At 35.4% G+C, this 72,089-nt stretch overlaps 1 protein-coding gene across 5 annotated transcripts; it reads right to left on the bottom strand.

The window, feature by feature from the left end:
• Positions 1 to 17,650: 17,650 nt before the first annotated feature.
• DCL2 (dicer-like 2) lies at positions 17,651 to 52,959 on the bottom strand. Of its 5 annotated transcripts, XM_090311196.1 has the most exons (24): positions 52,818 to 52,942; positions 52,455 to 52,540; positions 52,125 to 52,302; positions 51,202 to 51,315; positions 50,801 to 50,935; positions 49,693 to 49,771; positions 49,019 to 49,103; positions 48,799 to 48,863; positions 47,703 to 47,843; positions 46,684 to 46,812; positions 46,484 to 46,613; positions 46,268 to 46,370; positions 45,403 to 45,598; positions 36,530 to 36,690; positions 36,116 to 36,331; positions 35,771 to 35,985; positions 35,366 to 35,637; positions 34,848 to 35,263; positions 26,660 to 26,763; positions 21,818 to 22,011; positions 21,058 to 21,267; positions 20,148 to 20,558; positions 19,731 to 20,009; positions 17,651 to 18,245 (listed from the first exon to the last, which is right to left on the bottom strand). In XM_090311196.1, exons 7-24 carry the CDS (start codon positions 49,044 to 49,046, stop codon positions 17,889 to 17,891), a joined length of 3,627 nt encoding a protein of 1,208 aa, XP_090167322.1. In that variant the 5' UTR covers positions 49,047 to 49,103; positions 49,693 to 49,771; positions 50,801 to 50,935; positions 51,202 to 51,315; positions 52,125 to 52,302; positions 52,455 to 52,540; positions 52,818 to 52,942; the 3' UTR covers positions 17,651 to 17,888. The 5 variants fall into 5 exon arrangements, with proteins under 5 accessions (XP_090167322.1, XP_038879365.1, XP_038879364.1 ...); XM_039023437.2 differs by lacking the exon at positions 49,693 to 49,771 and having other exon boundaries at positions 52,818 to 52,959; XM_039023436.2 differs by lacking the exons at positions 49,693 to 49,771; positions 52,818 to 52,942 and adding an exon at positions 52,625 to 52,784.
• Between the last annotated feature and the right edge of the window lie 19,130 nt (positions 52,960 to 72,089).

Genomic DNA, 72,089 nt, shown 5'->3' with positions numbered 1-72,089 from the left:
ACGAGCATTAGAGGTTAGCATGCAATGGGGGTTGCGACAAGACAAGCCTCGAGCATTCAAGCAAACAGTGGCTTGGACAATGGCTGGGTGTGTGATGATCAAGTTTGGCATGCGATGAGTAGAGCTTGCATTGGTCAGGCTTTGCAAAGCTGAAAGGGTTGGAGTTGTGATCATGATTGAAGCCAAGAGGAGGCCAAGGCACAACATACAGCGTTGGAGTAGACTTGCGTGAGAACTATGGTGTGTATTGAACCTAGCTGAAGACATGAATTGATAATAGGTGAAGTAATCAATCTAAAACCACCAACTAGGGGGCACCAGCTGTCCTAATCTCGTGAACTAAACCCACTTGAGGTGGAGGTATCATGATAAGAATTTATGATAAATGGTGGGGGTAGTGTAAAAGGGAGGATGAACTTCAAAAGGCCAATTTGAACAATTACTCTGGGAAAATTGAGAGTTCTTGGTGTTGTTGGAAATCTCTGTGAATCTAGTTTCAGAGACAGTGCTGCAGGAAGAAGATCTCACCGGAATAAGGCCGGAGAAGGAAGAAAGTGACAAGAGGTTCAGTTCGCGGGTGAATCCGGGCCATCGATGAAGAATTGAGGTTCCAGGACGAACCACAGGAAATTTTAAGCTAAACTTTTAAGGTAAGCTTCATAAGACAATTCTAAACAAGTTTGTTGAAGGAAGTTTCTTAAGATAAGCTTTAGAATTTGAGTTACTAATAAAGTAAGTCGAATCTGGAATTCTGTGAACAAGCAGGTAGCTGCATGGGTTAAGTAAGCTGACAGCTCACAGTAGGCGCACGGGCAGACGAAGGGTTGAGCACTCCTATGCGTTTAACCTAATGTTGGGCTGAGAAGGCTTGCGTTGAAGACTAGGATGCATAGGTGCCTATGTGAATGACCATGTGCGGCTGAAGGAACACTTAAAGCAATTGTTGGTCGCATAGTGGGAATGCATTGGTGAGGTGTGTTGGTCGCATAGTAAGAACCTAAATCTCAAGGAAATTTCTAAGTGCTTAACCTATAGCCAGGTATGCGTTTGATTGAAGGTCTTCTAGGAAAGGCTAAACGCAAGCTTAATTGAGAGTTAGTCTCAAAAGGGAGACCATTGTTAGTAGCTAAATATATGTTGTTGTGTCCACGGGATTGACACCATTGCTAGACGCATATCAACCTTTAAGGAGTAGCCCTAAAGTTGTGAGTGACTAAGCATTTATAATGTTTTTAAGAAAGATTATTCTCATACTAGCTATTTTACAAAGTAGTTTTTCCAAGCAAACTATGAGTTTATGTTTTCAAACGCATGTCATGTACAAAAGAATGTTGTAAAACTATTGTGTGTTCATATGCATAAAGCATGTGTTAGAGCCTTTAAAGACATGTTACTATGCGTTTAGGTATACATGCTTTAAAGAGTAAATCTTAGTATGACTGATGTTACTTCAGGCTCGATACTGAAGGACTTGGAGAAGGTATCTGAACTATAGTACCTAAGGTATGATGGTACTTAGTTATAACCACGTGCACGTAAGTAATTAGACGTTGAGAGATTAAACAAAAGGGTTCTTTCTTGACTAAGGCATGACGTTGGGATTTAACCATAACAGAGTTACTCTCAACTCAGGACCAGTTTAATGTTTTATGATGATAACAACTTTACATATTTAGTGCTTGGAAAGTTTATATTTCAGTACAAGCTTACTGTAAAGATTTATGTTTCAGTATGATCTCTTTATTGAGACTTAAGCATGAGAACCTGTTTTTCTTTCTTAAGTAACTCACTGGGATAACAGCTCACCCTGTTTCTAAATGTTTTCTTTCCATAGGTAGCGGTCAAATCCTCCGAAGATAACTCTGCTTCTGCTTTGCCATATAAAGTCAGGAATTCTAGTAACTCGTCAGCTAGGTGGTTACTGTAAATATTTGTACACATGTTGTTGTTGCATATAGGGACTAAGCATGAGACTTGTGTTGTAAATTCTATCTCCTCAATCCCTCTAAAACTTATGAGACTTATGAGACTTGTGTTGTAAATTCTATCTCCTCAATCCCTTAAATTTAACAACTATGAATCATATTCATAGATGATATATTATATTAAATTTAACAACTATGAATCATATTCATAGATAATATATTTGAATCTCATTCAAATATTTATTTCCTCCCATTAAACTATAATGTATCAAATACATTATGACAATTATATCATATATAATTAAATCCCTCTTATTAATTTGAACAATTCAAATTAACCCAAAAATTGATTCTCAACTAAATCCTTTTCACCTACCAATGGGACCTTATGGACCTGTAGCTTGAAGCCCCAACAGTACATGAATAATTAATTAAACTCTTTAATTACATTGTCTACCATCCTTTAACTGTCGGACACTCCACTAAAGATCGGCTGTTGTACTCCTTGCACTACATATATATTTCTGTCTCCATTGGATAAAACCAATAACCAGTACGATGACCCTCACAAATTGCTCGTAAGTACAGCTAGGCCAAATTACCGTTTTGTCCCTATAGTTACATCTAACTCCTTAAGTACCATTGATTCTTCTAATGAACAATAGATCATAGTCCTACTATAACTAAACCCCTCTCGGAGCAGGAGAGGGTGTGGTGCTACATTGTTCAAGACACAGAATCAGCCCTTAAGGGAGTAATTATCTACTCACCCCTGCTTCGGGGAAGGAGTGAATTCCATCTTGTGTAGTTGTATTCCTAGCTCCCCAATTAAACAAATCCCCAAAATGGTAGGCTTGTTAAGTCGGCGATCTGGCCACTCTTACCCATACAAATCAAAGGACCGCCCTCACCCATACAAATCAAAGGACAACCCTCATAGGCAGGAGTTCATAACTCAATCAAGATTCAAGTCATGTTACCTATGGTCATCCAGGTGAAATGTAAGTCTCTATTATGAATGGTGTTATATAATGAGACTAAACATTTTGTGGTCTAATACATGAATGATTAGGATCATATCATTTGTAGCACTTTACAACAATTGTAACACCTGCAAAGCGGGCCATACTTGTAGTGTCACTAAGATAAGGTTGCCCAACCTTATCCATATACTACAAACCATTTAGGTTCACTTAAACATGATCCACCTGTATGTCTCCATATACATATTCAAATTACAAAGATAACCTTGGATGTTAGTTTATTGGTTTGTGGTTAATGCAATTAAAATATCATATATTTTATAGACAAAGTGAATAAAATATCATATATTAGTAATCACATAGGAGTTTGTTCATAAAATGTTTATAAACTATAGGACCCTACAAGATTTAGGGCATTAACCCCAACACACATTTACTTCTATGATCATGGCAACTAATGGTTCTTCTATCAGGTTCGCCTGACCAGCGGGATGACGCCTATTCCTACAGTTCCTAGCCATGTGTACAGGTTTATTATAATTAAAACAAAGAAACTATACCTCTCCTGAAGGGGGTTTATGCTTTTTATGTTGGTTCTGGTTGCTGGAACCACGATTCTAACCTTTTCTCTTTGTCCCCTTTGATTTTTGGTCAGATTTTATCACGACAGAGGTGGATCTCCCAGGTACAACGTTCACCTCCTCTCTCTGGTCCTACTTTCGGGCTTCCTCCTCAATCCTTAGCTGGGTGATAAGACTCTTCAAGGAAAACTCCTTGGCCTTATGTCTCAAGGTGTTCTTGAAATCCTTCCACAAATGGGGTAGTTTGTCAATAATAATAGCAACTTGGAATTATTCGTCTAAAGGCAGACCTTCAATTATTATCTCATGGGCTATCTTCTGCAGTTCATGGGACTGGGCCTCCATAGCTTTTTCATCCGTCATCTGGAACTTGAGGTAACGACTGATAGCATATTTCTTCGACCCGGCCTCTTTAATACTGTACTTCTTTTGCAAGGCATTCTAGACTTCCTTTGTTGTCTTTATTGTGTTGTAGTAGTCATACAGATCATCAGTCAAACCAATTAATATAAAAATCTTACATAAAAAATCTTTCTCTTCCCAGTCAGTAGCTTCTTTTATTCAATTGGGATCTTCTATCGAGACGATTGGCTTATCTATGGTACAAGCGTTGGCAACTTTCTTGATGGTAAGGAAAAAACAGCTTCCACCGTTTGAAGTTTGCTCCTTCGAAACGGAATGGATGGTTGAGGTCGGATATCATAATGTCGTTGTTGCTCGTGAGTGTCGTTACAAAATTGGCAGATGAGAACGTCTTAGAACTGATTTTCTCAAAGAACGAAAAAAAACGAAATGGAAGAGGATTGGGAGAGATTTCAAGCTGAGAGTTGCGCCTTTTATAGACCTCGAAAAAGGCCTCGAACCCAATTATCACAGAACGTGAGCACAGAAGTCGATGCAGGCGACTGAGACCAACTCCACTTTAATTAAGAAAGTTTTTAATAAAAATAATAAATTACAAAATAAAATTTTTTATTAAAACACACACTTGCCTCACATCGCCCAAATGATGGTGCACACGTGTGGGATTTCCACCGTATCCACATTGGTCTATCTTCTCACTCTCTCTAAAACACGGGTACCCCTTGGGGCCCAAACCCAAGGTCCAACATTAGAGTATAAAAAGGAGAGTGCATTCCCCAACTTAACCAATGTGAGATTCTCAAAAGCCAACTTCTTTTTTAAACTCAAATTTCACCAACAAAAAGTCAAAAACAAAAGTGGATCAAAAGGAAATAATAATAATTTCAAAAATATTAAAATAATTGATAAAAAAAAAGGTTATAATGGTTCGAAAATATAACCAAAAGCCTTAAATGAAAATAATTCAAATATGAAGACATTTATGAAATTTATGGTCTCAACAGGACTTTCCATGTAAAAATTTCACTCCAATTTTATTGTAATAAGCTCTCCACGTCTGCTTTACTCTATAATGGGTTTAAAAACACTATTTTGGGCATGGTGTACATGGGTTGTTGCCCGATATATTGTCAATAATGGGAGAAAGAGAAATCAGAGAAAATGGCAAAATCTAGGGAGTCCTTCGGATTTATGTAAAAAAAAAAACCTAAAATAATAAGAATTTTGGCAAAACATATGTTGCTAACATGACGTCTACTTTTATAATACCGATTTTGCCCCTAGTATGGTCAGATAACAACATTTTCAAATACAGTTTAGTTGCTATAGCTTGTATCAATTATGAATAGAAATACAATGTAAATGGGAAGTGTGTATCAATTCTGAATAGAAATACAATGTAAATGGGAAGTGTGTATCAATTCTGAATAGAAATACAATGTAATTGCTAGTGCATGTATCAATTATGAGATTCCAACCAAGCAGATTCAAGAGAAAAAGGTGGCACACTTTTTGGCCAATTCAAATATTATATGGATGGTTGAAGATGGGGATGTTTTGTGGTTGATGTCATTTTTTCGAAATCCCCCCAGGATGATTTATGTGTAATTCTCGATATCGTATTGTCTGGTACTTCTGGAGTGTATTTCAAAGGTGAGATACCAGGAACAAACCAAACTCTTCCTGATTTTTCTTTATTTTTTTGTTCTCCATTGGTTCTTTGTGTAACATCCCAAATTTTTCAAGTAGTTTGTATTAAATTATCTTGAAATATTTGAGCGTTATTCTGATAAACTAGGTCTAAAAATTTAATTTGGGAGAAAAGATAATTAATTTAAAATATATTTGTAAAGAATTAGAATTTTAAGTCAATTTAAGGGAAAATTGAATTAATTTGCTCGGAGGGAAAGTATGTTTTTAAATCGATTAAATTTTTGGGAGGATGTAATTTATCTCAACTATTAGATTGTATGTTCCCTTTGATTTTGATTTTGGAGCCAAAATTAAGTTAATTGGAGAAGTGATATAGGGATGTTAAGGGTATTTTGGGCATTTCCTGTAAAAAGTGTATTTTGGATATTTTTTGTAAAATGACCGAATGTATTCTCCTTTTAAGTTTAGTTTTTAATTTTAGAATAGGTGTGACAAAACTCTTCTCCTTTGGGATTATTTAAAGGAGGTTAGGTTAGTTAGTTAATTAGGTGTGTACAAGCACTTTCCCTTTGCGTCTATTTAAAGGGAACTTATCACTCATTTTAATCAACGAATAAAAACTTCAGCTCCAAGATTCTTCCAAGCTTTCTCCAAGACTCTTTAGTCTTCACCATTTGATATCAGAGCGACCTCGTAAAGGGACCTCATGGCGAGTAAAGGGCTTGATAAACTCCTCACTCTTCTCCCTCTCTCTTCTATTGATGCAAAAGCATCTTTTTCCACTTCTCCTCAAACCACCAATCGAAGATTAGGCAATCTAGAAACTACCATCAAAGGCATCATGGATCATATGAGTGCTATGCAAAATTCTATGGTAGGTTTGCAACAAGCAATTGAAAAATAACTTTGGACGTGGGAAGAATGGTTGAAAATCAACCAAGAACTCATCAAGAAGCACTAGTCGGACTCCAAACTAGTGGAAACAATTAAGATCAGCCGCAAGAAATTCAACAAAGGCCTGAAAACCAACATCAATTACTTCAAAGAAACCAAGATTTGCCTAGAAGATTCCAAGAAATTCCTCCAAGAAAACAAGAACTAGCAAGAGTACATCAAAGATTTGAAGATAGAGGAGAGAAGCTGGCAAATCTTGTTCATAATCATCAACATCTGCTGATTTACCCACCTTTTAGACCCATGCCACCAAATTCGTTGGGGTTGGATTCTGATTCATCCGAGGATGAAGACTCGGCTAGTCCTCAACCACATTACCGAGCAACAATGATGCATCCACCTCATGGGAATAACCCACTTTTTCAACAAAAAATCCTTTTGCACAAGCACAAGGTATGGAAATCAAGATTATTATCAAGATTGGCATGAACAACCAAATTGGAGGCAAGAAAATGACTTTAAAATGAAGATGGACATACCCACATATAATGGCAAGATGAATATTGAAATCTTTTTGGATTGAATGAAAAGCATGGAAAATTTCTTTGATTATATGGGAACCCTGGAACACAAGAAGGTAAAACTTGTTTCTTTGAAACTTAAAAATGGCACGTCGGCATGGTGGGATCAAATTCAAGGAAATCGACGTTTGTATGGTAAAAGACCTATCACTAGTTGGCCAAAAATGTTGAAATTAATGAAAAAATTATTCTTGTCGGCTAATCATGAGAGACTCCTTTACAACCAATTTCACCATTGCAAGCAAGGAACTCGTACAATTGAAGACTATATGGAAGAATTTCATTGCCTAAGTGCTAGGAAGAATTTGGCCGAAAGTGATAGCCTAGCCAACAAGTAGCTCTGTTTGTCGATGGCTTGAGATAAGACATTAAGGAAAAATTACATTTGCAGCCCTTATCTTCTTTGGCAGAAGCAATATCTGTGGAATCTACAATCGAGGAAGATGAAGCATTAAAACAGAAATGATGGGCTGGTCAAAGGAGCAATTGGGATAGAAATTCAACAACCACCAGAAAATCCATGGTAGAAATTTCAAAAAGGCAGTCCAGTGAAGTGCCTACCAGAAACAAGGGGAAATAAGTTGAATCTAAGGGAAGTCCTACTTTTTCTTCTAATAATAATAATAATCCTTACAATACACCTAATCTTGGCAAATGCTTTAGGTGTGGTCAAACGGGACACCTTTCTAATGATTATCCCTAAAGGAAAAACCTCACAATTCAAGAAGAACATGAGGATGAAGAAGATGAGGACTACTCTGAGGAAGACATCAATGTGGCTCAACCGGATAAGGAAGACATTCTTTCTTGTGTAATCCAAAAGGTCCACTTAACTCCGATAATCGAAACAAATCCTCAAAGGCAAACATTGTTTAGAACCCGTTGTACCATCAACGGGAAGGTGTGCAACGTTATCATTGATAGTGGTAGCTCGAAAAATATGGTGTCTAAGAAACTTGTGCACCACCTTAAGCTAAAAGTTGACCCCCATCCAAGCCCCTATAAGGTAGGATGGATTAAAAATGGGGGAGAGGTTGTTGTTAATGAACTTTGTACGGTTCCATTGTCAATTGGAATACATTACAAAGATCAAATCATATGCAATGTCCTAGATATAGACACTTGTCACATTCTACTTGGAAGACCTTAGCAATATGATAATATACCAAACATAATGGTAATCCCAACACATATGAGTTTGAATGGATGGGTAAAAAGGTGATCCTTGTACCTATTGATTTGAAAATTCCTATGAGCAAACATACCATCAAGGAGAAGAACAAGGAAAACTTATTTTCTATCATGCCTTATAAACAAGCTTCGGCAAATGCAAACACATTCAAACTAGCTTTATTTCTCCATGCTAAACCCGAAGCCTTATTACCAACTTGTATGGACAGTAAAGTACATAACCTTTTAAACAAGTTTTCCTCCATTACTAAGGTCCCAAATGACCTACCTCCACTTTGTGACATCCAACATAATATAAATTTCATCCCTAGATCTTCTTTACCCCACTTGCCCCACTACCGAATGAGCCCTAGTGAGTGTCAAGCCCTCCGAGCCATTATCCAAGATCTTTTACATAAGAAACATATTCAACCTAGCCTCAGCCCTTGTGTTGTCCCAGCTCTTTTAACTTCCAAAAAAAAATGGTAGTTGGCGCTTATGCATAGACAGTCGTGCAGTCAATAAGATAACAATCAAATATAGATTTCCAATCACAAGAATTTCGGACCTACTTGACCAATTAGCTGGTGCAAAGGTATTTTCCAAGGTGGATCTATATAGTGGATACTACCAAATAAGAATTAGACTGGGGGATGAGTGGAAAACCGCATTCAAAACTAACCAAGGACTATTTGAGTGGCTTGTAATACTCTTTAGGCTGTCAAATGCACCTAGCACTTTTATGAGACTTATGAACCAAATATTTTTACCTTGCATCAGCAAATTTGTGGTCATTTACTTTGATGACATCCTAATTTACAGCAAGACTGTCAATGACCACCTTACACACCTCCGAGAAGTATTCTTTATCCTTGAATCTAATGCTTTATACATCAATCCTAAGAAATGTGTCTTCTTATGCAGCAACATCAAATTTCTTGGCTTCATTATTGGACAAGAAGGTGTCCAAGCGGATCCTCAAAAAATTGTAGCCATCAAAGAATGGCCAATACCTACATCGATCAAAGAGGTGCAATCTTTCCTTGGTTTAACATCATTTTACCGCAAATTTATTAAGAATTTTAGCTCATAGCTACCCCTTTAACTCATTGCCTAAAAAAAGGTAAATTTGCATGGTTTAAAGAGACTTTGGATAGTTTTAATACTCTAAAAGACAAATTAGCCAACCCACCGGTTTTAGCTCTCCCGAATTTTATTAAAGTATTTGAAGTAGCTGTAGATGCATGTTCTATTGGCATAGGAGTTGTCCTTTCACAAAAATCCCATTCTTTAGAGTTTTTTAGTGAAAAGTTAAGCAAGGCTAGACAAAAGTGGTCCACCTATGAACAAGAACTTTATGCATTGGTTAGAGCCCTCCATCAATGGGAACATTATCTTATAGGCAAGGAATTTGTTTTAATAACTTATCATTATTCCTTAAAATTCCTTCATTCTCAGGAAAAACATAAACCGAATGCATGCTAGATGAATTTCTTTTATACAAAAATTTGATTTTTTCATCAAGCATACATTTGGAATCACTAAAAAAGTGGCTAATACCTTGAGTAGAAAGCCATCCCTCCTTACCATGCTTTAAAGTAAAATTATTGCCTTTGACCATCTACCAAATTGTTATGAGAATGACCCTGATTTCCATGATATTTGTCATAAATGTTTCTTTGACTCTCCTCCTAAGGACTACCACATTTTGGATGGTTTTTTTATTTTGTGGTAATAGGTTATGCATCCCACAAGGATCTCTACACAAGCCTATCATCATGGAAGCCCATTTGGGCAGCCTAACAGCTCATTTAGACCGTGACAAAACCTATGAAACCTTTGCCACACAATTTTTCTAGCCTCGCCTTTGAAAAGATGTCAACAATTTAGTAAAAAGGTGCATTACTTATCAAATCTCCAAAGGTCACACTCAAATGCCGGTTTGTATACTCCTCTTCCGATCCCTACTAACATTTGGAAGGACTTATCGATGGATTTTATATTAGGGTTACCAAGGACATAAAGGGAGTTTGAGTTTATATTTGTTGTTGTGGATAGGTTTAGCAAAATCGCTCATTTCGTACCTTGTAAGAAAAACATATGATGCTTTGAACATTGCTAATCTTTTCTTTCGAGATATTGTCAGGCTTCATGGAATTCCAAAGACGATTGTGCCTAATAGAGATGTCAAATTTATGAGTTTTTTTTTTTTTTTTTGGGAAAGTTTGTGGAAATGTTTTGGCACTAACCTCAAATTTAGTTCTTCAAGCCACTCACAAACGGACAGTCAAACAGAAGTTACAAACCGAACATTGGATAATATGTTTCAATGTCTAAGTGTAAGTCAAAACAAAACAATGGGACACTAACCTTGCACAAGCGAAGTTTGCTTACAACAACATCCAAACTAGATCAACAAGGAAGTGTCCATTTGAGATTGTATACACTAGACCCCCTCGTTTGACTTTTAATCTTACAACTTTTCCTTCTAACGTAGATATTAGCGAAGAAGCTGAACAACTTGTTGAACGTATTCAGGAGCTACACTCGAAAGTCATTGACCACCTAGAGAAAGCAACCTCCACATATAAAGCTCAAGTGGATAGTCATAAAAGACATGTTTCATTCAAGCCAGGAAACTTTGTAATGATATATCTTCGAAAGGACCGCTTGCAAAATGAGTATACAACAAACTTAATGACATAAAACTCGGACCATTTGTTATCCTTGAGAAATACAGTGATAGTGCTTACAAGATCGACCTCCCATCTTCATTCAACATAAGCAATACTTTCAACGTTGTAGACATCTTCCCTTATCAAGCCCCGGATGAGTTCAAGCTTTCAACTTAAAACTCGAAGACGAATTCCTAGGAAGGCGAGTTGATATAGGGATATTAAGGGTATTTTGGGCATTTCTTGTAAAAAGGGTATTTTGGATATTTTGTAAAATGACATATTGTATTCTCTTTTAAAATTCAGTTTTAGTATTATAATAGGTGCGATAAAACTCTTCTCCTTTGGATCTATTTAAAGGAGATTAGGTCAGTTAGTTAATTAGGCATGTACAAGCTTTTTCCCTTTGGGTCTATTTAAAGGGAACTTATCACTCATTTTAATTAATGAATAAAAACTTCAGCTCCAAGATTCTTCCAAGATTTCTCCAAGACTCTTTAGTCTTCACCATGAAGTTAATTGGTGTGAGATTAATTTGATAAGAGTTTTGGAACTTTTGAATTATTTTGGATAAAGATATGAAAATAAAAAAATAAAAAAGGAAAAGAATTGGGATTTTGGTATAAAAGGAATTTAAGAAGGAGAAGAGAAAATTGTGGTTTTAAATTTTATCCTCCTTAATTTTAGGGTTTGGGTCTAAATTAGAAAAGATAATTAATTTAATTTGAGTTGATAAAAGAAATTTGGATTTAATTTATATTAATTAGGTTATGGAATTTCTAATTTAGTTAGATTGTGAAATTTATTCAATTAAAATATGGATTCTCAACTTAATTAGATTATGAATTTTCTAATTAATTAAAATATGGATTTTCTAATTAGAGAAAATGCCTTATTTAAAAAGAAAATGTAATCTAACTACTACTTCAAGTTATGGAATCCCAAATAATTTAGGGTTATGATTATTTTTCCTCTATATATACAATCATCCACTTCATTCCAAACTATTTACTTCATTCCAAAGGAAGGTAAATTAGAGAGAAAAATCCATGTTACTTTCTTTTTTTTTTAGCCGTTCGACGTTGTGCGTCCGTCGGTCACCACTGCTCGCTGAATTTTTATTTAGTGAATTGTTGATGATATTTCTTAGGGGTGGACATTAAAACCGCTTAAACCGAACCAAACCGAACCGATTTATAAGCAAAACCGAAAAATTCGGTTCGATGCGGTTCGTTGGACTGTTAAAACAGATTTTAAATGGTTCGGTTCGGTTCCAAGCTTGAAAACCGATTTCTAAACCGAACCGAACCTTTTAAATATATATATATATATATATATATATATATATAATATTAATATTTATTTAATAAAACTAAAACTTAAAAGACCCACCGCATGCGTCATTCGCTCGCGTCAATCTTCTCTTTCTCTAATCTCTACCTTATGGCTGCTTGGCTTCTCTTCTACTTTCGATTTCTTCCTTCTACTCTTCTAGGATTTGTTTGTTGCCGCCGTCGTCGGCCCGCCGCACGACTTCTTCTTTATCATCGTCTTTCTTCATTCTTCGTTCTTCATTCGTGCTCGTTCAAAACCGCCAGTGAACCAGAGGAAAGGAAAATGTGGTTCGTGCTCGTTCGAGACAGCCGCTTCTGTTCATGCTCATTCGAGACCATCACCCATTCGTGCTCGTTAGTCGTTCGAGATCGCCAGTCCTCATCCGGTTCAAATTTTAAGTAAATAAAATAAAATTTGTTAAGTAACTAATGAAATTGTGTAACTCTTTATCTGTTGAGGGTATAAAAAAGTGAGGACATTAGATATGATCGGGCATTCAGGCCAACATAGGGCAGGCCTACTGAAATTGTATAAATATTTATCTTATTTTAGCACAACTTTAATAGCTAATTAAAAATCAAGTGGAAAGATGAGAGATTTGATGTTGGTGATGTTGTCTTCTTGTTGTTGGTTGTTGTTGTTGTGTTTGAATTTTTAGTTTAAGTAAATAATTTTCTTTGATGGTAATAAGTTTTATCTCTATTTTCCCCTTTATAGGTATCATCGCTCTATCACAATGAGCTTGAGCAAGAGCAACGATATCCAATGATGATGTTGTTGTGATGCCATCACTACCACCATCACCACGAAAAGACGAAAGTGAGGAGACAGTTTCAAAGCATGCAAATGGACGAAAGAGGAAAAATTCATCTATGGTATAGGATCACTTTATTAAATGTTCTCAATATAGTGATGATGATCCGCATGCTAAATGTAACTATTGTGGTATGGTGTATGCATGTCATCCTAAAAGGAATGGAAATTCAACTATGAGAATGCATATTGAACACTACTGTAAAAAAAAATCCTTATCAGATTAAGAAGTCTAAGTTAGATGTAACACAAACTAAGTTGGTTTTTAAGAACAATGAGGGTATTGGAGATAATTCACAATCACATTCATCCCTTAGTTATAAGATTTTTACTATTGAGAGTACTCGGAGACTACTTGTTGAGGTGATTATTATAGATGAGTTGTAATTTAAATTCCTGGAGAACCAAGGGTTTAAGAGGTTTGTGAATGGGACTTTGACGTTAGTAGAACCTAATTTTGTTTTTCCTTCTCGAAAAACAATTGCTAAGGATATTTTGGAAATTTATGATAGCACGAAAGAGATGTTGAAGGACATTTTTGTGAAAGAAGGATATAGAGTGTCACTCACAACCGATACGTGGTCATCAATCCAAAATATAAACTATTTGGTTTTGACTGCACAATTTATTGATAAAGATTGGAAATTACATAAGAGAACTCTTAATTTCAACCAACTTGAGAATCATAGAGGGAAGACGATAGGAAAAGAGGTTGAGAAATGTCTAAAACAGTGGGGTATTGAAAAGGTTATGACATTGACAGTTGATAATGCTTCGTCAAATGATACTACCATTGCTTATTTGAAGAAGCGTTTTAAGCATGGGTTGGTGTTAGATGTGTTGGGTTTTATGTCCTAAAAACTCGCAGTTTGTAAAATGATAAACATTTTCTTTTATCAATATACTTGTTATTGATCTCATAAATTGTATGAAAGTCTAAATCCAATAAACTAAGACCCATGACTATTGTATGAGTACTTGAACTTTATGTGGAGATATAAGAGTAGATCAGGTTCGAGTAAATAGTCAAAATGATCTATGGTACATGAATGAGGTTGGGTATCTTATTCTGGTAACACCATTGGATGCGGCCTACTCTGTAGTTGTTACAAAGAGTTGTAAAGTGCTACATACGATGTGATCCTAATTTGTACATGTTATGACATGAGGAGTGAGGGCGTCCTATGCAATGAGCTTGCATAAGATCAGGACCAAGAAATAAGTCACTCTTACTTTATAACATTGTTTACTGTTTAAGACTGACTATTTCACCTAGATGACACGGTCTACATGAATGAGGAAGAAAAACCAATCACCAGGGATTGGAAAATTGCGAGAATATTTACCAAATTCTTGTTAGTGTTCTATGAAGTAACTATTAGGCTTTCAGGGTCTATGAATGTTACTTTCAATATAGTCTTCCATGAGATTAGTATTGTTCAGAATTGCATAAAAAAATATTCAAAGTGCAACTGGTCCTAATGATGTGCTTTTGCAAGAAATGGAAATGAAAATGCAAGAAAAATTTGATAAGTATTGGGGAAAAAAAGATAGAACAAATTTATTCTTGTATGTTGCCTTCATTTTGGACCCTCGTTATAAGATGAAATTTCTTTTGCATTGCCTAAATCAATTATTTGATGTTGATGTGGCAAAAGCCGTAGGAAGTAAGGTAGAGGGTGTTTTAAGAGCATTGTTCAATGAATACAATTTGTCACTATCAATTGCTAATAAGGGTCAATCTTCATGTACCATTAAAAGTTCTCCATTTAGAACTACAAGTGCAAGTGCTTTAGAGATTTTCAATTTTGATTTTGAAGATTTGGATGAAGATGATTCGTAAAGGGTAGATTCAGAAGTTGATATTTACTTACTGGAGCCTCCTGTTAAATGTGAAGATAACTTTGATATCTTAGATTGGTGGAAGCATAATTCTTCTTGATATAAGATTCTTAGCAAAATTGCACGAGATCTTTTATCAGTTTCGATATCCACAGTTGCTTCTGAGTCCGCATTCAGCACTAGTGGGAGAATAATTGATCCTTTTCGTACCTCATTATCTCCAACCATTGTTCAGGCACTTGTATATGCACAAAATTGGTTACGTTCTGAACAAATTAGCATTGGTTTACGATAATACTTGAAGGAAATTGAAGATGAAGAGGAAGGTTCGTATATTCTAAACATATTTATATATATATATATATATTTTAACATATTTATTCATATATTTATTATAGTAACTACTAACAAGTTTATGATTTGTTTCTTAATCTTCGTAACGGGATTGAACGGAGCGGCAAATGCAAAAAACAAGAAGAAGGAGAATCATGATTGACAAGCGAACAAATTTGTTTGTATTGATTGGACTTTTGGAATTCAGCACTAGTGTTTAGCTTGTTATTTGTTTTTATGTGACTTAAACTTTGAAGGTAGTTGTTTGAAATTTGTGTATTGTGTACTTTGGAGAACTTTTTAGACTATGGAACGTTTTGGATTAGTTATACTTTTTTTAAATTGGATTTTAAATCCTCAATTATGGTTTATGTGTAGATTTGAATCTTTGAGCGAAGTTTTGAATAAATTTTGAGTAAATAAAGCATGTGAGATATTAATTCAAGTTTCTGTTGAAGGTTGATTTCTTGGATTAATTTTGATTTCAATTTGAGGTAAGTAATCTTTACTACTGGAACCACCTTTGTGTCGGGCAATAAGATTAAGGATAATGTTGATGGTTCTAAGACTGTATGAATCATGGTGCCCGATTAGAGAGGAAATATGAATATATGATCATCATATTTGATGTATGTGATAAGAATGAGTGTGATATTATTTTATAAGATATTTTATAAGAATGTCTGAGCATGTTCTAGATCTTATTTGATATGAAGAAAGATGAATGAGCTTTATGATATTATTTATGTGTGGGACTCTATTGTATGATACATGATATTTATGTTAGTGATATTTATCCCTAACCATAGACATGTACCTACCAAGGGTTTGTGTTTCCTTCAAAATTCACCAGAGATTTATATTTCCATCGAGATTCACTAGAGGTTAGTGTCGAGATTCATGCTAAAAAATCAAATCAAAACCTATCTAATATGATTGATACACAATCCCAGGAGTGCATTTAAAATACCAAACAATCGTCTCCGAGACAAAGTTAGAGATTTAGATTTTTCTAAGCCAGAAGCCACACATACCGGAAGTGTGAAGAAAAAACGGAAGTCTATTCGGCCGACCAACCACAAACCCTCACTTCTCAAGCCACCTACACCAAGAAATCTTTGCAAACCCTCACAATAATCCTTTCCATTCTGGTAAGTGACTGTAAAACTCATAATTTTACGAGCGGAAGCACGATTCCGACCAATCTATATTGTGGAAGAAGACCATGAGAGAAAAAGGAAGAGGGACAGATTAAGTTGTGAGAGAAGAACAAAATGGAAGAAGAAAAACCCACCATCAGATAGCGACTGTGGACGACGATCAACAAAGAACTGGCGTGGCTGGAGCAGCGGGATGGCCAGACCGATGGAAAACGAGGGTGTTTGAAGGGGAACGGTGGCGAGGTGACCTTGCGAAGCGTCTGCACGAGAGTGAGAGATGGGAGGGGGAGGGATTGATGACGGCTGAACAATTCTTCCCTCTTTTTTAATTTAATTTAATTTTTTATTTCTTTTTAGCTTTTATATATGTAACTCAAATCCTAATATAAATTTAATAATATATATATATATATAATTATAAACGGTTAATATTTATATATTCTCCTAAATAATTTAATTTTGACTTCCACCCCAAAATTCGAAGTTAAATGGATACATTGCCAAAATAATTTAAAATAAATAATTCACAATTTCTTGGAACTGGAAATCTCACATACAATGTGTGAAGTATTTGAAATGTATGTTGGACCTCATCAAAACATGAAACACAAGTATCTGGTGAATAAGAAACACAAGCCTCTAATGAATCTCAAAAGAAACACTAACTTCTGCGGTGCATCAATTACAGTGTATTTAGTTTAGTTATAGGATATTTTGGTATTTTTTGAATTATTTAGAAACTCCCCAAATTGAATTCTCGAACATTTGATGTTTTAGTTCAAGTGAGGGTATTTTTTACACTTGCACTTTTATTTTTTATTATTTATCCAATTTTGCCATTTTAACAATTAAAAAAATTGTTATTTGTCCAAAATAAACCTTTAATTTTGTCATTAATCTGGTCAGCCCAATTTAAAATTTCCCTACTGATCGATAAATAGAACCTTTATTTCAACCATTCTAAGAACATTATTATTTCATTTTATTTAAGTTTATTAACGTAACAAAAGGAGAGAATTAACTTATAAATGAATTAGAAATGACTAGATGCTATTTGAAAAAAGAAAAGACAGCCAGAAAAGAATACTGCATTCTAGTCCCTAAATACACAGTCAAGCAGCAAAGAAATATGATTAAATTATAGATCTGGCCGAAGTTCAAATTTAGTCTTTATAATTTTAATTAGACTTTAGTTCCTATGACTTAACTATAAAATCCACTCAAATAGTCCTTTATAGTAGGCACTATCTATGAAGGGTTTATGTATATATAGGGTTTTATTAAAACTAAGGATTAAATTCTCACCTTCACCTAACTATAGGGCCAGGTAACTTCGATAGAGTTTGTATCCCATTCAAATAGTCTTCAAATAATTTTATATTTTCACTCCAAATGTTGTATAAATTACACCTGTGAACTAACTTTACACTTGCTGCATTGTTTTTTCTTTTTCTTTTTTTCTCTTTTTTTTTTCTTTTTCTTTTTTTTTTCTCTCTCTCTGAACAAGGAAAATACAACGCCTGTAAAAGGACTATAGGAGGAAATATCAGAGACCAAAATACTACAGTATTGGGATTGATTTATTTCTGCACCATAGGATAGGACTCCTTTAGAGATTTGAGAACTTCTTTGGAAGCAACCTTCTTTCCAGTCTCCTTGTCCAAAGATATTGCCGTATGTTTGACTATTTTCCCATTAGCTTCTACCTCAACTGTAACATTCGATCTTCCATTTACGCGAGAAGTAACAGTTTTCTTTAAGTTATATTTTTCCTTTTGGCATAACTCATTTAATTCTCGTCTTGGATGCATCTTAACAGTTTCAGGTGACACTAACGGTTCTAACAATGGTCTTATACACTCAAACACCTTTTCTTTGTCACATCCAGAGTCGACGTATATTGCTCCAGCTAAAGACTCAATAACATCTCCAAGAACCTGTATGAAAATTCAAATCCATCTCAAATAAAATTCTCATAATCTGAAGATAACAGATTGGAGAAGAGGCATGAATGAAATACTGAAAACAGGAGAAAGAGAGAGATTGAATCAGCATAAACAGACACCACTCTAATAAATTCTGCTTTAAAACCCATTTTCACTTTATGGAGTTCTTTCAACAAATTCTTCGGCAGTCACAGAGCCATCCTTATATCCCTTGTTAGGTTCAAGGTTGAGATTTCAGAAGTAGTGGTATCAATCCACCTGCTTTACATATATCTTTGGCTTTCTTGTTGAATCTTTGTGTTTTTTTATGGTTAAACTTAAACTCTTTAACAAGGGTTAAATCCTTTTTACTTTTTTTAACGTTGTTGGGAGGCTGGGCGGTTCTTTTAGAAGGGATGTAACCGGTTATGTAAGTTCACTTGCTGTTTTAGGAGGTCAAGTTGTTCTGCAGATTAAGATTCCTTCTATAAAATGGAAGCTGCTGTAGTGCTGTTTTTTGGGATCTTGACACACTTTTTGCTGGTCTTCTACCTCTAAGGGGCTGTTTGGGGCGCTGAGATGATATAGGTGTGGGGAGCTCTAATGTCTAAGAAGTTCTAACCGAGTATGAACGATCGAGTATGATCGAGTATGTTCAAACACTGAGATGATATACGATATACGGAAGGAAAATGACAGTGAGATACGACACACGTTTTGAAAATGGGCTCATAAACAATTAAAATCGGTGAGATACGATAATGGGCCTTCAAACACTGAGATGATATAGGATGTGAGGATATACCATCTCATGTTAGGCCCCCAAACAGCCCCTAAATTCTTTTATAATTATAACCTAACTCATATCTACACCAGTTGGGCTTCTCTTTTGTAACATGGTGGGTATGGTGGGGATATCTCATCTCCCCCCCTTTTGTATTCTCCTTTTGATAATCAAAGTTATGTTCCTATAAAGAAATCATTCTAATAAAATTTGGTTTAAAACTTTAAATAGTATTTTGGTCCTTGTACTTTTGGTTTTGGTTCACTTTGGTGTCTATACTTTCAATGTGTTCATTTTGGTCCATGTACTTAACTTCGGTTCATTTTGGTCCATGTACTTTCAAAATGTTCATTTTGGTCCCTGTACTTTCGAGATGTTCTTTTTGGTCCTTGTACTTTTACAAAGTGACCATTTGGTTCCCTCTATTTTTATTTTTATTTCATTTTTAAGAGACCAGAATGGTTACTTTTGATTTTTGAAAATATAGAAACCAAAATGAACCAAAATTCAAATGTATGAGGACCAAAATGAACATTTTGAAATTATAACCAAAATGAACCAAATCCAAGTGTACAGTAACCAAAGTAGCATTTAAACCATAAAATTTCAGTACTGATTTACATCTAGTTTCTCTATCTCAATTTGCTGAGAACTCGTAAAAACGTGAAGGAAAAGTCATAAAATATGAACCTTATATGATAATGAGAACTAACCTTGGGAAAAGAAGTCTCAGATTCCCATCCATAGGTTGCTTCTGAAGACAACATCTCAAAATTATGAAGGGTCGAACTAATATGCTTGTGGAGGTCATGAGAACAATGTAGTATACTTTTGTGTAACTGAGCCTTTACAGCAGTTCGTGCATAGCAATCATTGCTCACTGACGCAGACCTCATGTCAGTCAACAATCCTGGTGTCATTCCAGGATATTTGTTGTATAAATGCACAGTAATCACATAATCCAATACTGAGTCTCCAAGAAATTCCAGTCGCTGCATGCAAATGATTTCATTCTTTACAATTAATATATACTTTATAAATATGAAAAACTCAGGAAAGTAAGACCGTTTTCTAAGACACATATTTGATCTCATTAATGTATGTACATTGTGTGCATGTACTAAGGTTACCTGATAACATCTCGGAATCTCAGGAAGCATGTATGAACCATGAGTCATTGCTTCTAACAACAATGAGGGATCATTGAATGTGTATTTCAGCAAGGACTCTAAATGTCTGACATTAATGAGTCTATGCGCATCAACTCTAAAAGGTCTCTCATAAGGTATGATATCAAAACAAACTTCTATACCAATACAATTTAGAAACTGTATCGCTGCCTTTTCCCCACCAGTGCTAAGATATGCACCAATTAGAGCCTCAACAACGTCTGCTATCCTCTTACCCTTTATCTTTCTATTTCTCCGAACATAAACTTTTCTCCCACTAGAAAGCACTTCCTCTCTTAATTGGTAAACTCCATGAGTATCACCAGGAATAGCCCACTTTTGAGGATCAAAAGCCTCATCCCGAATAAAGCCCTAAACATGGACAGATGAATAAGAGAACCAAAATTAATACACTTGACTTCCAAAAGTTAGGTAATTTGGAGAAGAAAACCTCCAAGGACTGTAACAAAATAATGTAACATCTGAATATCACTGCTTAGAGTGGAAATTAACACAACTATAAGTGATGTTTGAAATTAACAGAAATTAAGACAGTGAACTGGGTGGTCAAGATAGGAACAGAACTAAGAAAATCATAGTTTCATGGTAATAATTATGCAGAGAACGTTTGAATACAGAAGGAAAAGGTGAACTGAACAAACAAAGGTTTTATTCAACATACATTCAATTATATAAACTATATGAAACTGGAATTAAATGAAAAAAACATGTGGCATGACATCTCAAGCTTTTACAGTAATTAATTTTTGAGACCATCTGAATGCTTGAAATTGTTAATATAAGGCACATAATACATTTCCTACTTCACGAAATAAGTCAAACTGTTAATTATGGTTCATGACGAAATTACCGAAATTTTGTGTTCACATCCAAGCGTACAGAGAGCAGCATTAGAAACTATCCTATCTTTCTTCAAACTAAGAAGACCCTCATGATCATTTTGAAAAGTTCTAAAAAGATGTTGACCGGTCGCATATTTAAGAAACGAATCGCCAAGAGTCTCAAGGGATTCTAGATGAAATTGCTCTTGGCAATTTTTTGTTGTTATTGCTTCCAAGACCTGAGACAAAGAAACATTATCAACATAAATATACGTATATATATTAGTGAGAGAATCCAAAGCTCTACAACATATATTACACGGAAAACAAAAATTTAAAATTCCTCAAAAATATTTAAAATAAATAAATAAAAGCACCCCATAACAAAAGGAACCAGCAAAAAAACAGAAAGCAATGCCTCAACTATAAAAACATGTTTAGAAGTGATTAATAATGATTTTAGTGAAAATGATTTGTTAGAACAGATTCATCTAAAGTAATTTTCATATAATCATTTTAATATTTGGTTCTAAACTTTTTAAGTGATTTTCATACGGCCAAAAGTGGTTTTAAATGAGTAAAATTTAATAAGCGGTTTTGGTCCTTCCAAATTACTCCCTTGATAGTGAGTGACTTTGTGTTGAGTGCGATAATTGGAAAGAGGAAAATGTGAATGACACCCCATCCCATGTACCTTACCAACTAAAACAACTGCTTGAGAAATTAATTTTGCCATAAATAAAAAAATCATTAGTAGTACTTCATTAAAAAAAAAATTTTAAAAAATACCTTTGTGGTCGGAATATCATTTTGCATGCAATGATCCATATTCAACTTTTTCAAGTTGCTGGCAATTAGCATCGATTCAAGTCGATGCATAATAGAAGGAAGAAATGAATATGAATAAAATGTGTTGACAGATATGGGAGACATTATTATAGAACAAAGTTCAGGAGGAAGTTCAACTAATGAATTTCTTGATTCTGCAAAAGGAAGACAGATAACCATTAGTGTTCAAGTAGAAGTCATGTAAGAATAAAGATTCGATATAAGAGACAGCACACATCCCAATTTCTATTATATTGCACGATTCCATAAAGCAAGGAAGAAGAAATTCCAGAAAGTCTGCTAAAAGCATATGGATCCATTGACGCTCTTTATTATCTATCAAGGAATTGTCGGCTTGTTCATCAAAAGTATATATCCAGAAACAGGCAAAAAATACATTTATCATATGCAGCTTGAAAATGAACTCAAGAAATCAGAAACATGAAGACTACCTCTAACAAAATATGGTCCACCTCAGATCACAATTGAATATTCTTAATTATCACTTTTTTCCTAACACCCCACAAAAATCAACAATTAAAAAACAAATAAATGAATAAAGATGGCAAAGCCAAAGGTGAATGCAAAAATATGAGATTATCTGTACTCCACCTGCATTCTAATTGAAGGCTTATGCAGACGTCACACATGAAAAATTATAAAATCATACATTACAAGTAAATTTGATGTAGTAGGAATAGGATAAGTTAGGGTATTATGGTCAAATCCTTAATTGATTATGATTGAGACTAGTTTCCATGGTTGATTAGAATTAGGATTAATTTCCTTGGTAAAGTTTTTTTTTATTAATAGGATTAAGATTAGTTTGCTTTCCAATTTTCTATAAATATAGAGAGATTGTCTTCTTGTATTGACAAATTTTCATTGATAATAAAAACTTGATAGGATTCTTGGAGAAAGTTCTCCTTTTATCTCTTTAGGCAATATCAATTTGATATCAGAGCAGCCGTTGGGGCCAGTTGAATGCCGCTGGTGGAAGACCAGGAAACTTTTAGCGACGCCAATCGCAAGAGGGAGCTTCATGAGCTGTGCTCATTGTTGAACAGTCATATCTATATAGGGAAAGAAGATACCAATTTTTTTTTCAAGATTTTGCATGAATGGAATATTATTGACACCGAAGAAAAAAATATAGCAGTTGGTATAAGCAAGAAAATCACATTTATCCCAAAAACAGTGTTGGAATTCTAACTCAAATGATTCAGAAAAAGAATTCCAATAAAATAATTTGGCCCATGCTCAATTTTCTAAAAGAACCTATCATTATCCACATTGAAAATTTGATTATAGTGATTCTAGCGATTCCAATGAAGATTTTAATACAATTTGGAACAGTATAACAAGACGACATTATCAACAAAGAGCCCAATGATCTAATCAAACCGGTTTATCAAGAAATTGACGAAAGAATTGGGAGTTAAATGACTCAGAAAACGATTCAGGGTGTGAAAGAAATTATTATGACCAACATCATTGAACACCCATAAGTCATCCCAACACCGATATGGAGGCCGAAACAATTTCAAGAAAACATAAACATCCAAAAAAGAACATCTTTCAGGAAGACATTCGGAAGGGAACGAATAAAAATTGAGGTCTTTTGGGGAAAATTCAAGAAAGGCTAAAAATCACTCAAAGTTGTGAATTTACACAAGAAAAATCCAACGAATCATGGTTGAGGCTCATGAGTGAAATTCAAGCAAGCCAAATTGAAAGGGAAGACCAATCACACGTAGAAGAAGAAGAAAAGACATGCAATGAAAGAGAAGAAGAAGAGACAAACAAAACAAATTCAAGCAAAAGTAAAGATGAATGTGACATGATCGAAGACAAAGGTGAATAAAGTTCCAGGAGTCAAAGAGGGGGAAGAATCAATCGACAAAACCTTGTGTTATTGCGTATGACAAGAAGGATAAAAACATGTTTACAGAGAAAAGTTGTGCAATTATTTTCAATCCATTACTTCCTCGACCCAAACCAAAAAATTTAAGTTAGGAAGAAAAGAACGAAGAAACGTGTGTTGTTGCGAGCAAAGACAAAGAAATTGAGAAGGAAGAAATTGGAGCCCCTCATTTCACTAGCGTGATGAGTCTTTTTGCCCAAACCCCATATAACCTAATCTGTAACCAGTTCCCTTAATTTTGGCACCACACTCCACACAACCTGACCCAACATTGGTTATCTTCATTTTTTTTCCTTAATCCATCAAAGCCCAAATGCAAACCTACCAAGCCCAAACTTTTTACAAAATTAAAACTCTTTTTACAAAATTAAACATTGTTCCATTGGACAATTTTTCCCTTTAAGTCACACTATCATCTGCATTCGATTAGTTTGGAAGATGAATTTGTTATACGTTTTTCAACGTATTTTGATGTCAAGGATGTTTATTTTTATTTCATTTTATTTTTTGTAATTTTCATTTTCTTTCTAATACTCAAGGACAGGTTCTTTTTGTGGGATAGAATGATGTAGTAGGATTAGGATAAGTTAAGATATTATGGTCAAATCTTTAATTGATTAGGAGTGAGATTAGTTTCCATGATTTATTTGAATTAAGATTAGTTTCCTTGGTTTATTAGGATTAGGGTTACTTTCTTTGATTAATTAGGATTAAGATTAGTTTGTTTTCCAATTCTCTATAAATAGAGAGATTATCTTCTTGTATTGGAAACTTTTCATTGATAATAAAGATTTGATTGGATTCTTGGAAAAAGTTCTCCTTTTATCTCTTTAGGCTACATCAAAATTAGACTGAAGTTCTGAGAACATATCTCACTAGCACCCCAAGCAGATGAAATATTATTGGGAGTTGAATCTCAAGAAATCCATAATTGTAAATGGAAATGTAACCATCATATTATTAAAAAATAAAATACAATAAATAATAATAATAATTAGGCACAGGTGAAAATGTGAAGTCACGGCTGGAAGAAATGATGAAAGATGTATGAAATGCAAAGTCGATGCATGAAGAATTCCAACACTGGAAAAGAATGTCCAACCAATTTTTGGAACCTTGTATGGTGTGCAATTAAGAAAGAGTGGAAACCAATGCTTCGATGAGGAGAAAAGATGGAAGGTTGAATTGTGAAATGAATTCCTGGGAGAATTATGTGAGAGTGGGAAGGCTAAAGTGAAAGAGAGCTGAATTGCCAGGGTTTGAGGGCAAACCCAACAGCATGAGATAATTTGCAAAGAAATGAGTGGCTGAGAGGGAGAAATTGAAAGCTGCAATGCGTTGCTTGGTCAATGTGAACACTCTTGATAGGCTTGTTAGGAGAACTTCGCTTGTGGGGCCTTTTTGATGTATTCTTTATCGGAAAACGGAGGAAGACCTGGATCATCTCCTTTGGATTGCCAGTATGCGAGGACTATGTGGAGTTTCTGATTGCAGAGAAACATTCGTGCAACGATTGAAGAGTTCCTCCTCCATCCGCCTTTCAGAGAGAGGCTGTTTTTGTGGCTTGCTTGGGTGTGTGCAGTTGTTGGGATATTTGGGGGAGAGGAATGATAGAGCGTTTAGAAGTAGGAACAGAGACCCTTGTGAGATTTGGTCTTTGGTGAGATTTCATGCCTTTAGGCTTCTGTTTCGAAACTTTTTTGTAACTATTCTCTAGGAAATATTTTTACTTAGCTGGAACCCTTTCCTTTAAATGGGGTGTTTTGGTGGGGCTTGTTTTTTGTACACCCCTGTATTCTTCAAATTTTTTTTCTCAATGAAAGCAGTTGTTCATATCAAAAATAAAATAAAATAAAATAAAACACAACAACGAAGGAATGGCGTTGACTTTGTTCCAACAGATCTATGGTCGAGCGAGGGTGCTAAGCATAGAAAATCTAGTAACTCCATTTGTCTCAATTTAAATCAACTTAAATTTTGGGATATAAATTTAAGTTGATTTAGTCTTCTTCTTTAGCTTTTTGTCATAAGAAGTTTCTCGGCTGAAATCTCATTTGAAGCCTTTCAGTGATTCTTTTAGTGGGTGCTGTAGTTTTGGGCGTTGGTTCTCCTTTCTTTACTTTAAATGGATTTCTGATTTCTCGTTTAAGGCCAATAGTTTCCAGTTTGGTTGCGCTCTTTAGAAATTTTTCCTTAGTTGTTTTGTATTTGTTTACATTGAGGAGCTTTGCTTTGGGAGAATTCTTCTGGATTTTTATTTGAGATTGATTAGAGTTGCCTTCTACGTTTGGTTGTAATTGGCCGTAATGGTTGTAATTACTATATTTGTCTTATTTTCCTTTATTGTATTTTGAGCATTAGTCTCTTTTCATTTAATCAATGAAAAGTTTGGTTTCATTTAAAAAATAAATAAATAATAAAAACTAGTGTCTAGAAGATAATCCATAGGTCTCAAGCTAATCAAACGCTTGTAGCTCCTTTATTTATGGTGTTGAAGCGAGTATTCATCAATGGGTTTTTGCTGCCTAAGATCAGAGCTGAGATGAAAATGCTTAAAACTGATTGCACTTGGAGAAATCATGGATACCTCTCAGAGGAGGATTAAAATATTTTGCTGAGGTGAAAAAATTAAAGAGTGGATGGGGTTTCATACTTCAGTAGCATGGCATCAATACGAAGAAAAGAGACTTGAAAAACTCTTCTAAACAAAAAGGATGAAACTCCCAACAAAACAACGTTATTTGAACAACCTTCTTTGTCAATTCGATTGTCATCATTCAAAATTATTTAATGTTTGATAATCATTTGCTGGTTCCTATTAAACAGATGTAAATATTATACAGCATAGGGGGTTTTCAAGTGGAAGAAACTAAAATTACCTCCCTCCTTGTGTTTCCTACATCTCTTAAGGTAGTTATGCACTGGAAAGATTTTTTTCCCACGAAGTAATGGTTGTTTCTCAAAACGTAAGTCAATGCCGTGACTGCAAAGTAAACAATTCAAAATTAATCAGTGGAATGAAACTTCAAGAATAGTTCCCCAATTCTTTTTAAGTTAAATTGAGAGCCTAATTAACTTTGATAGTTGTGTCTTCTTAGCCTCTAAACTTTAAAAGGTTCTAGTTATATCCTTAAATTTTAAATTATATTTATATGTAGTCATTTACTTATTAAAGAGATGTTAGCAAACTTAGCACAACATAACAAACAAAGGACAGAAAAGTGAATTGAAAAATATAGGTCAAATTACAAGTTTAGTCCTTGAACTTTGAGGATTGTATTTATTTGATTCCTGTACTTTCAGAATTGCCTAACAGATCCCTAAACTTTTAATTTTATGTCTAACATGTTCATAAACTTTCAATTTTGTGTCTCGTAGATCTATAAATTACAATATATATATATATATATATATATACACACATGAAAATTCTATGATTAAATTTGTAATTTTGAATGTTCAAGGACCAAAAGGACACAAACTTATTGAGACTAAACTAGTAATTTAACAAAAAAAATATAACTAGTAATTTAAAAAATATATCAAAATTCAGGGACTAAATTAGCAATTTTGATAGTTCAAAGACCAAATCGACACAAACTTCAAAGTTAAACTAAACCTATAATTTAACCAAAAATATAAAGTGGCATGGTCTAAAAAAAAGTTGACTTGTTGCTTCTAAGAAGAAAATATATTACACGTGTAATTCCATTTATCAATTTATCTATTTCTTCAATTGGTTGTCACATCATGCCGAATCAACCAATATTTTTTGAATAAATACATATCGTCATTTAGAATTGGTTGTCACATCATGCCAAATCAACCAATATTTTTTGAATAAATACATATCGTCATTTAGTAAAGAATAAGAACTACAAAAGCTTATAATTCAAAGTACAAGAAAATAATTAAAACTTTAAAGCTTAGGGCTTAAATAGACCATCATCAAAGTTCAAGCACTAAACTAATAATCGGGCAAATTGCAAAAACCACCCTTGAAGTATGGTAGTGATAGTAGTTACACCCCTAAACTTTCTATTGTAAAAATTAAACCCACAAACATTTAAAGTGTAAAAATTACACCCCTAACCTTTCAAGTGTACAAATTAAACCCTCAAACTATGTTAAATGTAAGAATTAAGCCCACAAGCTTTCATAGATGTAAAAATTAAATACATTTTGCTCAATATCTCTCTCATATTTCTTCTTTTTTACTCTATTTTCTCTCTCTACTTTCTACCTCTTATTTCTTTGGTGGTTTCCCTATGAAGCACAAATACAGATACAAAACATGGATACAACACAACACGAACACGACAACACACTATATCTTTAAAATCTAGGACACGATGGGCACGCTTATTAAAATATATATTTTTAAAAATATGTATCATTTTTGTACCAAAAGAAAATTCAAAGTTAATCGATGCATTTATATGCTTAAAAAACTTAACTTGATGCATTTCAAGCTCAAAAGTTATCATTATTGTCATATATGTGTCTTTTTAGTCTACTCAACAAATGTTCTATGCATGTACAACACATTTGTTGCACTAACGAGTGTTTGATATATGTCCAACAAGTGTGTCCAAGTATCCAACACATGTCAGACATGTCTGTGCTTCTTAGGTGGTTCCTTTCCTTTCAAGGCTTCAATCACCCACTTTCTCTCTACTTTTTCTCTCTTCTTCTTCCCTTCAATAGCCCACTTGCTTCAAGTGTAACTACAACAAATTTGAAGATTGAGTTTTTGGAGGCCGGTATTCGTCAGAAATTTGGGTGTTGGAGTTGGTTCGCTATGAGGATTTGCACCAGTTGGGGTTTCTACACTGGAAAATGGTTTTTGGGTTTCATTACTCCACATTCGGCCATTCAGATGATTCAAACATTTTATTATTATAAAATCATTAACTTTTGTGAAAAATGTTGAAAGTAAGGTTTAAGCCCTAGGGGCATTTATGTCTTTTTACTGTACTCTAGGGTTTCCTACTTTTCTATTTAAACGTACAGCCTCTATGAATCCAGAGTATCAATTCTAATAAGAAAACTTCATACCATGGTTTTTTCTCCCTGTACTAGGGTTTTCCACGTAACTCTGTGTGTGCCCTTTTTCTCTCTCTACTCTTCCTTTTTCATTACGGTATCAGAGCATGGAGACGAAACCCTGGCCACCATTGAGGAAAACCCAACAAGAGAATTGCAATTACCAATAGTCGACAACAATGGCACAGATATAGCCATTATTGTGCAAAATGCCATAGACAATATTTTCAGACGGCTCTTCCACACCTCCACCGAAGTGACCAGCCAACCGGATAGCAACTGACCGGAGCAAAGACTCACGGCGCATCGCCGATCAGAGTGATCCACGCCACGCAACAGCCGTAGACCTCACGGATCAACGCACAGCAGCCCACGCAGCCGATCAGCGTACTCCAAGCCGCACAGCCACAGATCGGCGTGATCCCACTCGTGCAACCCATTCGATCAGCGATCTCCAGCTGGCGCAATCCCAGTCGACCGTCGACCTCCAGCCGACACACCCGTTCCAGCGAGTTGGACTCAGCCAAGGTTCCCAATTCTAGGCGACGCAGCCTTCGATACTACTAAAACTGATCCGAGCCACGACTGCCACCACCAGCCGAACCAATCTGGAGTCGATCCAATCCGCAGCTGCCACCTCACGCCGACCAGTGGCAGCCCTCCGTTCGAGTCGGATTTGAACAGTAGGCTGGGTCAGTCATCTCCTAGGATTGGTGGATTCAAAATTGGGGAGTCATCATCTCACCATCAAGGTCAAGGCGGTACAATCCAATTTACTCAACTCCAACTTCAAATTAAACAACAGAACGAGTATGTTCAGCAACAAATAACTGCTCTTAGAGAAGCACTGGGAACGACCTCAAATGTCCAGTCAGACCTCCCTTCAAATCCACCTATTTACTCTGGAATTTTGGTAACCTCTTTCTCTTCCTTATCTACAACAAATTTATTTTCTGGGGCAACGGAAAATTCTGCAGATTTTTTTGTAGGGGAGAAATTAAATGGTCATAAATACTTTTCGTGGTCTCAATCCATTAAAATGGCCCTCGAGGGTCGTCATAAATTCGGATACCTAACGGGCAAAATACCGAAACCGAGACCAGGTGATCCTCAAGAACATATATGGAAGGGAGAGGATTCTTTACTTCAGTCTATTCTAGTAGGTAGTATGGAGCCTCAAATTGGGAAGTTGTCCAGAAGCTGCACTTCAAACGACATAATGCTTCTCGGCTCTATACTTTACACAAACAAGTCCATGAATGTAAGCAAGGAACGATGGATGTTACAACTTACTTCAACAAGTTGTCTCTTCTCTGGCAAGAGATGGACCTATGATGCGAGATGGTCTAGAATTGTTCTTGTGGAGGAGTCTTACATTACGAATCTGAGGAAACCGACTGAGTCTATGATTTCCTTGTGGGGCTGAATTCTAAGTTTGACGCGATACGGAGTCAAATACTGAGACACCATCCAATACCATCCCTGATTGAAGTTTGTTCTAAAATCCGCCTCGAGGAAGACAGGTCCAATACTATGAATAATACGTTGATTTCGCCAACGGACTCTACTACGTTTAAAACGTCAGGTCCTGTCAATGACAAACAGAACGGCAAGCCAACTCCAGTATGTGAACACTGCAAAAAGCCCTGGAACACCAAAGACCAGTGCTGGAAGCTGCATGGTCGTCCACCTAATGGCAAACGACGTCAATCAGGTTCTAGATGAGCACAGGCAAATGAATCAGCAACCAGAGGTCCTCAACCTCAGAGTCAGGAAACTAGCCAGAGTAGCTCTAGTGCAGTGGGTGTGAGCGCGATCACCCAATCAGGTACTCTTCAATCTTTTGGCCTTGTTAGTATAACTGGTAGCAAGCCGTGGATTCTAGATTCAGAGGCTACAGACCACTTAACTGGCTCCTCCGACCAGTTTATTTGGTACTATCCAAGTGTTGAAAATGAAAGAATCAGAATTGTTGATGGGTCTTTTGCTCCCGTGGCTGGGAAAGGTCTTCTTTCTCCCTTTGAGGGTTTGATTCTACAAGATGTGTTGCATGTTCCTAAATCTCTTATAATCTATTATCTGTTAGCAAGATTACAAGAGATTTGAAATGTCGAGTTACTTTCTCACCTGATACTGTTGTTTTTCAGGACCTGAACTCAGGAACGACGATTGGCACTGCCCGGCATGATAGGGGGTTCTATTTCCTTACTAAAGATGCTTCTTCTAGGATATGTGATAGGACTAGTTTACTTTCATCATGTTTTTCTACTTCTGAAACTGATTATATGTTATGGCATTATCGTCTCGGACATCCTAGATTTCATTATAGGATATTTATTTCCCCATCTATTTATCAATGTTAATTTCTCTAACTTGACTTGTGATGTGTGTATTTGGGCTAAACAACCTCGTGCCTCGCTAAAACCTCAGCCTTATAAGCCTTCCAAACCATTTACCCTCTTCCATAGCGATTTTGGGGTCCTTCACCTGTTACTACTGCCACTGGCAAACGCTGGTTTGTAACCTTCATCGATGACCACACTAGACTAACTTGGGTTTTTCTTCTTACCGATAAGTTTGAAGTCACGTCGGTTTTCCAACAGTTCTATAATTCTGTAGAAACCCAATTTAAGACAAAAATCGCTATCCTTCGAAGTGATAATGGTCGGGAGTTTTTTAATAATTCTTTTCGGGAATTTTTAATCTCTAAAGGAATTGTCCATCAGAATTCATGTGCTTATACTCCTCAGCAAAATGGGGTAGCTGAATGGAAAAATTGTCACGTTATCAAAGTTGCTCGCTCCCTTATGTTGTCAACTTCACTTCCGTCCTATTTATGGGGAGATGTTTTAACAGCAGCTCATTTGATAAACCAAATGCCTTCCCAGGTTTTAAAATTTCAAACCCCCTTTGACTATTTCAAGGAGCTCTATCCCAATAATCGGCTTATCCCTGATGTTCGGCTTCGAGTGTTTGGGTGTGTTGTGTTTGTCCATACCTATGGTCCTAATTGTACCAAATTTACCCCTCGTGCTCAGAAATGTGTCTTTGTGGGGTATCCTCTTCATCAACGTGGGTACAAATGTTACCATCCTTCCTCACGAAAATACTTTGTCTCAATGGGTGTAACCTTTCTCGAAGATCAACTCTTCTTTCCCATTAGTCATCTTCAGGGAGAGAGTACTAGTGAAGAGACTAATTAGGGTCTAAGTTTACCTGAACCTGTTCCTGTCATAAGTATCAACGAACCCATTCTTCCTACTGAACAAGTCTCATGGATCACATACTATAGGAGGAATCTCAGAAAGGAAATAGTGTCGCCTGTTACTTCTCTGGCTCCAGTCCATGAGTCAGAACCAGCGTCAGTTCTAGGTACTAGTAATCTTACCCCTGATAATAGTAACGTTTGTTTTGAAAATGATGCTTGTGTTGAAGATGATGTAAGTAAAGACAGAAAAAATGATGACAATACCGACGATTGTACTGAGGATGTTGTTGATACAAGTGATGACAGTTGTGAAAAACCTATTCCAGTAGATAACATTGTTGAAGGTGAAAAAGGTCCCTTAGAAGATAAGGCTCATGAGCAGAAGGCTGAATGCAGTGGAAAATCAGGGGAGAAAAAAAACCATGATGCCTCTCTTGATCTTCCTATTGCCTTGAGAAAAGGTACAAGATCCTGCACGAAGTATCCATTGCAGAGTTACTTATCTTACAGCAATTTGTCTTCCGAGTACAAGGCCCTTACTACAAGCTTGGACACAGTTACGATACCAAGCAGTATTCATGCGATGATGGAGATTCTTGAATGGAGAACTGCAGTTATAGAGGAAATGGGGACGCTTGAGAAAAACAACACTTAGGACCAGGTTACTCTTCCAAAGGGGCACAAGGCGGGTGCAAATGGGTGTTCACCGTTAAATACAAGCCTGATGGAACGATTGACAGGTACAAGGCAAGGTTGGTTGCCAGAGGCTTTACTCAAACCTTCAGAATAGATTACTCCGAGACTTTCTCCCCGGTGGCAAAGTTAAACACTGTTCGTGTTCTTCTTTCAGTTGTAGTTCACAAAGACTGGCCTCTCCACCAGTTTGATGTGAAGAATGTCTTTCTTAATGGAGAATTAGAAGAAGTTTACATGAATCCTCCCCTAGGGTTCGAGAAACAATTCAATCACCGAGTATGTAAACTAAGGAAGTTCTTGTATGGATCAATACAGTCTCCAAGAGTCTAGTTTGGTAGATTTACTACCTTTGTAAAATCACAAGGGTACAATCAGGGACATTCAGATCACACCCTCTTTACGAAGAAATCAGTATCAGGGAAAATTGCAGTTCTGATTGTGTATGTAGATGATATTGTCATTTCAGGTGATGATGCTTCAGAAATTGACAGATTGAAGAGGAAAATGGCCGAGGAATTTGAAATTAAGGATCTCAAAAAATTGAGGTACTTTCTCGAAATGGAAGTGACTCGATCGAAAGAAGCGATTTCAGTTTCTCAACGAAAATATACTTTGGATTTACTTAAGGAAACAGGTATGACAAGCTATAAACCAGTGGATACTCCTGTGGAAGCTAATGCTAAACTCAGTGACTTGAATAACAGTGTTCCGGTCAACAAGGAGAAATATCAGCAGCTTGTTGGGAAATTAATCTATCTTTCTCATACCAGACCAGATATATCCTATGTTGTCAGTGTAGTCAGTTAATTTAATCCCTCTACGAAGAACATATGAGAGCAATGAGAGCAGTGGAGTGCATCCTGAGATATTTAAAAACCTCTCCTAGCAAAGGATTGATGTTTAGGAAGTCTGACAAACGGTGCATCCAGGCATACACGAACGTTGATTGGGCAGGTTCTGTGGTAGACAGAAAGTCGACATCACTTGGAGGAGTAAGAAACAAGGGGTTGTTGCCAGAAGCAGTGCCAAGGCAGAATATAGGGTCATGAGTCGGGGGATATGTGAGAAAATTTGGCTGGAAAAGGTCCTAATTGATCTTGATCAAGATAGTGACTGTCCAATGAAACTTTATTATGATAATAAAGCCGCAATAAATATCGCAAACAACCCAGTGCAGCATGACAAGACGAAGCATGTGGAAATTGATAGGCATTTCATCAAGGAGAGACTTGACAGTGGCAACATCTGTATTCCTTATATTCCTTCCAGTCAACAGATAGGAGATGTTCTTACAAAAAGGCTTCCCAGATAGACTTTTGACTTGTGTATTAGCAAGTTGAGCCTCACTGATATCTAGGCCCCAACTTGAGGGGGAGTGTTGAAAGTAGGGTTATGCCTTAGGGACATTTATATCTTTTTACTGTACTCTAGGGTTTCTTACTTTTCTATTTAAACATACAACCTCTGTGTATCCAGAGTATCAATTCTAATAAGAAAACTTCATACCGTAGTTTTTTTCTCCCTGTACTAGAGTTTTCAGCGTAACTCTATGTGTGCCCTTTTTCTCTCTCTACTCTTCCTTTTTCATCAAAAAAAAAAAGAAAAAAAAAATTCAAAAGAAATTGTTTTGGAATTGAAAGGAAGGGAAAAGATTGTGAAGAGAAAGACAACATAGAGAGAAACTGGGTAAATGAAGCTTGAAGGAAGGAAATGACCAAAGAAAGGAGGTGGAAGGGAGGGAGAAAAATTAGAGTGAGAAAAGAAAAATGAGAGAGATTTTGAGTAAAATGGATTTAGTTTTAGCATCTATGCGAGTTTGAGGGCTTATTTTTTTCACCTATCATAGTTAGGGTCTAATTTCACTTGAAAGGTTGGGGGTGCAACTTCTACACTATTAAAAGTTTAAGGGTTTAATTTTTATAATTGAAAGTGTTAAATCACCAATTGACCCAAAAACTTAAGCTAATGGGGAGAAGGTAAATTTATTATATTAACAGAAAGTTTAGGGGTGTAATTGCTACTACCACCATAATTCAGGGATAGTTTTTGCAATTTGCCCTTAATAATTTAAAGAACCTTTTAAAAGAACATCAAGAAAACAAAGATAGAGCACTTACCGCACTTTATAATACTCCTTGTAAGGCACCATTTCGTTTTTTCTAAGCTTGAGTAATGAGTTTCCATTCAGTTCTCTCAAAACACCCGTTATGCAATATACATGACCATTGTGAGGAGTATACACCAAAGAATTCTGGAGTCTGCAAATGCAAACAAGTCCGCTTTTGGTCCGTACGTCATAAGCAACACCCTTGGATGAGGAAAGACCACGATGTACGCAATATTCTCTAGAAACGAAGACAGACAGAACAGTCTCCCAACTAATCAGATCAACACCAGTTGAAGGGAGCAGAAGATAATCAACTTTAAGACTATCTCCCAAACAAATCCCGTCATTTTCACTCAACTTGTCGTCCCATGTATGGTTCAACAGAACTCTGAAAATTGTAAGTTGGAACTGCCTAGATAAAAGAACCTGGAAAAAAAAGTTAACTATGAAGTCTATATTTAAGTTGTTTCATTGATTAATGTATTAATGTTTAAATGAATCAAAAGCTTGAAAATTAAAGGAAACTACCTGCTCTGGGCTAAGCTTAATAATGCCTACATATTTAAAATTCACATCCAAGCTGCCTCTGTCAACGTCCAAGTCATGACACATGCTTTGGACTTCAGATTCAAGCTCAGTTCTCATGGCTAGCACAATGTTATGAGCTGATATATCATAATGGAAGTTCTGCTTTAATTCAATCAGGTAGCAATGATACACTACACTAGAATTATTGGGACAACAATGCACAAATTCTGCCGGAATATAAATTGGTTGTTCATCATCAAGTGGTTTATTCCCTGAACAATTTGGGTAAAATTAAGAGTTTTAATTGGTGAATTATAATGGCCACCATGTGTCTGAGGCATGAAGCGGCCATAAGCACGATGTAACTGAAACACTTAAAACCGAAAATTGACAAGACATGAATACCAATCCCTGGTGCCACAGCTTCTTCAGCAACCATGTCAGGGACAAGATTATCTGTCAAAGCACCACACTTATGAAGTTGTTTGCATGCTTCTAAACAAGCACTTTGCTTGGGATATTTAGCATCATCTTTACTGGAAAAGGTCTGCAAAGGAGAGCTCTTAGGAAGATGCAAGGTGCAAGTTTCCTTATCCCATCTTGGTGTAGGCTTAAAATAACTACAAAATAAAGAAAATAAAAGTAGGACGACAAGAAAAGAGACAGTAGAGAAACATGTAATTAACCATTCTAATTCACAAAACAAGAATGCAGTGTCATTATTCTCAAACACAATATAAAATGACTAACCAATCAGAAGGAAGGCGAGAGCAATAGAAGTATATCAAACCAACACTAGAACTTAGAGTCACAACTGCACCAGTGCTTTCAACACAAAAGGATTCGTCGTCATAATCACTTCTGAAAGGTAAGCAGGGAAGAGAGGCGTGACACAAAGATTCATTTCTCATAATTTCACCACTAGCAAGGTATCTTTGAAGTCGTGAGAGAGTGGCAAAATCCCCACTGCATACAAGTAAACCAATGAATATCAAAGAAAAATAGATAATTCTATAGCATGTAGAATTGACTGTGTATAAATACAAGATCAATATATAACCTAAAGTAATTCAACTAAAAAAATTTACAAAGCAATTACCCCTCATAGCAAAGGTAAAAAGAAAACCACAGGGTAAAACAGGTGTACGAAAGGATTCAATTTACCTCTTTACCATCAAGATGTAATCTGAATTTTTCATCCTTGCACGACCTCTAGATTGTATGAAGCTACATACTGTGGATGACGGGTCAAATCTTATAACCAAATTGCAACTTTGGACATCCAAACCCTCTTCAAGAATTGAGGTTGCAACAATGATGTTGACCTGAGAAAATGTAATTCACCTTTCAAATAAGCATTATACAAACACTAGTACGGTTGTACATACTGCTGTTGCACTCTTTTTCTTTTTCAACAGGAAACAAATTTATCAATGATAGGTGAAGAGGAAGAGAAGTTCCAGGATCCAAATCTCTCAAGGGGGAGAAAATAAAACAAAACAATCAAAGACACAACAAAGCACTAAAAAATGCCAAAATGAGCATAGCTCAATGAGCATAAATCTTATAGATCTGAGGTTCGATCCCCACCCCTATGTTGTCACAAAAAACAAAATAAAGCACTAGAAGATACATGAACCAAAAAACAACCGACCAGAGAGAGGAACCAAAAATACGTTTTGTTGTTGCACTTTGTAGACTTTAAGGACTTCATAGATCATACATATCTTCATTCTTAAGCCATTAAAGGCTTCTAGAAGTATGAGATATAATATTGGTTAAATCACAAGTTTAGTTCCTAAACTTTGAGGTTTGTGCAATGGTCCCTCAACTTTCAAAAGTGTTGATGTCTAATAGGTCCCTAAACTTCCAATTCTATTTCTAATAGGTCCATGGACTTTTAGTTTTGTGTCTAATAGGTCTCTAACAAATTTGAAATTTTTAAAAAATAATAGTGTTAAATCACTCAATGACCCAAAAAATTAAGTTAAATGGGTTATGGTTATCAACACTTTAACATCTCCTCACTTTGGGATTTGAAAATTAGTAGAAATCCCAAAAACTAGAAATCAACATTGATTGAGGAGGAAATGGCATTATAGAAGTTTGAACAGGACCTCCTATTATGATCCCATGTATCCATTGACCTAAAAGTTTAAGCTAATAGATAAAAGGTAAATTTAATTACATCAACACTTTAACAAATTAATCTATTAGATATAAAAAGGTGTATGAGTATTGATATAATATTAAAATTACCATAACCCACCAGCCAAGTATTTGGGTTGATTGGTGATTTAACATAGTATTAAAACAAGAGGTCTTGAGTTTGAACCCCAATAAAATCGTTTCCTTCTCTAATTAATATTGAATTCCACTTGTTATATCTCAACAAAATTTTAAGTCCACAAGGGAGAGAGAAAGTATTAAAGTATTGATATAATATTAAATTTGTCATAACCCACTTGCTTAAGCTTTGGGTTGATTGGTAATTTAACAATATTAATATTGTATATGTTTCGAGATCAAATACCAAACAAAACGTTTCTGTTTCATAGTATTGAAGTCAGGCTGCTCCACAACGTAACGGTTAAGGCTTACATTATTTTGGCAAGGCAGCATTGCTTAGTAGAGGGTGTTCAGGGCTTTATAGGTTAAATTCTCATGAAGGAGAAATAGTTGGAGCGATAGAACTATGCCTCATCATTTTCATTCTGGACATGTAAAGCACATTATTTTGGCAAGGAAGAAATGGCTAGGCAGAGGGAGTTAAGGGCTTCCTAGATTATGTTCTCATGAAGGTGAAGGTAGTAGGAGTGATAAATCTAAATTCCATTGATGCTGAAGATCTCCACTTTATATTTTTTTTTCCTCTACCACCCCAAAATTTTCCTTCCAGGGTTTGTTGATGTCTTATGCAGATTAGCTCAACAAGCTTGAACAAAGGAAAGGTTGAGGATTTTCTTATGACGAGAAATAGAGTCCAGCTTTCTTATTTGTAATCAATTTTTGTTAGTTGATCGTACAATCTTCTTTTGTTTGGACAGGGCAAAGTCCTCCATTAACTATAACAAGATCCTAAGCGTTGGTTTATTAGTAATTGTTAAAAATAAAAGTAGAGAAGAGAATAACAACAAGGTTACATGGAAACTCTAGTACAGGGAGAAAAACCACGATATAGAGACTTTTTCTTATTCTTTTTAATCTGATACACTGAATACGTAGAGACACACTGTATAAATAGACAGTAGGAAACCCTAGTGGTCTACACAATTACATAAACGCTCTTAGGTTAATAACCCTATTTTCAACATTCCCCCTCAAGTTGGAGCATAAATATCGACAAGGCCCAACTTGCTTACACAATAATCAAAATTTTGTCTCAGTAACCCTTTTGTAAGTACATCAGCAACTTGTTGATTTGAAGGAATATAAGGAATGCATATGTTTCCACTGTCCAATCTCTCATTAATGAAATGTTTATCTATCTCTACGTGTTTAGTTCTGTCGTGTTGAACTAGATTACCCCAGACAAACGTACAATATCCAGATGTCGATTTTCTATCAACAGCAGACCCTGCCCAGTCAGAATCAGTGTAGGCTTCAACAGATCGTTTATCGGTCTTTCTGAACATTAGGCCTTTACCCGAAGTTCCTTTCAGATACCGAAGGATACGTTCAACTACTGTCATATGATCCTCACAAGGAGCTTGCATAAACTGACTCACAACACTTACTGCATAAGAAATATTTGGTCTTGTATGAGACAAGTATATCAACTTCCCGACTAACCGCTGATACCTTTCTTTATTAACAGGAACACTATCATTCTTATCACTGAGCTTTGCATTGTACTCTACTGGTGTCTCAACAGGTTTACACCCAGTCATGCCTGTTTCTTTTAGTAAGTCCAGAGTATATTTTCATTGACAGACCGACATACCTTCTTTTAAGCGAGCCACTTCCATTCCCAGGAAGTATCTTAACTTCCCGAGGTCTTTAATTTCAAACTCTTGGGCCATCTCTGTTTTGAGCCTCGTGATCTCTGCATCATCATCCCCAGATAAAACAATGTCATCAACGTAGACAATAAGAACAATTATCTTACCTAATGTCGATCTTTTTATAAAAAGAGTGTGATCAGAATGCCCCTGAACATACCCTTGTGCTTTCACAAAAGTCGTGAACCTGTCAAACCAGGCCCTTGGAGACTGTTTCAATCCGTACAGTGACTTCCTCAATCTACACACCTTGTTTTTTAATTGACTCTCGAACCCAGGAGGGGGACTCATATAGACTTCCTCTTTAAGTTCCCCATTCAAAAAAGTATTTTTAACATCAAGTTGGTATAGAGACCAATCTTTATTCACAGTAACTGACAAGAGCACTCGGATAGTGTTAAGTTTAGCCACAGGAGAAAAAGTTTCAAAATAATCTACTCCATAGGTTTGAGTAAAGCCTCTTGCAACGAGTCTAGCCTTGTACCGGTCAATTGTCCCATCTGACTTGTATTTTATAGTAAACACCCATTTACATCCAACTGTCTTGTGCCCTTCAGGCAAAGCTACCTGTTCTCAAGTTCCATTCTTCTCAAAAGCTCTGATTTTAGTTTTTTCATTGCAACACTTATGTCATTTGGAACCACCTCAGTATCCAAACTAGTAGTGAATGCTTTGAACTCGGATGCCAGATTACTATATGTCATGTAACTATGCATAGGGTGTTTAGTACATGAACGAGTGTCTTTCCTCAGAGCTATAGGAAGATCAAGCGATGCATCACGTTCTTTCACCTCTCCAAGCTCCTCACTATCTATGTATCAGAAATGTCAGTAGTATCCTCCACATCATCATTAGCAAAAATCATTTCATTCTCTGCAGTTTCCCCTTCTGTCACTCTTTCAGTATTACTGTTTCCTTCTCCCTTGTCTTGCCTGCCTTCATCAGTCTCCATACACATCAACATCAATAATTTCAGGAATATACGTACCTGGACCTGATGGTGGGTCTGGCTCCTATATTGGAGCCGGCAGTTCTGGTTCGACAAGTGACACTGCTTCCTTCCTGAGATTCTTCCTATAGTAAGTTTTCCAAGGAATTTGGTTGGTAGGAAGGACCAGACTGTCATGCTTAGAACTAGGTTTAGACAAGGTTTGAATGGAAGCTGACTCTAAAGGAATAGCATAAGATGACCAATTAGTCTCTTCATTCATGTTCTCCCCCTGAAGATGACTAACAGGGAAAAATGACTGATCCTCGAGAAAGGTGACATCCATGGAGACATAGTACTTACGAGATGACGGGTGATAGCACTTATGTCCACGTTGATGGAGTGGATATCCAACAAAGACACACTTCTGAGCACGAGGAGTAAATTTTGTGCGGTTTGGACCATAGGAGTGAACAAAAGCAACACAACCAAAAACCCGAAGAGGAACATCAGAGATCAATCGAGTAGTTGAAAAGGACTCTTTAAACAATTCTAAAAGAGTATGAAGATTAAGAATACGAGAAGGCATCTGATTAATGAGGTGGGCAGCAGTGAGAACTGCATCTCCCCATAGGTATGATGGAAGAGTGGCAGATAACATAAGAGATCGGGCTACTTCAACCAGATGACGATTTTTACGCTCCACTACTCCATTTTGTTGCGAAGTGTAAGCACACGAGCACTGGTGGACAATACCCTTAGAAACAAGAAAATCCCTAAATGAGGTATTGAAAAATTCTCGCCCATTATCACTTCGTAAAATCCCAATCTTTGTTTTAAACTGAGTTTCGACAGTTGTATAAAATTATTAGAAAACAGATGACACTTCAGATTTGTCAGTAGAAGGAAAACCCAGGTAAGGCGAGTGTGATCATCTATAAATGTGACAAACCACCGTTTTCCAGGGGAAGTAGTAACTGGTGAGGGACCCCATATATCACTGTGAACAAGGGAAAAAGGACTCGAGGGTTTGTAAAGCTGAGACCGGAAAGAAACACGATGTTGCTCGGCACGAATACACGCATCACAATTTAAAGAAGAAGTATTAACATTGCGAAATAAATGTGGAAATAAATACTTCATATATTGAAAATTCGGATATTCTAAACGGAAATGACACAACATAAAGTCATTTTCAAAAACAGAGAAATTTAAAGACATAAACCCAGTTTGATGATCATCTCTAGAGGAAGCTTCTTCAGAAAGGAAGTATAGTCCCCTATCGTGTCGGGTAGTGCCAATCGTCATCCCCGATTTCAGATCCTGAAACAAAACGAAATCAGGTGAGAAAATTGTCTTACACTTCAAATCTCTTGTTATTTTACTGACAGACAACAGATTATATGATATTTTAGGCACATGTAAGGTATCACGCAGAATTAAACCGTCAAACGAAGAGATATTGCCTTTCCCTACAACAAGGACAAAAGACCCATCTGCAATGCAAATACGCTCATTACCAACACTTGGGTTACATGACATAAACAATTCTGAAGAACTTGTAAGATGATCTGTGGCCCCTAAGTCCACAATCCATGGCTTTTTACCATTTATACTAATCAGGCCAAAAGAAGAGAAATTACCTGACTATGCAATTGCACTCACCCCAACCATACTCAAGTTGTACTTACTGTCAACGTTAGATTGCTTCTGAGTCTGTTCATCTACTGAGTCACTTACCAGGGCACGACTAGTATTAGATTTGTCATGAAACTATCGTCGCCTGCTGTTTGGGGGCTTCTCGTGCAATTTCCAACACTGGTCCTTTGTATGAGCTTCTTACAATGTTCACAAACAGGTGGGGATTTTTTATCACCATCATCACTAGACGACTTTGCGACGAAAACGGCTGCATCAGTTGTAGGAATGGGATTATTCATGGCGCACAACCAATCCTCTTCCAGCCGTATTTCAGAGCAAACTTCTCTGAGTGAAGGAGTAGGGCGCTGGCCCAATATCCGACTACGGACACCATCAAATTTAGGGTTTAATCCAGCCAAGAACACGTACACACAATCTGCCTCTTCAATTTTCAAGAATTGGGCCCCATCTTATGCATAGTTCCAAACAATCTCCCGACATAGGTCCATCTCTTGCCACAGCATTGATAGTTTGTTAAAATAAGAAGGAACATCCATGGATCCTTGTTTGCATTCATGGACCTGTTTGTGGATCGTATATAGCCGAGAGGCATTCTGTCTTTTTTAGTATAGAACTTGCGATGCCTCCCAGATATCCTTGGCGGTTGCAACATATGGTAGTAGTCTTCCTATTTGAGGTTCCATACTATTCACCAAAATGGAACATAACAGCGAGTCTTCTCCTTTTCAGATTTGTTCTTGTGGATCGCCTGGAGTTGGCTTTGGAATTTCCCCTGTCAAGTACCCAAACTTGTGACGCCCTTCCAAGGCCATTCGAATTGATTGGGACCAGGAGAAATAATTCTGGCCATTTAATTTTTCCCCTACAAGAAATCCTGCAGAATTGCCCATCGAATCAGATAAGTAGGAAACATTTGGCAAAACGGGGAACGAGTTTACCGGATTCTCTGAATAAACTGGTTGAATCGGATGGGGATTTGCACTGAACATTGTATCCAAATCTGAAATCTGTTGTTGCAGGTAAGCCAACCGTTGTCTCACATCGTTTGGGTAATGGATCGAACTACAAGCGGCTGGAAACGGGGCCGCCACTATCGGCTGGAAGGACGCCGCCGGTTGGAAGGAGGTCGCCGGTCGACTGGACTGCTCAAGATGGCCAGCTCGTTGCTCCTTGCAAACAGAAAACGAACGGGCTGGATCTGCAAGATTCGTGTTTGGCGCCACTCCTTGCAAACAGATGGGCTTGTCATGGAAGAATAGGCCGGTGCGAAACCCACTGGAGCAGAAGTCTGCGAAGATCTGGAGCGAAAGTCGACGGCTTCTGTCTGACCTTCGAGGATTTGCCCGGGTTCAACACGGAATGACCCGATTCTACCCGGATCGGAGCGACTCGTCTGTCTTTCGCGGTTGAACCCAATCGCGACCGGATCTCCTTCGTGAGTTCAGCTGGGTTCTGCGTGGAGAAGCCCAATCGGCGCGACTGGATCTCCTTCGCAGGTTCGGCTGGGTTCTGCGTGGAGGAGCCCAATCGGCACAGTCTGGTGCGGTGGTCCCACTGACGGCGACTCTCCGTCGACTGCAACTGGACGGCAGAAAGTAACTCCGATAGGGCTGCTTGAAAACACTCCTTCACAGCCGCTCGAATAGCCGTTTTCATGTCAAAACTCGAAGATCCATCAGCAGAAGATGATTGGGGTTGGTTCTCTTCCATAACGGCTAGGGTTTCGTCACCTAGCTCTAATACCATGTTAAAAATAAAAGTAGGGAAGAGAATAACAAGGTTACGTGGAAACCCTAGTACAGGGAGAAAAATCACGATAGAGAGACTTTTTCTTATTCTTTTTAATCTGATACACTGAATACACAGAGACACTGTATAAATAAACAGTAAGAAACCCTAGGGGTCTACACAATTACATAAACGCCCCTAGGTTAATAACCCTATTTTCAACAGTAATATTAGTGGTAAAAATCTACATAAGTTGAAACAATTTATTGTTCTTATTATCGTTTTTCTTCAATCCTTTCTTGTATTGGATCTTTCCCCAACGTTAGATAATGTGAGGGTACTAATTAGGGGTATATGGATAAGATTACTATAATATTAGTATGCCATAGTAGTAACTCGCTAGAGGATGTTAGGGAGAGAGACCTTAGAAGGGTGTAGATCATTTTAGAGAGAGTTTCCATTGTGGGACTTTGGGAGATAGAGATATCCCTCTCGAAAGGCTATTGGTATAATGTAACTTCTCTTGATATTACAATATATTACTAACAATTGGTACCCTAACTATTGGTACCAGAACATGTTCCTAGGAAGATTGAAAGAAAAAATGGCGCAAGGAAAATTAGAAGAGAGGATGGACGACATCGAAAGAGACATTGTTGAGATCAGAGGTATGTTGTAGTCCATGAATCAAAATATCGAGCGATCAACAATAGGAATTCGTGAGAACCAACGATCAACGGAAGAAACAAAGAAACCCTTTGTGGCGGCAAATTCGAAATTGCATCCTCATTTGTGGAAGGTTCACAAAAATTGGAAGGCACTAAGGGAGAAGGGAAAATTCAAAATGGAAAACTCCAAATCTGAGTCAATTGAAAGCTCCTCGCAAAAGCAAAAGATGGGGAAGGAAAGTGGTGAATCAAAATGGGAGGAGAATCGGTTGGAATCATGGAATTTGGTGGAAAAGATTAGATGGAACATTCATGGGGAAGATGAAGAAGTCGAGAAAGAAAGCAAAAAAAGAATGTAAACGGTCTCATGATCAAAAGAGTGACGAGCGAGGAGATGAAAAAGAATGAAAGAAAGAAGAAAAATAATATTGGCGAGAAGGAAAGGTGGCAGCAGACAAGGAAACAAAGGAGGAAGGACCTATTGGCGACCACCAGTGGCACAGGAAGCAAAAGGACAACAAAATCACATACCACCACAAAGACGGAGGACTGAGTGAAGGGTCGGTTGCTTCTAGATGTAGTAATTGGCAAGGGAACAACTCCCATGAATGGGTGTGCCAATAAAGATGAAGGGTTGCAAATCTGGGAGAATTCCTTATCGTAGAATGTGGATCTTCTTTTCGAACATCTAGAAAAATCCAAACAACTCAGCATTTGAAAGTTGGCCTACTTTGGTTGGATGTTAAGCGTTTTAGTTTGTTATTTTATTCTGGTGCTCAACCTCCAACAACTATGGAAGTAGTGGTGGAAATGTTGTGCGGCTGAGTGAGACAACCAAATGATCGGAAGAACATTGTCAGACCGTGAACCACGGCGAACATGTAAACAGTGATGAAAATGACCATCCATGAAGGAGTTGCATAAAAAAAGAGTGGCAATAAACGAAAAAGAAGAAAGAAAGAAAGTAATTAAAGAATTAGATTCAGGTTATTTCAAATACTAAATAAAAGCATAATAGTAAATGGAGGTTAAAGATAAAGAAAAGCATACCTTGCCACAACGAAATTCTTCCACAATTTCATTTTGTTTCTTCTTTGTTTGGGTTTGCAGCCCAGAGTTCGATCCAGCTATATATTTGGTCTTCCAGCAAGTGTGTTTTGGGAGCAATGAGCTCAGTAGAGTTTGAAGAGCCACAGCAGTGACAATTCTTTCAACAAATACTATACATCTTATATCCTCGATCGACCTATCAAAAAATGCCATCTCACATCAATCAAGAAATCTATAATCAAATCTTTCAATAAGAACACAAAAATGAATGCACCAAGGGAAAGCTGATAGATGGTGGCTTGAACAAAGTTGGTTCAGAACATTCAAAACATGACTGCCAGCATCGATGACGATAGATCACCAAGGGTGGAGTGAAAGAAGTTGCCTCCTTTTGGTTCATTGTAGATTAAAAATTATATGGAATTATAGTACTATCTCTACTTTGCCAATCTTAATCAAAATTGAAATGATACACACACATATTACAATACTTGTTTGTTTGTTTTCTTTCTTCTTTTCTTCTTTTCTTTTTTCTTAATGAAAATGATATTATATTAGAAAAAAATAAAAAGAGAAAAGGTAAGATTTCTGCCCGTTTCTGTAAAAATTCACTAGCTCTGCCCATGGAGCAGGGACAGTTATGTTTATAGCATTTAAATAAGTATAACATATATACATGTAAATGTAACATCAGTTTCACGAATAAGATTTATTCATGTCTCCAATTACCTGCAAAATTCCCAATGCTACAGAGAAAATTGGAATCGGAACGGATACAGCAATTGAATTCATAAATTGAAAAGAAAGAAGTTTTCAACACAAAAAACAACAGTGATGAGGGAAGCAACCTTGCACAAACAGATACCTGTATTCAAGTAGGGATGCAATGAGACAAACAACTTTTGCAGTCATAAGACCTGCAGCCATATCAGCCTCAACATTATCACCAATAGATCCATTGGGACATCCTGCAAGTAGATATTTTTATAATATTTTTTTGAAAAAAAAAAAGGAAGAGGTGAGGATAGGAAACACTCTAATATGTGTACCAATTCATCATACACTGTGGAACACAAAGTACCTGATTTTAAAGGATTAGCAAGTAGCTTCAAGGCTTCATAACAGAAACTTTTCAATATTGCCTCACCAAAAATATCCAATGTTTCCAATTGAGAAAAATCATCTTCCATCCATGATAAAGACTCAGCAGCCTGTTCAGCAATGCAAGTCAAGTGATGCCAGAAATGCTACGCATCAAACCAAAACAATAGAAACACATACCTTCCAGGTTAACCAAAGGCCAAGTTCATCTAAGCAATACATCAAAGCCAAAAAAGCTTTTGATATCCGTTTCCTAGTCGGTTCTACCTTGGAAGGATTGAGATCTGGATTCTCCAGTGAGTGTTCATGCTGCAAATCATACACAGTCATAAGCATCAAAAGTCCAACTGAGAACTATATCTACTGAATAAGAGATGGGCCTGCTTAAACATAATATTTTTACAGTAGAAAAAAGTTCTGTAAACTCAAAATTATGTTGGCACGTTCTAAAGACAGTTTTTAATAATATTTATATGTTATCAATTATATTCTTGGTTATTTTCTAATGCTATCCAACAGAAAATATGAGAGAGTTTGCAACATTGATAAAATGAATACATTATTCAATAAAAATAAAAAAAATAAAAAATCTTGGTGTTTCTTTTTAAAAAATGAATTACAATACTCAATATAAAAAACTCAAACTTCAAAATTATCTCCGACCACAGAACAGCTATTAGGCTTCATTTTCAAATAAAGCTATAAGAAAAACTAAGATTCTCATTGATCATCTTGAACAAAAGAAACTAAAATGGATGAAAGCTAAGAATGGAGTGGAGAATGAAAGAAGGAAGAGGAGAAAGGAGAATTTTTCTTTTAAGTAGAAATGGAATACTATCTTACAATTTAAGTTAAATTAAATTTTGAAAACACCGATAAAAAGAGTATTTTTGAACAATTTTCTGTAACGAAGCTAAGAATAACTAGTAATCATACTAAAAAATAGTTTCTCACAAACAGCATCAAAATTATTATCTAAATAACACTGCATCTGAATTTTGATGATATTGATTCAGTTACACTTTCTATTTAGTAGTTCCCAAAAGACAGCACAATATAGACAACTTCGAATGAAAGTACACATTTCTTCTATCCATTATAGAGCAACATTTTTATTGAATCACATACCACAAATATAATACTAGTTTGATTGATCAACTTTAATTGTACAAATAAAATTATGCACATGAAATATACACCTTTAATTTCAAAACCTTCAATTCCTCTGCTAATTGCTCATATAACGCATATGGAATGTCCTTGTGAATATAGAATTTGAACTTCGGAGTAGACATAGGCACAAAATTAGCCACCTCAGATTCACTAGAACAAGTATACACCTTCAAAATAAAAGAGATGATCTTACTACTCAATAAGAAAATAATTAAAGAAAAAGAAGAGGGGAAGGAGGAAACAATTCACAAGCACTTAGAAAGACCAACTCTTTGAAAAAAGTACAACGCATGCTAAAATGACAAGGATGGAGAGAAATCCCCCAAAACTGTAACAAAAATGAAATAAACTTCTTATGAAATTATTAAAAAAATAATCAACATGGGGAAATTACAACAATTTGCAAATACATAAGTAATTTCTAGCAATACTTATTTTTATGTAACTATTATTCTCTTTTGGTTGATACCAATTAGAGCAGCGTTTCTAAGCTACCTTAATTTAGAAGCAATCTCTGGCTCCCATTTCCACCTTTTCTTTTCTACTTTTTTTACTATCAATGCAACGTCCTATGTCTTAAACCAAAATAGATTTTAGAAGAATGACAAATAACTCCCAAAAAGATATGATCTGAAAGTTCAATTATTTTTTATTATTTTTTATTTTTTTATATCCGTGGTGTCCGGGCCAGCTTACGGGCACCTCGACTAATCTCATAGGACAACTCCACTTGACCCTGCAACATTTGGATGCTAAGAACATAAGATATTAAATTATATTTTCAACCAAACTCCTATTATCAATTCCTAGCAGACTCTTGTCGTTGAGTAGTAGAAACAAAATATGACAAAGTTTGGGGCACAATCGTCCTCTGGAATCTGCACAAGAGGTGCCCCTAAAAAGAACACAACCTCTGTGAAGTGAGGCACATAAGATGTAAGAATAATAGTATATTAAATGTTTGGGTATAAAGGTTAATGCATGCTAATAAGAGTATGATATGTTATTAAACTGCACATATATTTTGAAGCATGTCTTTCACATCACGAAATCCCCAATTGAGCCATCAATGGTAAATTACCAAAAATGTTCGGTAAACTAATGCAACACTTTAGTACTGACCTTTGAATTCATCAAGGACTCAAGTTCTCGTATATATTGCCAATAATTCGACTTTGAATTGCCACCTAACAATGCCCCACCACCCCCAATAAAAACCAGGAAAAGGAAAAGCATATTAAGAAACAACTTTTATTTATCACAACCTCAGAACCCCAAAGAAAAAAAGGAAATAGTAATGGATAATTTGTAAGGAAAAACAAAAAAAATGAGCTTGAAATACCCTTTGACTTTATAGGAGAAGCAGTCATTCCAAATATTCTGGGAAGATCAGATTTACCAAGAGATAACTGCCGGTGATAGAACTCCTGAAAAGTGCATACACTTGCAATTAAATATATATAGATAGATAAATATATATATAGAGAGAGAGAGAGAGAATTGTGTAAACTATCTAACTAATATTTTAAAAAACTTTTAAGGCTTACACCTTGAGACCCCTCTTAAGGAGAGACTCAAATTATTAACCTTCATTCATGCTTACGCCTTCTCTGAATCAGTTGACACTAACTTGACATATAGATGAGGCTTCCACCTCTCATTTGATCATAAGAGGCTTACTTGTCTTACAGATGAGGTTTACACCTCCATGAGATCACTAAGGTTTGGGGTATTTATGTCTCAGCCAATTCTCAAAATATATGGAAGTTTATGCATGTAATGCCAGTAAATAACGAGTTGCGGAAAAGGAAACTGTTACTAATTTTAAAAGACTTGTTAGAATCATTACATACCTTGTCCTAATTTTAAAAGACTTGTTAGAATCATTGCGGAAAAGTGATAATTGATAGATGTCAATTTTTTCTGTACTTTGGGTAATCATTAAGTATAGCAGAACCTAATTACTAATTTTTACGAATTTTATTAATGCATTTTCAAAAAAGTTGAGGCTCACACCTCGTCCTATCTCAGAATTCCTCAAAGCTTACTCTTCCTTTGCTCCTTCAATAAAAAAGGTTTCATGGTACCCTTGGGCCTGGCAAAATGTTGAGTTTAACCAACAATCGGATTTGGATAGTTCAGTTAGTAAAAGATATCATTGCATTTGTTGGGAGATATGACTGTGAGAGACATAAATGTAAGAATATTTTTTATGTTTGGTTTAAAGTTGAATTATGTAATTATTATTGATCTAAAGCATGAACTTTCTCAACATATTTTCTTTGTTTCATATTCTAGAGGGGATATTTTTTGTAAATTTATTTCAATAAGAGGGAATTCCTTATCCTCTATATCTTTATATTTATATATTAACAAAATCTGCATTCTCTTCTGAACTATTACAACATACAAGGATATGATTTATGTCAAAATCCATAATGCTGGTGCATATTATAATTCCTCTAAATTCTATAATCGGTTAAACTAACATACATATCTATAAAATTGGCATGTTATCTTTCTGGTTGCCTAAGAAGCACAAACACTTTAGTTTAGCTAAAGTATCTATGACTGACACATGAGGGACACTTGGACACTCCAACACTTGTTGACACATATTCAACACTTGTTAGTACAATGACTGTGTTAAACACTCGTGGTACAAAGTCAATATAGGTCCGACATTTATTAGACATAAATCAAAAACTCGACTTCGAATAAATTTAGAGAGCAAAATACATCAAACTCATCGTTTAAGAATATACACGCATAATCTTACTAACTTTGAATTTCCCTATCGTACAAAAAAAAAATTGTATATTTTTAAAAATGTGCATTTTAGTAGACATGTCATTGCCATGTCTGTGTTCAAGATTATTGAAAAATGGTGTGTCAATGTGTCCACATCATGTCGTATATGTGTCTCGTTCTCGTATCCATATAGGTGCTTCTTAGCAGGTGGCTAAAAGATTAAACTCTAAACAAATATGCGTAAAAAGGTGAAGAAGTTTGTGGTTGAAGATAGGAAAGAGAAAGTACAATGAGAAAATATTTCCAATAATAAAAAAACCTATATCTATTTTATCCAAGTATCCTCAAAATTAGACAGTATGATAAAAATTACCGTCATAATACACGCATAGGGGTGTTTGCCTCTGGCATGATGGCATTCATCTACTATTAAGACCTTTATCATGCTTAGATGAAAGAAGCTATGCCTCAAGCCACTTAGCAAAATTGCAGGAGTCATCACAAGGACCTAATATGTTGAAAATATATCAGAAAAAAAAATGTTAGCAGTAGCATGAAAAGAGTAGACAAGAATTTAGAAGGCATGTTATATAAATGGAAGATGACATTAACATGAAATAGCCATTAAGCGAGCAGTCTATAGTATTGTATTAGACATTTCAGTAGAAGGAAAAAAATAATTTAAAAAAATGGAGTATATGTCAACAACTAATGAATGAACAGTTAATATTAAAAATAAAATGGGCAATGTCCACATGAAAAGATACACATTACCTCATATTTTTCAATTTCTCGCTTCCAAATAGCACCATCCCAAAAGTCTATCCCCATATCTCCATAATACAAACCAACACTCAAGTCCGTATGCAACTTCAGAGCTTCAGCTTGCTAAAATTAGAAGAATGGACGAAACTGTGAGTGGTGGCAAAATGAACCTCCAAACTAAAACATTAATCAAAATGTTTGCTTAGTGTTTCCCATAATCCTTCCGGGAATCTCTACCTTTTTGTTGAAAAATGAATAATCATGTCCAAAATTAGTATCTCTAATTAACATCAAGAACCAGCAGATTATTAACATCTAATTCACAATAAAAAGACATTTCCTTCATTCTTTCGATGAACTTGAGAAACCTCCCTAATCCAACAGGAAGAATTTGATTTTAAATTTCACCAGGCCAAATGGTCCTATATCCATAGATAATTATTACAAATTTGCTTATATTAGAAATAGAATCTGAACATAGAAAAAACTGCATCTGTGAAGAAGAGAGTCCAAAATACTCTAGACCGCCTTTTATTCAGTTGCAGTTGGACTACGGAAATCTGGACTGCTAGAGCTTCCATTGCAATGGGTTCAATTTCACTGATGTTTCCTGAAGATGTAACTACGTCACTCTAGATCCACAGAACCCTAACAGGCTCCATTTGGTTGGAGAGAAATAACAGTAGTATTTTGTGTGATAAGTATAGATATCTTAGTCACTTTTTGGTCTTGAACAAGCACATCCACTTATTGGACTGTGCTTAATAATTTCCCATGTAACTACTCCATATATTATGTAACCCAAAATAAGGATGATTTGTTTAGTTCCCCACAGTTGACCGTGCCATTTGTGATCACTTTGATTATTAATGAAAGTTATTGTTTATGTTTCTCCCATGTAGAAAATAGGGAGAGAGAGAATCTGTGCATACTTGAGTGACCAAAACAACTTGTGGAACTAAGAAAACAGCAATGAAGTGTGAAGGTTTGCGTAGTTGATGAGCAAAGCTGCGCAAAAGCATGATGGCAATCAAAGTCTTTCCAGAGCCAGTTTCTAAAAACACTATCGTGTTCTGTTTAAGTGCTTTTTCCAATCCTTCCAACTGATAACTGCAATAATCACCCATCATAAGATACAAGGAACAATGCTAACTTCAACAATCCAACAAACAAAAAGGAAGAAGCCTTCGAAAGCTTCTAATAAGATAAAGGAAAAGTTAAGCATAATGGAGCCAAAAAGAAAACATTGCACACAACAAAACCTTCTGACAAATGGCAGAGGATCAGCCACTAGCTCTCCGTTCTCGATTTCCATATTCGACGCCATCCCCTGTTGTTAACTGCACATCTGTAAACACATTGTTTATCGCTTAGAAGAACCAAAAACAATGCACAATGCACAATGCCGATGAAAACTGAAAACCCCACTGACCCAGAAACAGATTCGAACTGAAAACGAAGAACCAAAGAGCATTAAACAGAAACAGAAGGGAAATATCAGAGAGAATAAGAGCCAAAGAAATTCAAATGGGTATTCGAGTAGAGTTCAGGGAATGAAATTAGTGAAAAGGTCGACAGAAAATCAAAAAGTTAAAACAAATAACCAATGAGAGATGGGAACTTACAGAGGAGGAATTGAAGGAAACTTCGAGGAAACAATCAAAGGAAAGCAAAAAGGCGCAGTGGGTTCGTCTTTTTCCAAATAACAGGTCCCAATGGTTGAGTTGAGGCCAAAAGTGAAGGCCTCAACAGTTATTGCTTACCTACAACACTACTTAATACTTTATTCGTTATTTATAGATAACGCATTAAGTATTTATTATTTTTTATCTATAATATATATATCTAAATATATATCTATAGAATCTTTTTGGACAATATTATCCTTCACTTTTTACTTAATACCTACTTAATCCTCCTTTTAATATTCATATAAAATATGAATTCAAAAAACTCATTATTAATCTCTCACTCCAATTTAGAAATGTTATTTTAATTGTTATTTTCAAGTATTAAATAAATTAATGTAGGGGTTATTTTCAAATATAGTAAAATAAATTTTAAAATATTTTTTTAATATGGCAAAATATCATGGTCTATATTTTACTATATTTGAAAATATTTTCAGTAATTTTGTCATTTAAAATAATTTTCTTAATATATTGTTTTGCTTAATTTCTCAAATGTATGTATGAAATTTGTTATTGAAAATTTTTTTTTTTTTTTTTTTTGCATAATTCTTTTCAAAATCATTTTGTAAAAATATCATACAATTTATTTTCTAAAAAATGTCAAATCTAATATATTATTTTAACCATTTTTTTGTATATTCAATCGGTCGATCTTTAATCTTTGTAAGACTTGAATGTACCCATCACATTTTGTGATAATTTGTATTCTGCCATCAAGGTTAACCACGCCTTCTTTCGGATAGAATACAAATTAATCACTAAATATGATATACCTTTTAGCCTTTCAAGGATAAAAGAGACTTCTGATTCAAAATTCTTGGAATGTTAGTTTAAGATCATGACTAAAAGTCATACCTTTGAAGAAAATCTTAACTTTCATGCTTCATTTCCCCCAAGACTCTAGAGAGAGAGACTACTCCCTAGAGAGAAAAATTGATGAAAAGCTTAGCTTGAAGGCTCTGATACTATTTTGGGTCAAGATCGAGTGCTACCTATAGAATTGTTATTAGGCCTCCGCCTACTAGCAATTCCGATAAAATTTTGACACGCGTCCCAACAAATAGAGATTACATAATTGAAATTTTTCAAAGGTGGCTGATAGGACAGGACCCTTGTCTGGCATTTTATTCTTTTGGAATCTTTCTTTTTTAAAAAAGATAAGACTACGATAAGATTTGTCGGTGGGACAGGACCCCACTTGACCTTATGTCATCATAATGGGAAAAGTAATAATAAAGCAATAAAGCACAAAACAATAATAAAGCAATAAAGGTAAATAGATGGGATATGTCTGCATTATCTTCAAGCACGCTTGATAAAATCTTCAATTGATAGCTATTGATGATGTCACCTAGTTTCTCCTTAATGGCCTTGATTAGAACGACTATTGAATATATCTACCGTATCAACTTTTTTTAGACTACGATCCATGGTCTTATTCTTTCAACTGCCCCGCCTATTTTAATTGCCCAACTAATCCTTATGAGTTAATGGGATATGTCATTTTTCTCACAGTGATCTGTCCGAGCTTTCCAATCTTCAGCTAACCACTATGGTCGGTGGGTGGTTAATCCACTTCAAAAACATATTATCTCCATCATCTTTGCCTCAAATGTAGATTCTTTTGAATGGTGATAATAGTTGCAGACTGATTACACACCTTTTGTACAAAAGTGATTTAAATAATTTACATAATTTTAAATTTAAATAAACATTTGAGTCACTATTTCTTAGACTAATTTGGTTGTGAGTCTAAAAATGGGTCATTGATGTCATAATCGGCGAAGGGATCAAAATCATCTTCGTCGTCTTGGACTTCATTATTTACTGATGCAGAAGAATTTGCATCTTCTTGAGTTTCGTCATGGTCTGATAATTGTCTGACGACTGTATTAAGAACTGAAGTAAAATCAGCGTGTGATCCTACTTCAGCGAGAAAACTCGTGATTGAATTTTTTGTCAAAGTAAATTGTTCATCTTCTTGACGAGATAGATCTTGTAGATGAACATTGGCTTTGAACCAAACGTTTAGCTTTGTCGCTTCTAGGAGAGAGTAGTCAAACTTTTCCCACCACTTGATCCTTAGTGCTTTGCTTAAGGCTTTAAAATTTTCATATGGTTCTAGTTAGAAATTCCAACAAAAGATCCACTGAATTTGAAAATATAATGCAAATTTAAACGTCTTTGAAAGAGGAGACACGTAGATACTATTTTGAAAAAAGGTGGTAAGACCTTTGGACTTCTACTAGGAAGATTTCTTCTGATAGTCCAAAATAGTTCCATCATGATTGAAACCAATTTGGAAAATGCATTTTGTAAGCTTGCTTACAAAATGTCACAAACCAAGAATGGTTGTATGCTTAAAACCAGAAAATATATACCGTGCTCGCATGTAGTCACGGTATGTATATGTTTGAGGTTTGAAGGGTTTTGAGAATTTCTTTGTTACAAACATCCCTTGATTCCAGTAGGATGGAGTTAGTACTTTGAATATTCTCAATTTTGAGTATACGATTTTTGAAGGATTGAAACGATCCAGAACATGAGTAATTTCCACGAATTTGGTGTCCACCAAGATGAATTCGTAGAAAGTTCTTGTGTTTTTATACATCTTCTGGAAGATAGTTGAATCCGTGAGAGAATACTTGAGAACAGACTTCTTGAATGGATGGTTCGTCAAACTCTAGCTCGATCGTTAGAGCGACCATTGTTGTTTTAGTGAAATATCCTAAAATTGGTGGCCTCGGTTGGAAAACCTTTGGCTTTACCACTTGAGAAAATGTTGATGAGTTTTTGGGAATTAAATTTGAAGATGGCCTCATGGATCTCTTATTTGAGTTGTTTGCTCCCGAAGGACGTAACAGTGTTGTTGAGGGTTGAGAAGGCAGGCTTAAGGATCCTGACTGGATTGAAAGTGTCTTTTGAGCACTGCCTTGACGCCTTTTAGACACTACTTCAAAGTCGATGTCCATGGTATAATTGTATGCACTCATGAGAGATGGTGCACAAGATTGAGAGATGGGTTGTTTGCCCTTTGAAATACTAGCCTTGGAAGGGCTAGCCTGAATGCTCTGCGTCAGCCGAGGCCACCTTGGTGGCCAAAGACGGCCGGGAGGTTCCATGAGTCTTTAGCAGTTTTTTAGAGAGATATTTTTTAGGAGGTTGTTCTCTTGAGAGGTGTTCTCTGCTTAGATAATTAGCAAGAGAGTTTTTCGTGCCTTTTATAGACTCAATTTATCAAAGCAGGATAAGATTTCCACAATTGGATAAGCTTTTTCATCCATTAGCGATAAGCATGAGATGCCTTTTGCTAAAACTTTTATTGATTGGACTGCTCGAGTATGCTCGTTCGTCCATGGTTTTGGGTTCTTTTTCAATCTCTCGAGGGAGACAGATGGTACGAGGTCTTTGATAAAGTCTCCAATATAATTTACACATCCAAGAAAGCGCTGGAGCTGTGTCTTGTCTTGAACAGTTTCTGGAAACTTATCCACGAAATCTAGTGATCATTGGATTGATTTGATTATTCCTCGATTAATGTCATAACCAAGAAATCTAATTTTCATTTGAAACAATTTGATCTTTGGTAAAGACTCCACAAGACCATTTGTCTTAATAATGTTGGAGAACACTTGCAAGTGCTTAAAGTGTTATTCAATTGTATTTGAGAATACCAAGACATCATCTATATAGACGATAGTGAAATCCTGATATTTGTTGAATATGTCATTCATGACATTTTGAAAGTATAAAAGAGCATTTTTTAATCCAAATGGCATGACGTTCCATTGGTATTGTCTGAAGGGACGTTGAAGGTAGTTTTATATCTGTCCTATGCAGATACTTGGTTTTGCCAAAATCCAGATTTCATATTGAACTTTGAGAAAACCTTGGCTGAGGTTATTCTTTTTGATAAATCGTGTCGATTAGGAATGGGATACCTAATCCATTTGAGAGCCTTGTTAAGGAGTTTATAGTTGATTATCAATCTCGGAACTCCTCGTTCCTTCCCAGCTTGATTATTGACGTAGAAGGCCGCACAGGACCATGGGCTTTTTTATGGGCTAATAAGCCCTTTTCGAAGGAGCTCATCAATTTCTGCCTTGCAGATTTTGATTAGGACTTTTGACATTTGAATGGGTCTGGCCTTAGTGGGAATTTGGGCTTCATCAAATCCATCGACATATGGGAGCTCAACTATATGCTTTTTGCAGGCCCAAAAGGCATTTGGGATGTCTGAACAAATTTCAGCTTCCATTTTCTTTAGCAGATGCTGGATTTTCTTCTGCACCGAAGGTCTAGCAATTTGGTCAGCAACCTTCTTATTCTGAATTTCATCTTGAAGGAACTCAATTTTCTTTTCTTTCTTAGAAATCCTATTGATAAACTGCTGGATTTCTTCTTCAATATTTGAAATATACTTAGGAGTTATCGGATGATGGAACTCAAAAGTCATTATTTTTCCAAATTTCTGAGATGATAATCCTTTCTCAGAAACATGAAAAGGGTATAATTGAGTAAGGAAGGGTATGCCCAGAATAACTTTTTCCAATAGGTCTTTGACTAAAAGAAATGTGTTAATGAAACACACATCTCCTTTGCAAATATGAGCTTTTGACCACTTATAATTAATGTGAAGTCTTTGGTTGTTGGCTCCTCTCAGAACTTCCATTGTTTTTTCAAAATACCTTGAGGGTATTAATCCTTCTTGGATGACGTTTTGGTCTGCTCCAGAATCCAGTAAGGCAACTACTTCAAACTTGAATTCCTGGATCTTAATGGTGACCGTAGATAACCATTTTTTATTGTAGACTTTATTGATATAGTTGATTCCCTCTATCTCTTTGGACTTCTGAAGTTTCTCCTGGGGTAATCGCTTTTGCAGATTACTGTTGGAAATCACTGAATGAATTTTCCAGGATTGACAATCGTTTTTTATTGATGGCGACTTCCCTTTTAAGTTTCTTGACTTCCATGTGGAGGTCAGAAGCCTTTACGGGTTCTTGGAATGACTCATTATTAACCTGATTGAGTATTTCTTGAAAAGAATATTGAATTGGCTCCAAAATTTGAGGCTTCGTATTTTGGCCTCCTAGAGACTCTCAAACTTTTAAGATGACCGTTTTCCGAGATATTTCATCAGGAAGCTCTTCTATTAGATCAAGTAGATGTTCCTAGTCTCTTGTTAAAACATCGATACATCCTGTGCAAGGGACGGTCTCTTCTGAAAGTTGAGAGGAATCAGAAGAATATCCTTCAGAAAAGGAATCTTCAATAACTTCATTGACTATTCCCTCGGAAGATGATTTTTCTAAAATAGAAATTTCATCTTCAGAACGGATGGCAAAGAGAAGAGATTATTTTAGGTCATTGTCAATCTCTAGGCTGTTCATTTTTTTTATCAAAGGGCATTTATTAGCATAGAGACCCTGTTTGTTGCATCAGAAACAAGTGGTTCTTTTTTTTTTGAAATACTTCTTGTTTCTATTGTTACTTCCTCTTTCGGGGTTTTTCTTCGTCTTTCATTCGTCGTCCTTTGCTGTAGGATTTCTTAGAAGATTTCTTCTTTGTTTTTGAAGGCGGTAGATTTTGTTCAACATCGTATTGTTTACATAAAGTCCTTAATTCCTTTCGATAATTTGCATCTTTTATGATTCTTTGATTATGCTTGGTGTCTTTACAAAGACTTAAGTATAGTGCTTGAATGTTACTGGTAATGTCTCCGTAGGTGAGAGAGTTCCAGTTGATTTGATTTCCTTCGAAGATCTCAGACATCTTCTGATAAAATTTTTTGGCAATATAAGGAGGTAATCCTTCTACGAATTTTCGTTTCTAGATTTCGTCTCCGTAGGATGTAAGGTTATAAAGACGCGCCATAAAAACATCCTTGTACCATTTGAAATCACTCATCTTTCTACAACGTATCTTGAGAAGTGCTTTAATAGCTTGATTACTGTAGATGACTATTCATCCTACAAAGTGTTGCATTGCAGTGTATACCAATGAGTTAACCATATCTAGTTCATTTTGCATTATCTCCACTGGGGCAATTCTTGCTCCTGGATTTCCTTCTTGCTTTACCATAACTGTCTTTGTGGCAGTTAGGATAGTCTGCCTTTCTTGTTCAGAAAGTTGATTTTGCCACCAGCTCCTCAGATTTCTTGTGAATCCTGAAACCAGAATGTGAACGGTGCTTAAAACAATTTTTCTAGTGCTATAGGCGGTAGCAGCTAGAAGCATTTCTTGGAAAATATGCATCATTTGCTTATCGAAACATCCGTCAATGTTCTAGCTTATAATAGAGGTTCCATCATAAGTCTTTTGATTTGGACGAAAATCATCCCATCTTAGATCTGGAGGAAAGGGTTTTGCATAATGATTCTTCATTTCTGTGCTATAAGAGACAATAGGAAGGATTTTTGTATATTCTGCAAAAGTCCCTTTGGACTCTTTTATCATATTAACAACTTTGGAGACTTTGGTCTTCTTTGAAGAGTATGCTTCTCCTTTGTCAATCTTGAATACTGACAATTTCTTATTGATCTCAGCTAGAAGTTCCTTTGGATTGCCTTTCAGTTCTCCAATGAAAAAGGTATTTGGTTGGAAGATTGGTCGGTTTGGATCAATCTTTGGTATGCCCTTAAGGCTTGAACTTGAGGTAGCTTTTTTATCCTTTATTTTCTCAACTATTTGAGAGAGGGTCGTTAGCATTTTGTTTGAGTAATTCAGTTGATGCTGGATGTTTTTTTATTTCTCGTACTCCAACTTTTGAGACTTTTTCTTCATCGATGGTTTTGTACGGAGAGGATACCATCTTGATGGCTGGGACTACCGGGTGAGTAAAATAGGATTCTTCAGTCTGCAGCTATCTCTTTTCCACTGGTCGTAATCCAATTGGGGATTTGTTTAAGAGTGAGACAGCGACGTTTTGCTGCTTCATCTCTTTCTTTCATTCTTTTGAAGAAATCTTCTTTCAGAATGAAAGCTCCTCTGGTCTCCTTTGGTTGAGATATATGGAGATCTATATATTGACTGTACTTTCGCTCATATCTTTGCTCAGGAGTCTCATAAGTCGATAGTACATTAATTTGATTGTAAATTGGTTCTGATCTCCTTTCCATATCGAATTGAGGATGAGATAAAGAACTTCGTTCCTTTCATACTGAATATCTGGAATCGATCTTTCAAAATATACGGAAGTTCTCATTGACCTAGATTTGGGGATATCTCTGGAAGTGTGACTATTTGGCCGTGTTTCGGAAGAAATGCTTGGCCTACTCATAATTTCTTGAATCTTGGGATATCTTGGTTCTGAATAGAATTGAACTTCAACATCTTCGTTATGATGTTCTGTGTTCGTAGCATCCTCACTTTGTTTTGTAATAGAAGTATTGGCTCTTGTAATTCTCCAAACTGGATTCTGTGTGAGTTCACTCCATTGTAGAAGCTTTGGGACAGTCATAGAGGATTTCTCAATATTGACTTCCATAAGCATGGTGCTTCCTTTAGGAGATATTCCTAAAGCTCTTGGTGATACATTTGTATGCATTAGCTTGAAATATACACGATAGCAGACGAAAAACGGGAAGGATCCGTCTTTTAATTCGAGGCCTTGAGAATGGACATCGAGGCTAAGGGCATCTCAGAGATTTGCGTCTTGAAGGGAAACAGTAAATCCCGGTTTGCACGTGAAGTAAACTGGTCCTCTTTCAAGGTTAGATTGAATGATTCCTAGAATAGAGTGTGAAAATCGAAGATGCCCCTTATCTCTGAGGGCAAGATAGACTGGAACGTCTAATCCTTCTCTGAATAGAGGTTTAAGGGTCACTTGAACACATCCGATGTGTAGATATCTGAATCTATCTGTGGCTTGCTCTATAGATTCTCTTGGAAGAAGGCTGATTTCGGTAAATTCATCCTTCATTGCAAGATTTTTCTCGATGATGACAATGACGTCAGTTTGAGAGAAATTGAAGTTGTTGATCTTATAGATCAGTTTTGGATCCAACTTAGAAATGGTCCAATTTTTTAGACGATCTTCAACCTTAGTAATTTCTGTTTCGATTGAATTGTATTTTTGAATGATACTTAGAGGATCATCATTACTTTGAAGTTCTTTGGATTTTGAGGAAGAGGCAGTGTTATCGAAGATCGTTTGGAGGTGAGAAATCTTAGAGAATAATTTAGAAAGCATGGGGAGAGAGAGAGCGAACCTTGGGATTTTGAAGCAATTTGTCAAAACTTTCTTTAAAGATGTGATGAAAGTAGTGATATTAAGCTAACATTGAAACAAATTAGAATCTTCAGTCGATCGATCTTTAATCTTTGTAAGATTTAAACATATCCATCACATTTTGTGTATTCCGTCATCAAGGTTAACCACGCCTTCTTTCGGATAGAATACAAATTAATCACTAAATATGATATACCTTTTAGCCTTTCTAGGATAAGAGAGACTTCTTATTCAAATTTCTTGGAATGTTAGTTTAAGATCATGACTAAAAGCCATACCTTTGAAGAAAATCTTAACTTTCATACTTTATTTCCCCTAAGGCTCTAGAGAGAGAGAGAGACTACTCCATAGAAAGAAAATTTGATGAAAAAATGAGCTCGAAGGCTCTGATACCATTTTGGGTCGAGATCGAGTGCTACTTATAAAATTGTTATTAGGACTCCGCCTACTAGCAATTCTATAAGTAGCACTCGATCTCGACCCAAAATGGTATCAGAACCTTCAAGCTCAGCTTTTCATCATTAAAAAAAATAAAAGTAAATCTGTTGAAAATTATATGCCCTTGAGAAATTATTTTAAATAGTAAATCTGTTGGAAATATTTTCAAATGTAGCAAAATATTACAGTCTATGAGTGATGTCACTTATGGATACTGACAGACATCTATCAGTTTCTATCAATGATAGATGATAGTAGTCTATAAATGGAATTGATGTTCATCACCCAAATACTCTATCTTGTCTAATAGAATTGAAAAATTTTACCATTTTTTCTTAAATTTTTTTAGAACAATCTTTTTTCTATTTTTTTTTTCAAAAGTATGTTATTCATCCCATCTACACGCCTTAGTTAAGTGAAATTAGAAGATTGATGATTGAGATAAGGATTTTGGGTATGAATTATGAAATATGTTATTTGATCATGGTGACCCACAATATTGCAGCCCATATTTTGGCTCTAATATGGGATAAAGATCCTCCATTGTGGTTAAGGGAGGTTTTAAATGTTGATTTTGTTTCTTGTGCATTTCTTCCGATTTCCCTATTTAATAATCTTTGTTTATTTTCCATGCTAACAAAAGTTGTAAATTAAATATTTTTTTAATATGAAAATTTGAAATTAAATATTATTAATTTTAGTTTAGTAGCCCGTTCTTCGTATTCAACTCCATTTCAATTACTTTATATATATCACTTACTTTGCTTTGCCAAATTTGGGCAACTAGAAAATTTTAGATCCTATTTGATAACTATTTTATTTTTTTAAAAATTAAGTCTATGAACATTACTTCGACCTTTAAATTTCTTCATTTGTTATCTACTTTTCACCGATAATTTAAAAAACTAAGCAAAATTTTGAGAACTAAAAAAAATAGTTTTAAAAAAGTTGCTTTTGATTTTGGAATTTAATTAAGAATGCAACCATTATACTAAAGATGCAAATTATGGTAAGAAATGTAGATGATCTAGACTTAATTTTAAAAATAAAATTGTAACCAAAGGAGACCTTAAGATTTGAGTTTTTAATTTTTATTCGGCCCCTGCTTTATTGAAAAATCAATATTTTAGTCATCTAAGTTTAAAAATCATCACACAAACGGTGGTTCATATTTCCTACTTTTATGTACTAAAAAAAAATTATTGTAAAGGTGTGTTTGGCATATAAAGTTGACTTGATAATAATTATTTGTATTTTGAGTGTAGAGTTGAGTTAAATTGGTGATTGTTGTTTGTGTTTGGAAGTGGAGAGTTGAGTTGGATATGAAGTCTATATTTGAGTGCATAGTTGAGTTGTGTTGAATTACACAAATATAGTATAGTTTTTTTGTCATAAAAAAACATGTATTTTTATGGGTTTTTTTATTGTCATTTTTTATTTTTGTTTAGGTTTTTTTCATCAACTTTTTGTTCCACCATTCAACTACACAAACTTATCCAAATTCTTAACACTCATTTGCGATGTGAACTCAATAAATAAAAATATATTTTACAATTTTCTACATATAATTATTGCATTTAATGTAGACAAAATACTATTATTTATATAATTAACGACCCTACAACATACTTTAACAATCGTGGTCATGGAATAGATGCTCAATAAATAAAAATATATTTTACAATTTTTTATATATAACTATCGCATTTAATGTAGACAAACTACTATTATTTATATAGTAAGCAACCCTACAACATATTTTAACGGTCGTGAAATATATGAGCTAAACATGCACAAAAATAGGGTTGCCATTAGATGTCTATTTACATGTTCATACAAAAAAAAAGTATAAACATGGCTAATAATGAGCCAATTTCATATGTAAAAAAAATATTGTTCATTAATATAGTCAAGCTAGTCAGTTCTACCAAGTAAATACAAATAATACTGATCTAGACTATGGGAGACTGTTAAAAAGTACCTGGTCTTCTGGATGTTTGTGAAAAGTAGGTCTATAAAGATGACTCGATCATCCTAAAAAAATTCTCAATATCAAATTACTATAAACTAATAATTTCAAATTTGTATTTAAAAACAATTTCGCCAGCCAAGTTTTTTTCATTTAGTATATGATCGATTGAGTTGGTCGTTTGAGTTAGTTGTTTGAGATGAAGGATGAAGTTGGTGGTTGGAGTTGGTTGCTTGAGGTGATTATCGGTCATCGGAGGTGGTCGCTGCCGAAGTTGATCATTGGAGGTTATCTTCGTTGAAGTTGATTATTAGAGGTAGTCTTCGTTGAAGTTGGCCGCTTGAGGTAAAATTTTAGTATTGGTTGTTGGTGGTGGTTGTCACTGAAGTTGTCCATCAAATGTGTTATTCATTGGAGTTTTCATCGAAGGTAGTTGTTGAAGCCCAAAGCTGGTTATCGAAGTCGGCCGTGCAAAGATGATCGTCGAAGTTGGTCACTGGAGTGTGGCAGTGGTAGTCGGTGGCAGTGGCCAACGGGTGGAACCATTGAAAACATTGGGGGTGGGGGAGAGAGAGTTGGGGTCAATTGGTAAAAAATGATCAACTCAACTCCACTAACATTTAAAGTTGGTGGACCAAACATTGTGTTGATCATTTTTACCATGTTGAATTGAGCCAAATACCCTCTAAGTATTCGAGTAAAATTAAATGATGAAAAAAAATAGGAATGTTAATTAGATTAACACAAACATTATTATTGTATAGAGATACCTTGTGCAAAGCACAAATGTAGTTTTCAAGCCCAAGAGAGTTATTTAGGATTCGTTTGGATTGGCTTAAAAAAAAGTATTTTTCAAAAGACTTACTTTGTTTAAACACTTTTGATAAAAAATATTGAAAATATACATCGAAAGTTATTTTGAGAGGTTGTCAAACACTTTAATTTTTTTAAAAAAATAACTTATTTTTTAAATTAAACACTTAAAAATGTAGACACTTTATTTTAAACAAATAGGAGAGAGGTATTCAAAATGATGATCTAATAACAACAATAATTTTAAGGGCAGAATACACTTTTAGTTATGAGGGAAATGATATAAGAGAGAGAATAAAAGAGAAAAGTTAGTTAAAAATTATTATTGTAAAAAAAAAGGTAACTTAAGGAGTTGATAGTGTTCATTCAACAACATGAGAAAATATTTGGGGTAACGGGATAACTTACTATGTTTAGATGAGTGTTCAAAAATCGGTTCAAATCCACAAACTGAGCTGAACCGCTCATTTTTCTTTGAAAAATTTACTTTTTCAATTAAGTAGTTAAAAAAATCGAATATTTCGATTGTATTCATGGTTCATGATATTAAGAATCTAGAATAAATGAGAGAAATTGTGCTGGATGTCAAAATACAATATCCAATTGGAAATATAGCCAATTTTCCTTTTTATGATTTATGGCCAAATCGTAGGTATGGGCCCATCTCTTACTTACTTTTCCAAATATGCTCCCACAGATCTCATGACTTCATCAAATATGGTGATACAATCTTCTATAACTGTAGCAATATCTGCATTTTTCCAAACTTTCACAGCAAGATTTTTGTGGACATGGTTGCTAATTTTCAGTTATAATTTAAAATTCAATGAAGAATAAAGAGTTAGTTTTGTTTTAAAATAAAGATTGTTCAATTCTACTGGTGGTTACGTTGCCGATTTACTTGCAATCGTCACAACAACATAGCAACGGAAAAAGGTGTTTCCTCCCTTTTGCTTGTTGGTTTGCTTCCCTTTTGTGGTGGGGTCTTTTGAACACAAGCATAAATGTACATAGTATTTACGAAGCAACATAGACAATATATACCATACATAATGTACAATGTATTTGTGGATATACCTTTCTTGGTGGACATGCACCTTGGTTAACCTTTGTTCGATTCTCCTCAACGTTTTTTTCAATCTAATTTGTACTTGAGTTGGCATAATCCTTTACCGAATTTGCTTCTAATTGTTCATGGACATCATATTCCTCCTCCCTTTATTTGTACATTCTTTTTGTTACTACTTAATACCTAATTATTTTTTAATTAAATACGTAGTAAATGCCTCAATCACTTCAACAGTTTGAATATGTCTTCTTAGGATTTATGCCCTAAATCTCGTGGTCGGTGTAAATTTGTAAATAAATTATTAATTAATAAAGAAAGGGTTTATTTAATAAATCATTCTTACTTTATCTTGTATACTTCAAAATCCAATAAACTAAGATTTGAAGTTGTTCATTGTAACTCGAATAGTATGTAGTTGACATACAATTGGATCATGTTCAAGGAATAACATGAAAGGTGCAGGAACTATGATTGAATCCTGACCGTAGCGGAAGTGTTTTGTTAGAACGCCTTGCATCCCGCAAATCGATTTTACATTAAACAAAATCATTGTATTAAACAGAATATATAAACATTTAAATTAGCATGCTTTTAGGGAAAAGATTAGAACGATTCTTACATTTGTAGATTCCCAAGTGCCACGAACAATCCCCTCTCCTAGTTCCAACGAACAGATCTCCAACCATTTTGATCACAAACAACTTCTTGAACAATCTCGAACACTACCATAAGAGTAACATTGTTATTCTCTAGGATTCCAATAGAGGGATAAGTGGTATCCAACTATTAGGAGAGGGAGAAGAGAAAAGAGTTTGGAAAGTAGAGTGAATTTTCTTTATGGCTTAAGGAAAATTCTACACAATAACAATATGGTATTGTATATTGTGTTGTGTGTCTTCCCAAAGGGCCACGAGGAGGTCTTTATATAGAGAAGGGCCAAACTCTTTTCCTAATATTTTTTTGTAATTAATTAAATAACACTTATTTAATTAATTAGTCCAATTAAGTAACATTTATTTAATTTTAATTTGCACAATAAACAAATAACTATTTATACATTAAATCCAATTTAATATATATATTTAATTATCATATACATCTCATGTAGATGTGCAAAACCTCTCTATTAATTAATTCTTTTCTAATCTAATTCACTTGAATTAATTAATTTGATTCTTATTCAAATATTATTTTCCAATTTAATTATATTTCATATCCATAATTAATTATATATTAATCACATTAATATATAGTTTCCTCAAATTAATCTGAACAATTCAAATTATCCTTCTTAAGTATCCTCTAGTGAGCTAATGAGGGGACCTAGTGGACCTGTAGATTAGAAGCTCCAACGATATGAGATTAATTGGTTAAACTCATTAACCAAGTTAATCAATATTCGTTAATTATTGACACACTCCACTAAAGACCCACAACTGCATTCTTCTCACTATAGTTATATTTCTGTATCCACGGATATAGACCAATACTAGCAAGTTAGTCCTTCGTGAGTGTTCGTAACTCCAACTAGGTCAAATTACCGTTTTATCCTTGGGTTACCTCTGACTTCTTAAGTACCAGTGTTTCTTTAATGAACAACCTATTTATGGTCTAACCAATAAATAGAAACCCCTCTCGGACCAATAAGAGGGTAGGGCTCTCTGTTCAAGTCCCAAACGAAGGAACTCTAATTACAGAGGACCTTTGAGCGGAAGCGGATCGTCCAAATCCCTTTGTGAATGAACTCATACATTTACAGTTATACAAAATAGATTATGCACAAAATTTAAATTACAACATGCTTTTGAAATAAAAACAAAGGATAAGAGATTATACCTTTGAAGAACCCTTCTTCAAGTAATCTCTCGATCAAAATTTGTTCACGAACACAGCGAACAACTCGAACACTCTCGAACAGCAACAAGCAGCAACTAGACACTACCAATAGGTTACCTTGGTATTCTCGGTGTGAGAATCCAGGAGTGGTGGGCTCTAGCTTATTTTGGTTTGAGGGAATGTTTTGTGTGGAGAAGGAAGACGATTGAGTAACACCAACAACACTATTGTATAGATGAGAAAGTCTATCGCATAGACATGCTACTCGATCGTTTAGGCTCTCAAGTGATCGTATAGTAAGAGTTTCCAACTCGATTGTTAATATTGTCAGTTGTTTGAGATTTGAAATCAAATTTCATTTTATCCTAAATTTGCCATAAAAACTAAATAACTACCCACTAAAGGTGGTTATTGAGAAAAATAATTTAATTATCAAATAATTAATAAATATAAATAAATATGATAACTAACATATCATATTATATTTATAACCTATAGTTTTAATATTGAATCATACACAATATATAAACCATAGTTATTTTTCTTTATTTTATGACATTTAATATAAATCATATTTATATTAAATTTAATAACTATGAATCTTATTCATAGAAATTATATTTGAATCATATTCAAATATTAGTTTCTCCAATCAAACAATAATGTATCAAATACATTATATCAATTATATCATATATAATTGAATTAATTGAATTATATCATATACAATAAAATTCCCTCTTGTTAATTTGAACATTTTAAATTAACCTAAAAACTGATTCCCAACTTAAATCCATTGAGCTACCAAGGGGATCTTATGGACCTGTAGCTTGAAGCTCCAACAGTACGTGAATAACTAATTAAACTTTTTAATCACATTATCCACCATCCGTGAACTGTTGGGCACTCCACTAAAGACCGATAGCTACACTCATCGCACTACAGATATATTTTTATGTCCATTGGATATAACCAATCAATAGTACGATGATCCTTCACAGATTACTCATAAGTACAACTAGACCAAATTACCGTTTTTCCCTATAGTTACATCTAATTCCTTAAGTACCACTGATCTCTCTAATGAACAATAGATCATAGTCCCACTATGACTAAACCCTTCTCGGACTAAGAGAGGATGTGGTGCCACATTGTTCAAGACTCGAAATCAGCCTTTAAGAGAGCAATTTATCTAGTTACCCCTACTTCGAGGAAGGAGTGAATTCCATCTTGCATAACTGAGTCCCCAGCTCCCCAATCAGACGAATACCCAAAATGGTAAGCTTGTTGAATCGGTGATCTGGCCACTTTTACCCATGCAAATCAAAGGACCACCCTCATAGGCAGGAGTTCACAACTCACTCAGGATTAAGGTCATGTTACCTATGGTCATCCTAGTGAAATGAAAATCTTAATTATGAACGACGTTATATAATGAGACTAAACATTTCGTGGTCCAGTCTTATACAAACTCCTTTGTATAAAATATCCCTGCTCGCATGTCTAATACATGAATGATTAGGATCAGATCATTTGTAGCACTTTACAACATTTGTAACACCTACAAAGCGGGCCATACTCGTAGTGTCACTAGGATAAGGTATCCAACCTTATCCATATACTACAGACCATTTAGGTTATCACTTAAACATGGTCCACTTGTATGTCTCCACTTATATATTTAAGTTACAATGATAACCATGGATCAAAGTTAATTGGTTTGTGGTTAATGCAACTAAAATATCAAATATTTTATAGAAAGAAGTGAATAAAATATCATATATTATAAACCACAGAATGTTTGTTCATACAAGTGTTTACAAACTACAGAACCCTACGAGATTTAGGGCATCGATCCCAACAATCTCCCACTTATCCTAAAGCTAGTGGAGTGTACAAGATTATCAAATTATCAAGCTAGTGGGGTGTTCATAGTTTATTGTTTATCAAAACAATAAACTATGGCACAAATGCCCAGTATAAGATCTCCCATTTGCCCTAGTCCAGTCGTGGTCTGTCCCATAGACCCATACTCTGCAGGTAACCCTCAAACACTATAGCCGTGAGGGCCTTCGTAAACGAATCAACAACGTTGTGCTCTGAAGCTATCTTCATGAACAGGAGTTCATAATATACTCAGGATTAAGACTAAGTGGTTAATAATTTGCGGTCTAGTCTTATGCAAACTCATTGCATAGGATACCTCACTCGTGTGTCACCTACACGAACGCATTGGATCATTACGTTTGTATCAAATACAAAGTGGGTTGTATCCATAGTGTTACCAAGATAATATACCCAACTTTATCCCTACACTATAGACCATTTAGGCTGTATCTTGAACATTGATCCTTGTATGTCCTACATACAGTTCAAGACTCATAAGACAACCTTGGATGTTAGTTAATTTGATTTATGGTTATTAAGACAAAATAGACAACAATATAAGCAATAACATTTATTGAATTAACATCCATAACTCTTTATTGATGACGATCAATTAATAACATTTACTATATACAAGTTTTAAGGCATAAAACCTAACAAACTTCCACTTGAACAAAAACTTTAGTCAGTGGGTTGTACACAATCCAAAAGGTAGAATCATGCTAAATACAATAAACTAAAGCATTCATATACCCATTATACATCTCCCATACTGAATACACTAATTCTGACTTTCAGACCGATATTGATTCAAGGAAATCAACTTCGGGGTCAGTATTCACTCTGAACGGAGGAGCAGTTATGTGGAGAAGCATCAAGTAGAGTTGTATTGCGGACTCCATAATGAAAGCTGAGTATGTAGCTGCAAGCGAAGCAGCAAAAGAAGCAGTATGGCTCAGAAAGTTCCTGACAGATTTGGAAGTAGTTCCTAACATGCACCTGCCTGTTATTCTCTGTTGTGACAACAGTGGAGCAGTTGCAAATTCAAAGGAACCACGAAGCCATAAAAGGAGAAAACATATCGAACGGAAGTACCATTTCATCAGGGAGATTGTACACAGAGGAGACGTTATTGTCACTTAGATTGCTTCCCAAGACAACTTTACTGATCCATTTACGAAGGTCCTCTCGGCTAAAGTGTTTGAGGGTCACCTAGTAGGGCTAGGTCTACGAGTTTTGTATCACCAGGGCAAGTGGGAGAATTAATGGGTATTTTAATGCCCTAGTTTATTGTATTTGTACATTTTATTCTCTTCATGTAAACTCAACATTGTATATATTTGTATATATTGATCCACTGGTGTTTTAGTCCAAGTGGGAGTATTGTTGGGTTTTATGTCCTAAAAACTCGCAGTTTGTAAAATAATAAACATTTTCTATTATCAATATACTTGTTATTGATCTCATAAATTGTATGAAAATCTAAATCCAATAAACTAAGATCTATGACTATTGTATGAGTACTTGAACTTTATGTGGAGACATAAGAGTGGATCGGGTTCGAGTAAATAGTCAAAATGATCTATGGTACATGAATGAGGTTGGGTACCTTATTCTGGTAACACCATCAGATGTGACCTACTCTGTAGTTGTTATAAAGAGTTGTAAAGTGCTACATACGATGTGATCCTAATTCGTATATGTTATGACATGAGGAGTGGGGGTGTCTTATGCAATTAGTTTGCATAAGATCAGGACCAAGAAATAAGTCACTCTTACTTTATAACGTTGTTTACTGTTTAAGACTGACTATTTCACCTAGATGACCTAGGTAACTCGATCTTAATCCTGAGCTAACTATGAACTCCTGTTTATTCAGGATTGCCTTTAGATTTACATAGTTGAGGGTTGGCTCAACATCGCCGGCTCAATAAGACTCCCATTTCAGGGGTAAGATCGGATAGATAGCTGGGGACATAGGGTACAAGACGAGTTCACGCCTACCCGATTTAGGGATAGGAGAAAGGTTGTTCTCTCAAGTATTGAATCCAGATCTTGAACAAGGGGCCCCACCCTCTCACTAGGCTGAGAGAGTTTGGTTTGGTGATTAGATCACAAACCAATTGTTCATTAGAGGATCAGTAGGGACTTGAGGAATAAGACGTAATCTCGGGGGTAAAATAGATATTTGACCTAGTCGTTATTATGAACAACCTGTGAAGGGTCGACTTGCTGATTATAGTTAAATCATGTGGACATAATATATCTACAGTGAGGGGAGTGAAACTATAGACTTTACTGAAGTGACCCATTAGTTAACGAATGAGGATTAATTTGGTCTAATGAGTTTAGCCGATTAATCTCGGATCGTTGGAGCCCATGATCTGTAGGTCCGCGAGGTCTCCCTACTAGCTCGTAATGGACTAGCTCTAGAATAACGTGATAAGTTAATTTGAAACGTTCAAATTAGAATTAAGGGAATTAGTAATTATATGAGATATAATTACATGTTTAATTTTAGAATTAAACGGAATAGGAGAATTTATATATTTAAATATGATTTAAATATATAATGATGGATATATGTTAAAATTAATTTAATATTTGATATTAAATTAATAAAGTTTTATTTAATAATTAATTTTTCATTTTTAAATTCAAAATAGATTTTATAAAATCAAATTTTAATTTTTAGATAAAATTGAAAAATTGGAAAACAAAAACACAAAATGGAAAAATGGATTTTTCCATTATCCATCACCTAAGTAGCTCACACATGAAGCATTAACATTGCCTTGTCTTCTCCAAGCATGAGCTGCAATTCATGCAACTCTTCTCTTTACATGTTGATCTGCAATATAATGAAGAGATTGGAGTGAAAATCGGGCATGCAATCTATAGAGTTTTTTTGAGAAAAATTGGTTTAAAGAAAGGTTCTTCAACAAGGTTGCAGCAATGAGT

Source organism: Benincasa hispida, chromosome 2, assembly GCF_027475165.1.
Source record: "Benincasa hispida cultivar pf3 chromosome 2, pf3_genome.v1.1, whole genome shotgun sequence".
Classification (NCBI taxonomy): Eukaryota; Viridiplantae; Streptophyta; class Magnoliopsida; order Cucurbitales; family Cucurbitaceae; genus Benincasa; species Benincasa hispida.
The sequence above is the reverse complement of the archived record's forward strand: the minus strand, read 5'-3'. Positions and strand labels throughout refer to the sequence as shown.

Coding starts and splice junctions, on each gene's coding strand:
- DCL2 (XM_039023437.2), bottom strand. CDS start 52,519: ATGGCGTCGAATATGGAAATCGAGAACGGAGAGCTAGTGGCTGATCCT. Junction 35,638..35,770: donor AGCTGTGGCACCAGGGATTG/GTATTCATGTCT, acceptor CAAATTGTTCAG/GGAATAAACCACTTGATGAT. Junction 18,246..19,730: donor CTGAGACTTCTTTTCCCAAG/GTTAGTTCTCAT, acceptor ATTTTCATACAG/GTTCTTGGAGATGTTATTGA.